The sequence below is a fragment of the Mustela nivalis genome, assembly GCF_964662115.1.
Source record: "Mustela nivalis genome assembly, chromosome: 13".
Taxonomy (NCBI): domain Eukaryota; kingdom Metazoa; phylum Chordata; class Mammalia; order Carnivora; family Mustelidae; genus Mustela; species Mustela nivalis.
This window is the reverse complement of record NC_139032.1, coordinates 46573578-46645666: the sequence shown is the minus strand read 5'-3', so window position 1 is coordinate 46645666 and position 72089 is coordinate 46573578. Positions and strand designations below refer to the sequence as shown.

General features: G+C 42.6%; 7 pseudogenes across 7 annotated transcripts in view; all 7 read right to left on the bottom strand.

Annotated features, from left to right (window-relative positions):
* Window positions 1-974: 974 nt before the first annotated feature.
* LOC309846475 (interferon alpha-1/2 pseudogene) lies at window positions 975-1927 on the bottom strand (annotated as a pseudogene). Its single transcript has one exon. The product of its transcript is annotated as an interferon alpha-1/2 pseudogene (transcript).
* An 18820-nt stretch (window positions 1928-20747) lies between these two features.
* LOC309846491 (interferon alpha-1/2 pseudogene) lies at window positions 20748-21628 on the bottom strand (annotated as a pseudogene). Its single transcript has one exon. The product of its transcript is annotated as an interferon alpha-1/2 pseudogene (transcript).
* A 5640-nt stretch (window positions 21629-27268) lies between these two features.
* Window positions 27269-28457, bottom strand: LOC309846468 (interferon alpha-1/2 pseudogene; annotated as a pseudogene). The gene has a single exon. The product of its transcript is annotated as an interferon alpha-1/2 pseudogene (transcript).
* An 18508-nt stretch (window positions 28458-46965) lies between these two features.
* On the bottom strand, window positions 46966-47663 carry LOC309846479 (interferon alpha-1/2 pseudogene; annotated as a pseudogene). The gene has a single exon. The product of its transcript is annotated as an interferon alpha-1/2 pseudogene (transcript).
* A 5143-nt stretch (window positions 47664-52806) lies between these two features.
* On the bottom strand, window positions 52807-53789 carry LOC309846477 (interferon alpha-1/2 pseudogene; annotated as a pseudogene). Its single transcript has one exon. The product of its transcript is annotated as an interferon alpha-1/2 pseudogene (transcript).
* Window positions 53790-66475: 12686 nt separating this feature from the next.
* On the bottom strand, window positions 66476-67164 carry LOC309847216 (interferon alpha-1/2 pseudogene; annotated as a pseudogene). The gene has a single exon. The product of its transcript is annotated as an interferon alpha-1/2 pseudogene (transcript).
* Window positions 67165-72046: 4882 nt separating this feature from the next.
* Window positions 72047-72089, bottom strand: part of LOC309846473 (interferon alpha-1/2 pseudogene) — a 984-nt pseudogene continuing 941 nt past the window's right edge. The window contains exon 1 of the transcript in view: window positions 72047-72089. This exon is cut by the window's right edge and continues 941 nt beyond it. The product of the transcript in view is annotated as an interferon alpha-1/2 pseudogene (transcript).

The following is a 72089-nucleotide window of genomic DNA, read 5'->3' as shown; positions in this document are numbered from 1 at the left end:
CACCAGTACGGTTTCCTGGTGAGTAATTCAGTCAAAAGAGCCGGTCCCCTTGGTCCCAACTCTTCTACTTCCCGGCTTCATGGACCCTTTCCATGCACCCTTTGCTATGACGCAATTCCTTGAAGCCTTTCTCAGCTTTGAAATAGACTCTTATCCAATATTCACTCTTATACTACTGCCTGAGGGACATTCCACCTTTGTTTGCAGTGTGGCTCTTTTCTCCCTTAACCAGGGGAGGTTTGAGGCACCATTTCTCATTCTATGCTCTTTTCCCAGGCAACCACTATCCTTCCTGGATTTTCTGTGAATGGAAAGGCTTGTAATGGCAGGATCAAGGATCCATATTGTTTCTTTTGATTTGTTTATTTTGTTTTGTTTAAAGATTTTATTTGTTTATATGACAAACAGAGAGAGAGAGAGACAGTGAACACATTCAGGGACAGTGTGAGAGGGAGAAGCAGACTCCAGGTTGAACATGGAGTTTGGCGCAGGGCTTGATCCGGACCCCGTCATCCTGACCAGAGCCTAAGGCAGACACTTAATCTACTGAGCCACTTGGGTGACCCTGAATTGTCCATTTCCTAAAGAATATTCGCATTTCTGTGTCTATTGTGTGATGTGCAATGTATCTGGTGATTTTCATTTTATTTCTTGAAATGTGTGCTTCCTTTTCTACTTAAAAAATTCATGTTTTCCCTTCTTCTCACTCTCCCCTTTAACATAACTGATATTACTTCACTACAATTGTTGTCCAAAGGTTAATTTTTGTATAAAATCCAAGATACAGACACAGCATTGGACTTGGGAAGTCTGCCTTTCCCATGACGACAGCATGCAAAGTGACTTCCAGGAAGTCGATGCGATTACTTCTAATGTGAAAACAAAGTAATGAGTGAGAGAGTGGTACAGTCCATTATTTCATCAGGTTGTAATCAGACTAGTTTCCTGCTTTAATTAGAAACAAACGCAAGAAGTTTTCTATAGAAACATTAATGAGCAGAAAATAAAGAATTTAATATACGTAAAACATATACAATTCTCTTCACCACAAAGGGTAGGTACAACTAATATAATACAATAAAAAATAACTTAAATCTTTTAAATAGTGAAATAAAGAAATAAATAGTTAAATAGGCAGATCAGCATGGTCATCTCAAAGCAACAGGTGTTTGTAACGTTGACTTCATGTTGCCTAATACTCCTGCATACATGTGACAAAGTGATTCAGTTCATGTCATGATGACAGCAAAATGAGAGTCTTTGACACTACAGGACACATGGGAGTGTGATAGTATTCTTCAGAGAGAACCATTTCGATGTTGAAATGGGTGTCACTTCCCACTCCTAAGTCTCCTTTGCAAGGCTGTTGATGCATACAAGGGTTTCATGATTGCTGTTCGAACCATCTCCCAGGCACAAGGGCTGTATTGCTTCTCTTGCAGATAGAGGGAGATTCTCTGGAAGTAGTTCCTCAGGATGTAGTCCCCATACACCAGGGGTAGCTCTCCCACCCCCGCCTCCTGCAGGGGACAGGGTTCCAGGCTGCCCAGCTGCTCAGACAGTCCTGAGCACAATTCCTCCAGGAGAGTCGTGTTCCAAGGAGCTGGTGAGACCTCTGTGCAGAAGAGGTGGAAGGTCTTCTGGTTCGTCACATGGATGACAGAGAGGGCGTGAGCCTTCTGAAGCTGCTTGCCGTCAAACACCTCCTGGGGGAAGAAAACGTGGTTTGTGTAGTTGTCACAGGAGGTAGCAGATAGTCTCCTCATTTGTCGCAGGAGCATCAGAACCTCCAGTGCAGCAGGCCATGGTCCTGAGGCAGGTCACATCCCAGAGAGCCGAGGGAGTGGCAGCTGAGCACCACCAGGGCCACCATCAAGGAGCAGGACAGGGCCATCGGGGATCCTACAGATGCTGTTGGCCTGGCTGGTGTGGGCACGTCTGGAACCCGTGGCTCTAGCTCCTCTGAACATCTTCTCTTGTGCGTGAGGCTTAAGTAGAGGACATAGGAGATTTCGATTTCTGTACGTTTCCCTTACTTTCTTCTTCTCTTTTTGCTTTCCTTTCTACACTTTCTACTTGGGTTGGAGCATGGGTTTCTCAACCATGTATTACCTTCTTTAAGTATTATCCTTGCCTCCAGAATCTCTTTGGATTTTTTTCTTAATTGCAACTATGAAGAAAACTTAATAGCAGGGAGACATAGTATGTATCGTAATATTTTGTATTTTTGTCTGTGCTTTAAGAAAAAAAAGTGTAACATTTTTCCAATTCAGGGTCAAGAATGACTAAAAATTTTAAGCTAATAGTTATATTTTAAAGCTATTGATGCTCATGTATATAAGTAAATTTGATGAGTTACTTATAATTTCTGTACATGTATACAGTGAAGTATATGGAGTACATTTTAAATTTCAAATAGGACTTAATGAATTCGATGTACCTGAACATTTACAATCAATCCACATTACTAAATGCAAGTGAAAACTGGAATGATTACTTAACATGTGTTTTTTAATGTACTGAATTTGAATGTTGCCTCATATGACACAATCATTATTTTAAGATTTTTATTTATTTATTTGACAGAGAGAAAGATACAGAGAGAGTACAAGTAGACAGAGCAACAGGCAGACAGTGAGGGAGAAGCAGGCTCCCAACAACCAGGGAGCCTGATGCAAGGCTCCATCCAAGCACCCTGGTATCGTGACCTGAGCTGAAAGCAGACGCCCAACTGACTGAGCCCCCCAGTCACCAAGACAACCTCATCTTTAACTTCACCTGCTACTACGTAGTCTGGGAGGTATTGTCAAAATGTTTTTTTCTGTTTAGCACTAGATAATTACTGAGGTGTTGAATGAGTTTTGTAGAGCTAAATCATAAAATTTAATGTATTTGTGTTTTCATTTCCAAAGCCTGCATCACAAAAGGCCTCAGACATCAGCAATGGCCACAAGACACCACTGGCAGCTCACCAGTAAGAATGATCACCTGTCCAGGTAAGACTCTGAGACCCAGGAAATGAAGGAGAGAAACTCCTCCAATCCTAAAGGATTCCTGTTATTCCTAGATTTGTCACACTGACCTTACAGACAGTTTGTGTCCTCCAAGAATTCTGTGCCATTGCTTCTTAGTAATATCCAAGAAAACCAATGAAAGACAATATATACCAAGGTTTTGTTAGAGCGCTCCAAGTCATTGCAAGTGTCCCCAGCAGGAAGCCTGGTTCTTGTCTAGGAAGAGGAGGTGTCAAGGTTCTAATTCCAGATGACAGGATTTTTCCAGCAGCCCCTCACTGACAAGGTAGTTATCATATCTACTAAGCTCTTTCATCTGCAGTGACTGAGTGTCCTCCACCTGGGCTCTCCTGGGCTCACTCCTGAGGACAGGCTCACCATGACCTGAGGTCTCTAGATTCCTCTGAGTGCAGGGGCTGGTTTCCTTGTTAGCAAAACACTTAATGGCCCCAAATCCTTGCCCTTGCTCTTGCCCCTGAAGTGTTTGTGTCCGGGATCATCTCAGTGCTCACCTCCTCCTCTCCTGACCAGGTATCAAAGGTGCCAACGGCCACCAGATTCTGAGGGTCCTTTTTAGTTTTCTCCAAGCAGAGGAAAGACCAATTATAATCCTTTCACCTTGAATAAGGGAATACATTTATTGTGCCATCACAGCTCCTAATTTTCTTTTTTTTTTTCATTGTTTTAAAGTAAGCTCCACCCACATTTTTTTTTAAAGTAAGACCAACGTGGGGCTTGAACCCAAAGTCTGACATCAAGCCCTGAAGTTAGAGTAAGATTCATATCCTCAACCAACTGAGCCACCCACGATCTCCCATCGTTCAAATTTTCCTGAAACTAACAACACTTGTTACGTCCAAAATTTCTGAGCTGAGCACAGGGATTTCACTCACTGGGTCTCTCAGAAGAATCTTCCAGCACAGAAACTGAAGACTTTCACAGAAACTGAAGACTTTCACTAGCTCATTCATACTGTGTGTTTCCAGTAGGCAGCTCATCTGGCCATCTGTCTGGTGCTCCAAATGCGGGGGTTGTGAGGTCCAGGCTATGGTGTCAGGGACAAACCACCTTGTTGCCTTTCCTTATTCATGGTGTTGCATTTTCAACTTAAGTAACAACAACAAAGAGAATTTGATTTACTTAATATTTCCACATGCTTTACTGGACATACTCTCACTTGCTGGTCCTGATCATGTTCTATGTCATCATGAGGATCACTCAGAGGGAATGAAGAGGAGGGCCAAAAGGCTGCCCCAGGTTTCTCTTTCATTTTTAAAACATCAGTTTTTCTGTTTCTCATGTCACCTTTACTCGAAAGCAAAACATGACAGCTGTGTGGGAGGCAGGGGGGAAGACACCTGTTCTGTCTGAACGTGACAAAAGTGAAAGAGTGGCCTGTCCACTGAGAAAATGGCAGAGTGTACGTCAGCAAAGTTGATGCAGAAACACTGAGGATGAGCAGGTCTGGCAGACGGGAAGAATGAAAGTTGTACTGAGTTATGGCAAGTCAGGAAAGTTACTGCCTTGGCCAGAGGATCCCACAAGACCAACTCTTGGGTCCACATGAGGCCCTCAGCTCTACAAGAGGAGCCACCTCATTTTCCTTTCATTCAATCCACTTGTACTTGGCTCTGAGGAGAGATGAGAAGAGTCACATCAACCTGCTCTGAAGTGATTGGTGACCTGGACTCAGCTGCTCACCCTCTCTGGAAGGAGACAGTATCCTTGCCCTTCCTGAGAGCTCTACCTATCTGATAAACCACTCAGACCTGGAAAAGGTTGCCTAAGAAGTCCAATATGAAGACAAGGGGAACTGAAAGATCCTACATGATTCTGTTCTGCACCTGGATTAGAATAATGATGATGATCTTTTAAATCATAACACTAAAGCTGATTGCAGTCTAGCCCTTCTAAGATCCTTGAAACCACTACCTCTGTCTTCTCAATAACCCCATTGGGATTCCGCTTATTTCTGCAGCTGTTTGGAGAGAAACAGAAACCCGGTGTTAGAATTATTCAGATTGAACCAATATCGAAGGTAGAACACAAAGGAGTTGTGAGATAATGGCTGGTCTGGAAGCAGCTGTTAAAAGATGTGAAGAATAGAAATGGATGGAGGGTTCAAGAAGCAGGAGAGGCCATGGCATGAATTCAGTCAGGTGTAGAGGAAGAGGGATCAAGGATTCTAGATCGCACTGTAGATGCCAAAGACTTGTTGACTGTGGTTGTGTATGGCAACAGGGGGTGTGGGTGGAGTCAAATGCATGAGTGACTTGAAGTTCCTAAGACAAGTTGTCAGGATCCCTTTTAAATACTCATGAGAGTGAGGAGGAGTTAAGATGGCAGAGAAGTAACAGGCTGAGAAGACATTAGGTAGCAGGAGATCAGCTAGATAGTCTATGAAATCATTCCGAACAGCTACACTCTAACAGAAGATCGAAGAGAAGAAGAGCAACAATTCTAGAAACAGAAAATCGACTACTTTTTGAAAGGTGGGACCTGTTGAGAAGTGAATCCAAAGCGATGGGATGATAGACCACAGGGGGATGGTCTGGCTCCCCGCAGCAGTAGAGCAATGGAGCACAATATCAGAACTTTTAAAAGGCTGTTCCACTGAGGGACATCACTCCAAAGGGTAAGCTGGGGCGAAGCCCATGTAGGATAGCGTGGACTCACATCCTGCGGGGTCACAGAAGGGTCGAGGTTGTTTGAGTGTCACAGAGCTCCCAGGTATTAGAGCGAGGAAGCCAGTAACAGAGACTGAGCTGAGGAATGAGCTCTCAACTCAGAGTTACCTTAAGCTGTGATATGTGGCATAGGCAGGACCCTGCTCTGTGAGCAGGGACTCCACAAGATCCTGCAAGACCCCCCTGAAGAACGCAGGGATCTGCTGGGTTTGGAAACTCCAGGCAGGGCTGTGTGCCAGAGATGCTCAGTCGCAGGATGGGGGGAAGGGGCTCAAAGTGAGGCTAGAGGCCAGGGAGATAGGAGTGATTGAGCACCTTTCTCCAAGGGTGCACTGAAGAGTGGGGCTCCGAGCTCTCAGCTCCTCTGGGCCAGAGATTGGGAGGCCACCATTTTCATGCCATCCTCCAGAACTCTATGGAAAGCATTCAGGGAACAAAAGCTCCAAAGGGGAACCTCAGTGGATTACTTAGCCCAGCCCCTGGTAAGGGCAGTGCACTTCCGCCTGGGGCAAACACATTTGAGAATCACTACAACAGGCCCCTCCCCCAGAAGATCAGCAAGAATTCAGCCAAGATCAAGTTCACGTACCAAGGAGAACAGTGGAATTCCAGAGGAGCAAGCAAAGCAAGGAATTCATGGCTTTCTCCCCATGAGTCTTTAGTCTTGTAAAGTTAATTAAGTTTTTTTAATCTTATTTTTTTCTTAAGCTAAAATTTTTGTAACCATTACTCTCTCCTCTTTTAACTTTTTAACTAGTTTATCTTAACAATACCTTAATTTTAAAAATCTTTTTGGAAACTTCATCATTATACTCATATTTTATCCTTTGTTGTATCTATCCTTATTGTTTGTATACACTTAAGGTTTTATCTTTTAAAAAATGTTGGGGTAGAACTTCTTCTAATAGCTCAAAATAAACCCTAAATCTAGCACAGGTCTTTGTTCCAGTCTCTAGCCTGAGCAAATTCTACTTATCACATCAACTTCTTTTTTAGAAATTTTTTAAAAAAACTTTCATCTTTATAGTCCTATTCCATCACTTCATTGTGTTTACCCTTATTGTGTGTGTGTGTGTGTGTGTGTGTGTGTGTGTGTGTGTGTGTGTATTTTTTTCATTCTTTAAAATTTTGGGAGATAGTCTCTTTTAAGAGACTAAAATACTCCCCAATTAACTAGGTGACTCTGTTCTAGTCACCAATCTAATATATATATATATATATATATTAAATAAATATATATATATATTATATAATATATATATTAAATAAAGAAAAAATATTAAAAATTATATATATACATATATAATTTATGTATATATATAATTTTTAATATTTTTTCTTTATTTAATTTTTTTTCTCTGAACTTTTTTAACCCTATTTCTTCCCCCCATAAGTTGGGTATTTTCTTACTTGGTTAGAGCACATTTTCATGAGGTCCTTGCCACCTTTTTAGTATTTTATTTGCCCCTTCCTATATTCTTATCTGGGTAAAAGGAAAAGTGGAAAATTCACTGAAAAAAAAAAATAACAAGAGGCAGTACCAAAGCCTAGGGACCTAATCAATACAGACATTGGTAATATGTCAGATCTAGAGTTCAGAATGATGATTGTCAAGGTGCCAACGGGGCTCAAAAAAGGCATGGAAGATATTAGAGAAACCCTGTCTCGAGAAATAAAAGCCCTTTCTGCAGAAATAAAAGAACTAAAATCTAACCAAGTTGAAATTTATAAAGCTATTAATGAGGTACAATCCTATCCTACTGATAGGATAAATAAGGCAGAAGAGAGAATTAGTGATATAGAACCAAATGACAGAGAAGAAAGAAGCTAAGCAAAAGAGAGACAAACTATGACTGGACCACGAGGGGAGAATTCGAGAGATAAGTGATACCATAAGACAAAACAACATTAGAATACTTGGGACTCCAGAAGGAGAAGAAAGAGAGAGGGGAGCAGAAGGCTTATTGGAGAGAATTTCCCTAATATGGCAAAGGGTACAAGCACCAAATCCAGGCGGCATGGAAAAGCCCCCTCAAAATCAATAAGAACAAGTCCACACCCCATCAGTTAATACTAAAATTTTCAAGTCTTAGCAACAAAGATAAAATCCTGACAGCAGCAAGGGACAGGAAGTCTGTAACATACAATGGTAAAAATATTAGATTGGCAACAGACTTATCCACAGAGACCTGGCAGGCCAGAAAGAACTGGTGTGATATATTCAGAGCACTCAATGAGAATAACGTGCAGCCAAGAATACTATATCCAGCTAGGCTATCATTGAAAATAGAAGGAGAGATAAAAATCTTCCAGGACAAACAAAAATGAATACAATTTGTAAACACCAAAACAGCTCTATAAGAAATATTGAAAGGGGTGCTCGAAACAATGAGACAGACCAAAAGTAGTAGACTAGAAAGGAACAGAGACAATATACAGTAAGAATCACTCTACAGGCAATACAGTGGCACTAAATTCATATCTCTCAATACTTACCCTGAATGTAAATGGGCAAAATACCCCCAAGCAAAATACACAGGGCATTAGAATGGATAAAAAAACAAAACCCATCAATATGCTGTCAACAAGAAACTCATTTGAGACCCAAGGACACCTCTAGATTTAAAGTGAGGGGGTGGAAAATAATTTACCATTATAATGGACATCAAAAGAAAGCTGGGGTGGCAATCCTTATATCAGATCAATTTCAAGCCAAGGACTATAATCAGAGATAAGGAAGAACACTATATCATACTCAAAGTGTCTGTCCAAGAAGAAGATTTAACAAGTGTTAAGTATCTACGACCCTAACATGGGAGCAGCCAATTACATAAATCAATTAATAACAAAATCAAAGAAACACATCAACAAAAGTACTAAAAGAAAGAACAAGAGCCATATGAGACTCTCAATAGATGCTAAAAAAGCATTGGACAAAGTACAGCACCCTTTCCTGTTCAAAACTCTTCAAAGTGTAGGGATAGAGGGTACATACCTAAATATCATCAAAGCCCACCATGAAAAATCCACTGCAAACATTCTCAGTGGAGAAAAATGGAGAGTTTTTCCACTAAGGTCAGGGAACATGGCAGGGATGTCTATCACCACTACTGCTATTGAACACAGTAGTAGAAGCCCTAGCCCCAGCAATCAGGCAACAAAAAGAAATTAAAGGCATCCAAATCAGCAAAGAAGTCAAACGATCACTCTTTGCAGATGATATGATACTATATGTGGAAAACCCAACAGACAACAGTCCAAATCTGCTAGAAATTGTAAGGGAATTCAGTAAAGCGTGAGGATATAAAATCAATGCACAGAATACAGTTGTATTTCTTTAACCAAAGCAAGACAGAGAAATCAAGGAATCAATTCCATTTACAACGGCACCCAAATCCATAAGATACCTAGGAAGAAACCTTACCCGAAGGGCAAAGAATTTATACTCAGAAAACTATAAAGTACTCATGAAAGAAATTGAGAAAGACACAAAGAAATGGAAAAATGTTCCAAGCTCATGGATTGGAAGAACAAATATTGTGAAAATGTCTACGCTACCTAAAGCAATCTACACATTTGATGCAATCCCTATCAAAAGCCCATCCATTTTGTTCAAAGAAATAAAACAAAGAATCCTACTACAATTTATATGGAACCAGAAGAGACCTCGAATAGCCAGAGGAATACTGAACAAGAAAGCCAAAATCGGTGGCATCACAATTCCAGAACTCAAACTCTATTGCAAAGCTGTCATCACCAAGACAATATGGTACTGGCCCAAAAACAGACACACAGATCAGTGGAACAAAATAGAGAGCCCAGAAACAGACCCTCGACTTTATGGTCAACTAATCTTTGACAAAGCAGGAAAGAACGTCCAATGGAAAAAAGACAGCCTCTTCCACAAATGGTGTTGGGAAAATTGGACAGCCACAAGCAGAGAAATGAAGCTGGACCATTTCCTTACACCACACATGAAAATAGACCAAAATGGATGAAGGACCTCAATGTGAGAGAGGAATCCATCAAAATCCTTGAGGAGAACACAGGCAGCAACCTCTTTGACCTTAACCACAGCAACTACTTCCTAGGAACATCACCAAAGGACAGGGAAGCAAGGGCAAAAAAATGAACTGTTGGGACTTCATCAAGATCAAAAGCTTCAGCACAGCAAAGGAAACAGCTAACAAATCCAAAAGACAACTGACAGGATAGGAAAAGATATTTGGAAACGACATATCAGACAAAGGGCTACTATCCAAAATCTATAAAGAGCTTAGCAAACCCAACACCCAAAGAACAGGTAATCGAATCAAGAAATGGGCAAAGGACATGAACAGGCATTTCCACAAAGACGACATGCAGATGGCCAACAGACACATGAAAAAGTGCTCCACATACTCGGCGTCAGGGAAATACAAATCAAAACCACAATGAGATACCAGCTCAAACCAGTCAGAATGGCTAAAACTAACAAGTCAGGAAATGACAGATGCGGGGTGGGATGGGGAGAAAGGGGAACCTGCCTACACTGTTGGTGGGAATGCAAGCTGGTGAAACCACGCTGGAAAACAGCATGGAGATTGCTCAAAAAGTTGAAAATAGAGCTGCCGAACACCCAAGCAATTGGACTCCTGGGTATTTACCCTAAAGATACAAAAGTAGTGATCCAAAGGGGCACGTGCACCCGAATGTTTACAGCAGCAGTGCCTACAAGAACCAAACTACGGAGAGAACCACCATGTCCATCAACAGATGAATGAATAAGATGTGGTATATATATATAAAATGGAATACTATGCAGTCATCAAAAGAAATGAAATCTTGCCATTTGCAACAATGGGATGGAATTAGAGAGGTTATGCCTATTGAATGAATTCAATGAGAGACAATTATCATATAATCTCCCTGATTTGAGGAAGTTGAGAAGCAACATGGGCGGTTTGGGAGTAGGAAAAAAATAAATGAAACAAGATGGGATAGGGAGGGAGACAAACCATTAAGAGACTCTTAATCTCACAAAACAAACTGAGGGTTCCTGGGGAAAGGGGTTTAGGGAGATGGAGGTGAGGTTATGAACGTTGGGGAGGGTCTGTGCAACAGTGAGTGCTGTGAAGTGTGTAAACCTAGGGATTCACAGAACTGTACCCCCGGGCTAGAATACATTATGTTAATAAAAAAGTAATAATTAAAAATTTAAATGAATACTCATGAGACATTAGATTTTTCTGCCAATGAGATAGATGTTTGCAGCTGGCACTAGACTGACCATTCTCCTTCCAACACGTTGCAGGCTGTTGTCCTGTCAGGGTCACCCACGATGGGGACACTACCATGGGCCACATCTGCATAGAAGAATTCTGTGCTCCCAGTGTCCACTTGAACCTTCTCAGTCTCGGGAAGGACACAGAGATACATTTGACTCAATGCTGCCCTACTGTCCAACTGTTCCACCTCCTGAGGATAAGTCACTAATCCAGTGGACACTTTCCCATTTCTGTTCCCCTTCCAGGTTCCCACACTGCTGCTGACTTTCAACACTTTCAGGTTTCCAGACGTCAGTGTGGTTTTCTGAGCAAAGAAATGTCCTACATCTGGGTTAATGAGAATTTAGGGAGCGCTCCAACACAGGCACAGTTGAGCTCTAGGATTCTTCATGCAGGAGCCCTGGAATTAGTGTGTTTCTGTGTGGGACCAGATTTCTGGGGGCCTTGAGCTCCACAGCACAGCAATCAGCTGACAGGAGGGTGGAGGGAGGGCAAGTGCACACTCTGGCTTCTGTCGCTGCCAGACCTTGGCTGCTTGTGGCCAATAGTGCAGGGTTAGTCTCCCAGCTTGCTCCTGGACACCCAACCCTGAGCCCTCCTCCTCTACGTCCCCTGGCAGGCTGAATAGCAATGCCTGGGAATGGAAAGTTGGCAGGGGTCAGGGCGCCTGGCTGGCTCAGTCCTTCAAGCATCTGCCTTGAGCTCAGGTCATCATCTCATGGTCCTAGGATTGAGTCCTACATTAGGCTACCTGCTCAGTGGGGAGTGTGCTGCTCCATCTGACCTTCCCTGCTCGCATGCTCTGCCTATCTGTCTCTCTCAAATAAAAATTAAAATCTTTTTAAAAATGTTGGCAGGGGTACTCACTCCCCTGACCCTGCATTTGGCCTTTGCTGCTTGGTTCTCCAACACTTTCCAGTATTTAATAATCAAGAACATTGGGATTAAAACTGACTATGGCTATAGGGATGATCAGAACAAGACTTAAGCTTTGTTATAGACAGAGTAAGGAAACGGGTTTATGACAGCATTAGAATCTCTGGATATCCACAAGTAAGCTTTATGTAGCTGGAAGGGACATTCTCAGAAGAGGTCCCATTCGGTCACCACCCTTGTTGCATTTGGCAACCAGGAGGCGGTCTTCCCGGAGAGGAGCTTCACTAGGCCACCCTTCAACCTGATCCTGCTTTCTGTTTCCTTTCAGCCCCAGCTGCTGTTCCATCATATTGGATGGAAATCTGAGCAAAGCCTCTCTAGCAGGTGCTCCTGCAAAACCTAGAGATTTCAATGCATTTTTGTTGTCTATTTGCTCTCTTTTGAAAACCTTTAAGCTTAAATGACAGCAGAACAGAAAGCAGTTGTGTGAACAGGCTGAGAGGTCAAGAGAGTGAATGCCAAGGGAGCTGTGGGGACTACTGCCTTGGCAAGGAAGGTAACTGTTAGGACAGGGGAGTGTGTTCTGGAATGAGAATGGGGTGGTGGGTTGAGGGCAGGGTGGGTGCCAGAAGGTTTAGGAAATAGCATGTTCTTCTGCACTTCCAACTAGATATTTATTCTCAACTTTCAGATGTTTGTAGAAGCCACCGTCTCATCACTGGTTTTAAATAAAAATGTTTCTTGCCAATGGGGGATGAATGGATCAGCCTTTCCCAGAATTCACAACAGAATTCCAGTTTGGGAGGCGGCCTCCTTTGCAAGTCAGGTACTGAAGTGTAGGACTGCTGTTCCCACGAATTTTGGAGGAGGAGACAAACAATATTCCCATAAATAGCTGCCAGAATTAAGATAAGACGATTGCTACCATATTTATGCCGTTCCCTACAGAAGATGCACTTCTAGGTTCCTTTCAGTGCATGAATTCAGTGAATATAAACGCTCTTCTGTCCTGACTGTTAAATCTGTTTGTACTCCTGAATTACACACAGCTCACTATTGCTCCATGGATTAACTTGATTCATGTATTTTCAGCTCATTCGACCAATGATTTCTCATTGCTGTAAATATGAGGAGAGAGAATACCTGACCCAGCTTCCCACCGTCATTTTTTTTTAATTTTTTATTTTTTATAAACATATATTTTTATCCCCAGGGGTACAGGTCTGTGAATCACCAGGTTTACACACTTCACAGCACTCACCAAAGCACATACCCTCCGCAATGTCCATAATCCCACCCCCTTCTCCCAAACCCCTCCCCCCAGCAACCCTCAGTTTGTTTTGTGAGATTAAGAGTCACTTATGGTTTGTCTCCCTCCCAATCCCATCTTGTTTCATTTATTCTTCTCCTACCCACTTAAGCCTCCATGTTGCATCACCACTTCCTCATATCAGGGAGATCATATGATAGTTGTCTTTCTCTGCTTGACTTATTTCGCTAAGCATGATTCGCTCTAGTTCCATCCATGTTGTCGCAAATGGCAAGATTTCATTTCTTTTGATGGCTGCATAGTATTCCATTGTGTATATATACCACATCTTCTTGATCCATTCATCTGTTGATGGACATCTAGGTTCTTTCCATAGTTTGGCTATTGTGGACATTGGTGCTATAAACTTTCGGGTGCATGTGCCCCTTTGGATCACTACATTTGTATCTTTAGGGTAAATACCCAATAGTGCAATTGCTGGGTCATAGGGCAGTTCTATTTTCAACATTTTGAGGAACATCCATGCTGTTTTCCAGAGTGGCTGCACCAGCTTGCATTCCCACCAACAGTGTAGGAGGGTTCCCCTTTCTCCGCATCCTCGCCAGCATCTGTCATTTCCTGACTTGTTGATTTTAGCCATTCTGACTGGTGTGAGGTGATATCTCATTGTGGTTTTGATTTGTATTTCCCTGATGCCGAGTGATATGGAGCACTTTTTCATGTGTTTGTTGGCCATCTGGATGTCTTCTTTGCAGAAATGTCTGTTCATGTCCTCTGCCCATTTCTTGATTGGATTATTTGTTCTTTGGGTGTTGAGTTTGCTAAGTTCTTTATAGATTCTGGACACTAGTCCTTTATCTGATATGTCGTTTGCAAATATCTTCTCCCATTCTGTCAGTTGTCTTTTGATTTTGTTAACTGTTTCCTTTGCTGTGCAAAAGCTTTTGATTTTGATGAAATCCCAATAGTTCATTTTTTCCCTTGCTTCCCTTGCCTTTTGCGTTGTTCCTAGGAAGATGTTGCTGCGGCAGAGGTCGAAGAGGTTGCTGCCTGTGTTCTCCTCAAGGATTTTGATGGATTCCTTTCGCACATTGAGGTCCTTCATCCATTTTGAGTCTATTTTTGTGTGTGGTGTAAGGAAATGGTCCAATTTCATTTTTCTGCATGTGGCTGTCCAATTTTCCCAGCACCATTTATTGAAGAGGCTGTCTTTTTTCCATTGGACATTCTTTCCTGCTTTGTCGAAGATGAGTTGACCATAGATTTGAGGGTCTATTTCTGGGCTCTCTATTCTGTTCCATTGATCTATGTGTCTGTTTTTGTGCCAGTACCATGCTGTCTTGATGATGACAGCTTTGTAATAGAGCTTGAAGTCCGGAATTGTGATGCCACCAACGTTGGCTTTATTTTTCAATATCCCTTTGGCTATTCGAGGTCTTTTCTGGTTCCATATAAATTTTAGCATTATTTGTTCCATTTCTTTGAAAAAGATGGATGGTACTTTGATAGGAATTGCATTAAATGTGTAGATTGCTTTAGGTAGCATAGACATTTTCACAATATTTATTCTTCCAATCCAGGAGCATGGAACATTTTTCCATTTCTTTGTGTCTTCCTCAATTTCTTTCATGAGTACTTTATAGTTTTCTGAGTATAGATTCTGTGTCTCTTTGGTTAGGTTTATTCCTAGGTATCTTATGGTTTTGGATGCAATTGTAAATGGGATTGACTCCTTAATTTCTCTTTCTTCCGTCTTGCTGTTGGTGTAGAGAAATGCAACTGATTTCTGTGCATTGATTTTATATCCTGACACTTTACTGAATTTCTGTATAAGTTCTAGCAGTTTTGGTGTGGAGTCTTTTGGGTTTTCCACATATAGTATCATATCATCTGCGAAGAGTGATAATTTGACTTCTTCTTTGCCGATTTGGATGCCTTTAATTTCCTTTTGTTGTCTGATTGCTGAGGCTAGGACCTCTAGTACTATGTTGAATAGCAGTGGTGATAATGGACATCCCTGACGTGTTCCTGACCTTAGCGGAAAAGCTTTCAGTTTTTCTCCATTGAGAATGATATTTGCGGTGGGTTTTTCATAGATGGCTTTGATGATATTGAGGTATGTGCCCTCTATCCCTACACTTTGAAGAGTTTTGATCAGGAAGGGATGCTGTACTTTGTCAAATGCTTTTTCAGCATCTATGGAGAGTATCATATGGTTCTTGTTCTTTCTTTTATTGATGTGTTGTATCACATTGACTGATTTACGGATGTTGAACCAACCTTGCAGCCCTGGAATAAATCCCACTTGGTCGTGGTGAATAATCTTTTTAATGTACTGTTGAATCCTATTGGCTAGTATTTTGTTGAGTATTTTCGCATTTGTGTTCATCAAGGATATCGGTCTATAGCTCTCTTTTTTGGTGGGATCCTTGTCTGGTTTGGGGATCAAGGTGATGCTGGCCTCATAAAATGAGTTTGGAAGTTTTCCTTCCATTTCTATTTTTTGGAACAGTTTCAGGAGAATAGGAATTAGTTCTTCTTTAAATGTTTGGTAGAATTCCCCCGGGAAGCCGTCTGGCCCTGGGCTTTTGTTTGTTTGGAGATTTTTAATGACTGTTTCAATCTCCTTACTGGTTATGGGTCTGTTCAGGCTTTCTATTTCTTCCTGGTTCAGTTGTGGTAGTTTATATGTTTCTAGGAATGCATCCATTTCTTCCAGATTGTCCAATTTATTGGCGTAGAGTTGCTCATAGTATGTTCTTATAATAGTTTGTATTTCTTTGGTGTTAGTTGTGATCTCTCCTCTTTCATTCATGATTTTATTTATTTGGGTCCTTTCTCTTTTCTTTTTGATAAGTCGGGCCAGGGGGTTATCAATTTTATGAATTCTTTCAAAGAACCAGCTCCTAGTTTCGTTGATTTGTTCTATTGTTTTTTTGGTTTCTATTTCATTGATTTCTGCTCTGTTCTTTATGATTTCTCTCCTCCTGCTGGGCTTAGGGTTTCTTTCTTGTTCTTTCTCCAGCTCCTTTAGGTGTAGGGTTAGATTGTGTACCTGAGACCTTTCTTGTTTCTTGAGAAAGGCTTGTACCGCTATATATTTTCCTCTCAGGACTGCCTTTGTTGTGTCCCACAGATTTTGAACCGTTGTATTTTCATTATCATTTGTTTCCATGATTTTTTTCAATTCTTCTTTAATTTCCCGGTTGACCCATTCATTCTTTAGAAGGATACTGTTTAGTCTCCATGTATTTGGGTTCTTTCCAAACTTCCTTTTGTGGTTGAGTTCTAGCTTTAGAGCATTGTGGTCTGAAAATATGCAGGGAATGATCCCAATCTTTTGATACCGGTTGAGTCCTGATTTAGGACCGAGGATGTGATCTATTCTGGAGAATGTTCCATGTGCACTAGAGAAGAATGTGTATTCTGTTGCTTTGGGATGAAATATTCTGAATATATCTGTGATGTCCATCTGGTCCAGTGTGTCGTTTAAGGCCTTTATTTCCTTGCTGATCTTTTGCTTGGATGACCTGTCCATTTCAGTGAGGGGATTGTTAAAGTCCCCTACTATTATTGTATTATTGTTGATGTGTTTCTTTGATTTTGTTATTAATTGGTTTATATAGTTGGCTGCTCCCACGTTGGGGGCATAGATATTTAAACTTGTTAAATCTTCTTGTTGGACAGACCCTTTGAGTATGATATAGTGTCCTTCCTCATCTCTTATTATAGTCTTTTGCTTAAAATCTAATTGATCTGATATAAGGATTGCCACTCCTGCTTTCTTCTGATGTCCATTAGCATGGTAAATTCTTTTCCACCCCCTCACTTTAAATCTGGAGGTGTCTTCGGGCTTAAAATGAGTTTCTTGGAGGCAACATATAGATGGTTTTTGTTTTTTTATCCATTCTGATACCCTGTGTCTTTTGACAGGGGCATTTAGCCCATTCACATTCAGGGTAACTATTGAGAGATATGAATTTAGTGCCATTGTATTGCCTGTAAGATGACTGTTACTGTACTTGGTCTGTTCCTTTCTGATCTACCACTTGTAGGCTCTCTCTTTGCTTAGAGGACCCCTTTTAATATTTCCTGTAGAGCTGGTTTGGTATTTGCAAATTCTTTCAGTTGTTGTTTGTCCTGGAAGCTTTTAATCTCTCCTTCTATTTTCAATGATAGCCTAGCTGGATATAGTATTCTTGGCTGCATGTTTTTCTCATTTAGTGCTCTGAAAATATCATGCCAGCTTTTTCTGGCCTGCCAGGTCTCTGTGGATAAGTCAGCTGCCAATCTAATATTTTTACCATTGTATGTTAAAGACTTCTTTTCCCGGGCTGCTTTCAGGATTTTCTCTTTGTCACTGAGACTTTTAAATTTTACTATTAGGTGACGGGGTGTGGGCCTATTCTTATTGATTTTGAGGGGCGTTCTCTGAACCTCCTGAATTTTGATGCTCGTTCCCTTTGCCATATTGGGGAAATTCTCCCCCATAATTCTCTCCAGTATATCTTCTGCTCCCCTCTCTCTTTCTTCTTCTTCTGGAATCCCAATTATTCTAATGTTGTTTCGTCTTATGGTGTCACTTATCTCTCGAATTCTCCCCTCGTGTTCCAGTAGCTGTTTGTCCCTCTTTTGCTCAGCTTCTTTATTCTCTGTCATTTGGTCTTCTATATCACTAATTCTTTCTTCTGCCTCATTTATCCTAGCAGTGAGAGCCTCCATTTTTGATTGCACCTCATTAATAGCTTTTTTGATTTCAACTTGGTTAGATTTTAGTTCTTTTATTTCTCCAGAAAGGGCTTTTATATCTCTGGAGAGGGTTTCTCTAATATCTTCCATGCCTTTTTCGAGCCCGGCTAGAACCTTGAGAATTGTCATTCTGAACTCTAGATCTGACATATTACCGATGTCTGTATTGATTAGGTCCCTAGCCTTCGGTACTGCCTCTTGTTCTTTTTTTTGTGTTGAATTTTTACGTCTTGTCATTTTGGCCAGATAAGAGTAAATGAAGGGGCAAGTAAAATACTAAAAGGGTGGCAACAACCCCAGGAAAATATGCTTTAACCAAATTAGAAGAGATCCTAAATCGTGAGTGGGGAGAAAGGGGATAAAAAGAGGTTCAAAAAGGAAGAAAGAAAAAAAAAGAAAAAAGAAAAGAAAAAAAAATGAAAAGAATTTTTTAAAAAAGAAAACACCTAAGAAAAATGTAAAAAAGAAAAAATATATATATTAGATAAACTAGTAAAAAATCGTTAAAAAAGAAAAAGGTAACAGTTAAAAAAAAAATTTACCCGAAGGCGAGAAGAAAAAAAAAAAAATGAAAAAGAAAAAATTAAATTAACTGCAAGACTAAAAAAAATCACAGGAAAAAAGCCATGAGTTCCGTGCTTGGCTTTCTCCTCCTCTGGAATTCTGCTGCTCTCCTTGGTATTGAAACCGCACTCCTTGGTAGGTGAACTTGGTCTCGGCTGGATTTCTTGTTGATCTTCTGGGGGAGGGGCCTGTTGTAGTGATTCTCAAGTGTCTTTGCCCCAGGCGGAATTACACCGCCCTTACCCGGGGCTGGGGTGAGTAATTCGCTAGGGTTTGCTTTCAGGAGCTTTTGTTCCCTGAGCGCTTTCCGTAGAGTTCTGGAGGACGGGAATACAAATGGCGGCCTCCTGGTCTCCGGCCCGGAGGAGCCGAGAGCCCAGGGACCCACTCCTCAGTGCGCCCTCAGAGAACAGCGCCCAGTTACTCCCGTATGCCTGACCTCCGGCCGCGCTCCGAGCTCACCAAGCCTGCGACCGGTTCAAGGTAACACCGAGCTGTGAGCTTACTGTCGGCTCTGTCTCTGTAGCCGGCTTTCCCGTTCCGATACCCGCAAGCTCTGCAACACTCAGACACCCCCGATCCTTCTGTGACCCTGCGGGACCTGAGGCCACGCTGACCCCGCGTGGGCTTCGCCCCGGCTTAGCCTCTGGAGCGATGTCCCTCAGCGGAACAGACTTTTAAAAGTCCTGATTTTGTGCGCGGTTGCTCCGCCGCTTGCCGGGAGCCGGCCCCTCCCCCCGGGGTCTATCTTCTTGTCGCTTTGGATTCACTTCTCCGCCGGTCCTACCTTTCAGAAAGTGGTTGTTTTTCTGTTTCCAGAATTGCTGTTCTTCTCTTTGATCTGCCGATGGATTTTCAGGTGTTTGCAATCTTTAGATAAGCTATCTAGCTAATCTCCGGCTAGCTGAAGCAGTCTCAGCTTGCTACTTCTCCGCCATCTTGACTCCTCCCTCCCCCCACCGTCATTTTTGAAGAAAGTCTGTCAGTCTTTATGTGCAAGAGAATCTCGTGATGTGCCTATCCACCAAACATTGTAGTATTCCGAAAATCAGGAAATACTAGCAGTGAGCAACAGAGAAGAATTCTTACCACATCAAACTCTTTAGAAAAAGCAATGGGATATTATGTGACTTTAGTAAACAGGGTCACAAGGAGGGGTTAAGGAACCTAATTAATAATGCCAAATAATTCCAGGAAACATGATCTTATCCATGGTAATAGATAATTTGATGAAGGATTGAATGAGTTATCCATTCCTGCCAAGTGAATTCTTAAAGCTGAGCAGCTCACTGATGTACAAGGAAGTAAGAACCAAGACACGATAAACCACCGTCAGTAGTTCAGTGATGATGAAAAAGAAATACAACATTAAACATATTAACATGATTTACAGAACATCGAATCCATGAAAAAACTCAGGGAAATAGAAATGACATAAAAGTGCAAACTATGCACAGAATAACAAACCCCATTATTCCCAGATCCCATGCAATATTCTTCTCCAAGACAGATGCACTGACTTCTCTTATTCATGCTCCCACTTGCTCCAGGGTGGTCTCTGCTTATGCATTCCACCAAACTGACTCTCAGGAAGGTCAGCAAAGGCTTCTGTGTTTCTGACATCGCAGGCAGTTTCAATTCACATCTTCCAGGAATCTGCTGATGGTCTTTGAAACACATTTATTTCCATAAAAACACTCATCAGCATCCTCTCTTACCATGTGCTATGGCCAAGAGTCCACCGTCTCCTTTGTGGCTCTTCTCTCCCATCCCTTCAATGGTTGAAGAGCCTCAGAATCAAGTTTATGTCTGTTTCTCACATGACACGGTCTCCCTGCGTGACCACCTCTGTTTCTGGCTTTGCCTGCTAGATGTGGACCTCAGCCAAGGCGTTTCATTCAACTGCCAGCTCACCTGCTCCCGACACCGGATATACGTGTCTCCCTGTCTGCCAGTGACCTGTCGAGGGGTCCACAGCTTTTCTGTGTGCACTTCCTGTGTGCTTCTACCTCTCTGCTCATCATCGTCAAAACATTAAATTGGAGGTTTTTAGATCCCATCCCTATAGCAACCATATTTATATGTCCCTACAATCAAAGATGAAGACATCAGGATCTGTATTTTTTATGTCCTATACCCTAAGGTCAACGTGCAAGTTGTCTTAGAGAAAGTAAATTGTTATTTCCAGTGTTAATGCAGTGTGACAGTAAATGTATTCTGCTGTCCAGTTTCCAACGGAGTTACACAATCATACCTGCTGTGCCTCCTTGAAAACCCTTTTGTCCTTAAAGTTCCATAAAGAAAGAAAATGATAAACTGATTACATATTAAAAATATATTTTATTATATTCTACTATGTAAAGGTGTACATCATATTATATGAAAAAACTGAATCTTATGGATATTTGCATAAACAAATATTTAAATAGGTAAATAGGCATAGGCAAGGTCATCTGTAAGCAACTACAGCTTGTAGAGTTAACATGTCCTGAAAACACTTGACAAATTGACTATGTTCATGTCTTCGCAACCACAGAAATGAGAGTCTCTGAGATGGCAGGATTCCGGAATATGTGATCTTATTAGTCAGAGGGAATCATTTCCATGTTGAAACAGGTCTCACTTTGCTCCTTAGTCTCTTTCGCAAGGCAGTTGATGCATACAAGGGTTTCATGATCTCTGCTCGGACCATCTCCCAGGCACAAAGGCTGTATTGTTTCTCTTGCAGATAGAGGGAGATTCTCTGGAAGTAGTTCCTCAGGGTGGAGTCCCTGTTCACCAGGGGTGGCTCTCCCACCCCCGCCTCCTGCAGGGGACAGGCTTCCAGGTGGCCCAGCTGCTCAGAAAGTCCCGAGCACAATTCCTCCAGGAGGGTCGTGTTCCAGGGAGCAGGTGAGGCCTCTGTGCAGAAGAGGTGGAAGGTCTTCTGGTTCGTCACATGGATGACAGAGAGGGCTTGAGCCTTCTCCAGTGCCTTGCCGTCGAACACCTCCTGGGGGAAGCCAAAGTCATTTGTGTAGTTGTCACAGGAGCTAGCAGTCATTCTCCTCATTTGTCGCAGGAGCATCAGGGCCTCCAGTGCAGCAGGCCGTGGTCCTGAGGCAGGTCACATCCCAGAGAGCTGAGGGACTGGCAGCTGAGCACCACCAGGGCCACCAAGAAGCAGGAGGGCAGGGCCATTGGGGATCCTGTAGGTGCTGTTGGCCTGTCTGGGGTGGGCACGTCTGGGACCTGTGGCTCTAGCTTCTCTGAACTTCTTGTTTGTGCATGTGGCTTAAGTAGGGGACATAGGTGTTTTCGATTTCTGAACGTTTCCCTTCCTTTCTACTTCTCTTTTTGCTTTCCTTTCTACACTTTCTTCTGGAGTTTAGAGCATGGGTTTCTCAACTGTTTCTTTTTCCTATTGCCGCCTCCTGTCACAGTCTTTCGAATATTTATGTAATTGAACCTTCCAAAAAAACGTGGTAACACAGATCTAAAGTCTATATTGTTATGTATTTATAGCTCTGCTTTACTCTAAAAGAGACAGAGTTCATTTTAGTCTCTTTAATTCAGACTTAGACGAATGAAAAATTTCAACTGAACGATATATTTTAAAGCTAATTACTCTTTACTGGATATCTGAATATGATGAGTGACTTCTACATTTTTCTTACTTAAATGGAAATATGAAAGTACAATGCAAATTAAGTATTTCTAGAAAGACAATACTATCAGTGTCCCTAGATTCTGAGAATCATTCCAAATTGCTAATAGCCAATGAATTTTTCAAACATTTATTGGATGTTTGTTTTTACTGTACTGTATTTTAGTATGGCCTCAATGAGAAAATGATTTTTAACTTCACTTGATGCTAGATACTCAACAATTTATTCTAAAAATATTTTCTCTATATAGTATCAGATAGAATTCCTGATTCGATGAATGCATTTTGAAGAATTAAATGATTATGTAGAATTTATTTGTATTTCATTTCCAAAGCCCACATCAAAACAAGGCTCAAACACCAGCAACCATCAACAAGACAGCCAATGGCATGTTGAAGCCTTGTTCCCAGCCCTAGAACTACTTGTTACATTGTTGGAAGCAATTGGAACAAGTGTTCCCTCTGGTGGGGGGATGCTGAAATGTGTGAGAGACCCTGCAGCTTCAGAGCAAGGCAGATGGAGAAAAACTCAGGACATTCTGCTCACTTTTACTAGGGACCTATCTGCTCTTTTTTTTTTTAAGGTTTTTTTTTTTTTTAAGATTTTATTTATTTATTTGACATAGAGAAATTATAAGTACACTGAGAGGCAGGCAGAGAGAGAGAGAAGGAAGCAGGCTCCCTGCTGAGCAGAGAGCCCGATGCGGGATCGATCCCAGGACCCTGAGATCATGACCTGAGGCCGAAGGCAGCGGCTTAACCCACTGAGCCACCCAGGCGCCCCTTAAAGGTTTTTTTGTTGAAGTTCATGGCTTATAATTCTAGCAGAGTCCATTCATTCCAGGAAAGTTTTTGTTTGTGTTTGTTAGCTTGCTCTGAAGGAGAATCTTCCACCAGGGGATAGACTTCTGCATACAACAAGAGCCCGTGTGCACACCTGGTCACTGTCTAGCCCACCTTGCCCCCTCGCTGGCAGCCTCCCCTGTAAAGACTGTGACGGGCCACAAAACAGCAGCCTCCTGCTCCTATCTCCTCTCTGCTCCTGCCTCTGTGACATCACTGCAGTGGGGACATTCCCTCAGGTCAACAATAGTCACCAGGAGAAAAGAAACAACAAGGCTTCTGCTAGGAGAGTTTCGAAAAAACCTGGAAATTTCAAACAACTTGTGTTCTTTTTTGTGGCTTTGTGATTGGAAGTAAAAGGGCCAGACAGAAACCACAAAGGAAAAGGAAGCAGCTGTGTGAATGGGCAGGAGAGGCTCCTGAGGAGGGAGGGGGGAGGGGAGCTCACAGGAGGTTTCTCCACTGGGGGAGAGGGAAACTCTGTGATTGGAGAGTGAAAGGATGGGATCTGGGGAAGCCGGGTGGAAGGGGACATGTGCTGTAGGAGAACATATGGAGTATGCGGACATAGGTACAGTGTATCTGTATACGTATTACATTATTTTGTATCTAATTACATTCAGTGGATAATGTATGATTTTACAGGCGAGATACACATGACACCAGGGGAGGTAGACACAAGGCAAGATTTATTTAAGGCGCTCTCTGGTGAAGTTTCAGGGCTCAGGAGAAGGGGAGCCAGGAAAGTCACGCTAGGAGGAGGTGTGCACCCTTGTGCGAGGTTCCGCGACTCCGGAAAGAGGAGTCAGGGAAGTCGCCATGGGAGGGGGTCAAGTGGGTCTTTTATCTGGGTTAAGAGAGGGAATGGGTTCACAGCCATATAAGGTTTGGTATTCAGGGATTGGAGGGTTGGGGGAGTCCTGATGTTCCGGTTTCTTGCATAGGTATCGGGTTACTTGTAGAGACATGACCTCAGTATACATCCTTATGACAGGAGAGTCAAGGGTTAGGAAAGGGGGCCGGGGGGGTGGGGACTGGAAGATGGCGGCCCAGCGGTCATTTCTATGTTTCTCGTGCGTTCCCAGAGCTGCCAACCCTCCAGATAGGCCACCTGTTCCCAATGGGTATTTTTTTTTTTCACAATGATATTTAGGAGGATTAGCCCTTTGCAGACAGTTATAAGGAAAAGGCTAAGGGCCAATTAATTTTAGGGAAAACATAAGATAATAGTTCTTGTCTGTTAAACTCTCACTCAGTGGAAGATGCTAGATGCTTTGAAATGTGCCATTTCATTATCACAGTTCTAGGAATATTTACACCCCACTTTACATTTGGGGAAACTGAGCTACAGAGCATTCAAGTGAGGTTTTCACGATCAAACAACCAGGTGGAAGCAGAATTCAGATGCAGGGCACAGTCCTGTAGCCCATGTCATAAATTCCTGCCTGAGGTTCCTCTTGGGAAATTCTGAATCTTCCCTTCTGCCACACTTCCTGCAGATCATTCTTTCCTGGTTGTGTCCCACCTGCACTGGCTGCCCCATCTCTGTGCCCCTGAAAGGCTCCCCTACTCCTTCTCAGACTTAAATGTCAAAGGTACTCTGAAGCTTTAGGGCATCTTCTCATTTCACACTCACGTGAGATGGAAGGACTTTCAGCACCGTGCCTTGATTTCAAAATATGCAAGACACATTGCGATTTAATGTCTCCAGGATGTGCATTATTTGAGAGTCCAGACTCAACCTTGCATCTCCAGTGGGAAGTCTGCTGTTCCCTCTTCCTGACTTCCCTCCTTCAGGCTCCTGGTCACAGAGCCCCTTGGCATCTACCATCTGAAGAGGTAGACTCTTGACTATTCTAGAGTGATTGCTTTCCCCCTCTCCCTGCTGGCAAAGCCAGCAGACTTCCCTCTATCTTCACAGGGGCAGCCCAGCAGAGATTCTGAAGGTACAAATCACAAACCTGTGGGCACTACTGACTAGGGAGGACTGGACATTGTAATTGTCCAGTGGAATGGACAGAGCCTTGAGCCAGGTTTCTGTAACAGCTCGAGTTTCTATCACTGCCTGCTCCTGGCACATATGATTGTCTACGTGCTCCTTTTTCTCCTGGTACAAGCGCTGAGACTGGCCCTGGGACCTCAGCTGTGAGTGGATCTAAGAAGAGTTGTTGTTTTTCGTCTTCTTGCAATTGGTGGTTGTTGGTTTTGTTCTTGTTGCTGCAGCTGTGACGTAAGGAAAAACGTTCCAACTGGTTTAGTGTTGATCCAGAAACCAGAGGATCCTGCAATAAGTGAACACATGAACAACTTCAGGCTAGCTCTGTCCTGCGGACGGAGGCCCTTAGGGACAGCCCTGTCACAGACACATTTTACCCACAATGCTGAGTAACTTAACTCAACATGTTGTATTGCTGAGGTAGAGAGAGGAGTCCTTAGAAAGATGGATCTCATGGGCATATGACTTAGTGCTGTAGGTCAAGAATACCATTTCCTGATTTCCTGCTTTCTTCCTTTTTATCATTTCCCTTTCCTTATGTCTTCATTTGAATAAGAAGAGATGGTCACCGGATTTTGACTCAGACTCCTTTCCAGGCAGTCACTCTGTTTCTTCTGTCTCAGATGGAGATGGATTTGCTGGAAGCACATCTTCAATGCCAGGCCAGGCCCCTCAAACCCAGGGGAGACTCCCTGACTCCCGTCACAGGTACCACACAGGTATCCAGAGCTCTGGCTGCCCCTGGGGCACTGGGCAGCGTTTCCCCAGCAGGGTCGGGTTCAGGCTTCAAATGGCAGTGCCTGGTGAGGAAGAGGGTGGAAGCCAGCTGGAGCATCTCGTGGGGGACATAGTTGGCCCGGGCCTCCTTGAACTGTCGGACACGCACCATGTCCCAGAGGAGCCGTCCCTGGGTCAGGGAAGGAACAGATGCTCCTTCTTGTGTCAGAAGCAACAGGTCCTCCTGTGAAGCTACCCGGGGCCAGGAGGCAGCTCACAGCCCAGAGCTGAGATGCTGCCACGGGGATCCAGGAGGAGCCCAGCAGAGGGGATGGGCGCTGCACCTGAGGGCTTCTGGTGGCCTGGCGGACCAGTGGGGGGTGCCCTGGCCTCTCATTCATCTCTAGTTCTTTCTATTCATGAGTCTTCAATAGAACAGGGTAGTTTTCATTTGCAGAATGTTCCCGTACACTTTTCATGCCTTTTCGTTTTTCTTTGCTTTTCTTTAGATATGCTTTACATGTGTTAGAAGACATTTGAAGACATCGCCCATTTCAATTATTAGTTCATTTTTTCAAGGAAGTTTAATTAACCCAAAGAAGGTAAATCTCCCAATCTATGTTCTATCTATGGTCACTAGCTTCTGTTCTGTTCCTCGCCTTTCCTCTGCCACCAGTAAGGTTTCTGGTGAGTAATTCCGTCAAAACAGCTGGTCCCCGTGGTCACAACCCTTCTACTTCCCGGCTTCATGGACCCTTTCCATGCATCCTTTGCTATGATGCAATTCCTTGAAACCTTTCTCGGCTTTGAAATAGACTTTTAACCAATATTCGCTCTTATGCTACTGCCTTATGGCCATTCCACCCTTGTTTGCAGTGTAGCTTTTTTCTCCCTTAACCAGGGGAGGCTTGAGGCACCATTTCTCATTCTATGCTCTCTTCCCAGGCAACTGCTTCCTTCCCTGGGTGGAATGGCTTGTAAATGGCAGGACCATGGATCACTTTTGTTTGTGTTGCTTTGTGTTTTTTAAAGATTTTATTGATTTATATGACACACAGAGAGAGACAGGGAGCACAAGCACAGGAGTTTGAGAGGGAGAAGCAGACTCCCAGCTGAACAGGGAGCTCGACACAGGGCTTGATCCCAAGACCCTGGCATCATGACCTGAGCCTAAGGCAGACACTTAACCAACTGAGACACTCAGGTGCCCCCTGAACAATCCATTCCATAATGAATATTCGCACTTGGGTGTCTACCATGTGATGTGAAATGTATCTGGTGCTTTTTATTTTATTTCCTGACATGTCTGCTTCCTTTTCTACTTACAAAATTCATATTTTCTCTTCTTCTCACTCTTCCCTTTAACATAACTGATATTAGTTCACTACAATTATTGTTCCATGGTTATTTTTTCTACAAAATCCAAGATACAGACACTGCACTGGACTTGTGAAGTCTGCCTTTCCCGTGACGAGAGCATGCAAAGTGACTTCCAGGAAGTCGACACGATTACTTCTAATGTGAAAACAAAATCACGAGTGAGAGAGTGGTACAATCCGTTCTTTCATCAGGTGTAACCAGACTTGTTTCCTGCTTCAATAAGAAACAAATGCAAGAAGTTTTCTATAGAAACAATTAATCAACAGAAAATAAAGAATTTAATATATGTAAAACATATACGATTCTCTTAACCACAAAGAGTAGGTAAACTAATATAATACAATAAAAAATAACTTAAATCTTATAGTGAAATCAATAAATAGCTAAATAGGCAGATCAGCATGGTCATCTGAGGGCGACAGGAGTTTGTAACATTGACTTCAAGTTGCCTAATACTCTTGAATACATGTGACAGATTGATTCAGTTCATGTCATGATGACAGCAGAAATGAGAGTCTTTGACACTACAGGACACATGGGAGAGAGATAGTATTCTTCAGAGAGATCATTTCCATCTTGAAAGGGGTGTCACTTTCTGCTCCACAATCTCTTATGCAAGGCTGTCGATGCATACAAGGGTTTCATGATCTCTGCTCGGACCATCTCCCAGGCACAAGGGCTGTATTGCTTCTCTTGCAGATAGAGGGAGATTCTCTGGAAGTAGTTCCTCAGGGTGGAGTCCCCGTTCACCAAGGGCAGCTCTCCCACCCCGGCCTCCTGCAGGGGACAGGCTTCCAGGTGGCCCAGCTGCTCAGAAAGTCCTGAGCACAATTCCTCCAGGAGGGTCGTGTTCCAAGGAGCAGGTGAGGCCTCTGTGCAGAAGAGGTAGAAGGTCTTCTGGTTCGTCAAATGGACGACAGAGATTGCTTGAGCCTTCTGCAGCTGCTTGCCGTCCAACGCCTCCTGGGGGAAGCCAAAGTCATTTGTGTAGTTGTCACAGGAGCTAGCAGACAGTCTCCTCATTTGTCGCAGGAGCATCAAGGCCCTCCAGTGCAGCAGGCCGTGGTCCTGAGGCAGGTCACATCCCAGAGAGCCTAGGGAGTGGCAGCTGAGCACCACCAGGGCCACCAAGAAGGAGCAGGGTAGGGCCATCGGGGATCCTGCAGGTGCTGTTGGCCTGGCTGGGGTGGGCACGTCTGGGACCTGTGGCTCTAGGTTCTCCGAACATCTTCTCTTGTGCGTGTAGCTTAAGTAGGGGACATATTCATTTTCGATTTCTGAACGTTTCCCTTTCTTTCTGCTTCTCTTTTTCATTTCCTTTCTGCACTTTCTCCTTGGGTTTGAGCACGGTTTCCCAACTCCGTATACATGTTTTTCATGATTGCCCTTGCCCCCAGAGACTCCTTTGATGTTTTTAATTGAACTTCCAGGAAAGTTAATAGCATGGATACAGTATGTATACAGTTACGTTTTGTACTTGTATCTGAGCTTGTACATACAAAAGAAGTGTGAAGTTTATTCTTTTTATTCTTACGTATGCAGGGTTAAGAATGACTAACAATTTGAAACTAAAAGTCAAATTTTAAAGCCATTGATGTGTAACGGTTTAACTAAATTTGATGAGACCTGCAATTTAAATTCACTTACATAAAAATAAAAAAAAGGAAAAAAATAAATAAATTCACTTACATAATTTGTCATATATATAATACACATATGCAAATGAACAATTTCTACAAACATGTAACAATGAATTCAATGTATTTGAATATTTAAAATCATTCCAATTATTAACAGCAATTGATAAGTAAATTTTTTTAGTAGGCAATTATGTTTAGTGTACTGAGTTGTAATGTTGACCTACGTAAGAAAATAATCTTTGACCCCATCTGTGACTAGATAGGCATCAAGTTATTGTTAAAATATTTTTTCCTGTTTAGCACTAGATATAATTACTGATGTGTTCACTATGGTTTATAGAATTACATCATAATCGTAACCTATTTATGTTTCAGTCTAAAACATGCACCACATGAAGCTCAGAAGACAGCCAATGGCAGCTCAAGAGTAAGCAAAGACCACCCATCCAAGCATGCCCTTGAGATTCAGGAGAGGTGGAGAGAAAGTCCTCCAATCACAGCAACGTGTCATCCCTATCTCTGTTGCACTCTCTGCAGACATTTCATGTTCCTTCCACAAATCCCTTGTCCATGCTTCTTGTGTGATACCCAAGAAAACCCAGTGAGAGAATAAAAATACTAAGGAAGAAGGTTTTGTTAGACTGCTCCAAGATTGAGCTTGGAGAGCCACAGACCATTGTGATATTGAAGACTGGTTCACAGCCCTAAGAACTACCTGTTACACCCTTGGAAGCATTGTAAGAACTCTTCCGTCTGGTGGGGGAATGTTGATTTAAGGGGACACTATGCAAATACAGAACCAGGGAACCTGTGAAAAGTGTTGATATCTTATACTCAGTTTTGCTGTGAAACTCACTGCTCATTTAAAAAGTATGTTTTTCCAGGGACACCTGGGTGGCTCAGTTGGTTAAGCTTATAACTCTCTTGGTTTGGGCTCAGGTCATGATCTCCCAGGTTGTGGGCTCAAGCCCGCCTAGAGCTCCACACTCAGCAGGGAGCCTGCTTGAGGATTCTCTCTGTCTGCCTCTCTTCCCAAGAATATGCCCTTCTCGATCTCTCCAAAATAAATACATCTTTTTTTTTTTTTTTTTAAAAAGTATGTTTTCCAAAAATATATAAAAACTTACTGCATTAACAGGGTTAGTTCTTTCCAGGTAAGATTGGGTTTTTATTCCTCCCATTCTGGAGAAAAATTTGCAGGGACAGCCTGAGGCAGAGAACACATTCAGATCTCCAGACTTGGTCACAGTCTTAGTCCATCTGGACAGGAGGTGGCACTATTCCTCAGTAAGTAATTTGACAGGCCACAGAATGAAATTATCCTGCTTTCTATTCTGATTTAAGTATAGCAACTGTTGCATCATTGTAACAGGGAAATTCCCTCATAACCAGAAATAGTTCCCAGGAGGAAAAGAAGAGAACAAGGCCTCTTCTAGGAGTGTTCCCAAAAGGTCTAGAACTTTCACACAAAGTTGATTTCAGTTTCTGTTTTTGTACTTGGAAGTAAAAGTATCAGACAGAAACCATAAGAGAATTAATTCTTTTCTATTCTATACTCTATTTCCTTGTGACCACTTCCAATCCTGGGCTTTAGTTTGATGGAACTGCTTATAAATGGCGGACTCAAATATCTGTTTGCACTCAGATGTCTGCCAGTCAACTGTAGGAGTTATCTACTGCTTTGTTTTTATTTCTGTACATTCTGCTTCCAGAGTCCGCTGAGAGATTTCCATTTTTGCCCCTCTGATTACACCATTTAACATAACATATTAAGTAAATGGGATTATTGCTTAGAGTTTTTTTTAAGACTTTATTATTTATTTGAAAGAGGGAGCACCAGCAGGGGGACCAGCAGGCAAAGGGAGAGGTGGACTCCCTGCCGAGCAAGGGGTTGGATGCAGGACTCAATCCCAGCACTCTGGGATCATGATCCACATCAAAGGCAGAGGCTTAACCAGCTGAGCCACCAAGGAGTTTGGTTTTTCTACAAAACTTAACAATTCAGACCAAGGATTGGACTTGTTATATTCCCCTCTATCTGGACCCCAACATGTACACTGGGTTGGAGAAAGTCTATTTTTACTTAAAATGTGAACAATGTAATAATGAGTGAGTAGTATAATTCATTTTTTATCAGATGATAATCAGAATTGATACCTCTTACTAAGAAACAGATACAATAGTTGTTCTATGGAAAAATGAATGAAAAACTTAAAAAAAAAAAAGGAATATAGGGTTTTTTTTTCTTCTGCTAATCACAAAATGTTTTAGAAGGCTCAGCAAACAATATCACTGATTAGGGAGAGGCCTGATTATCACTTTCTCCTGTACTTGTGGATTGTGAAAGGAGGAAAAAGGCCTCTCCATTTCCGCTCTGACAACCTCCCGGGCACAGCAGCTGTGTTTCTTCTCCTTCAGATAGAGATGGATGCTTTGGAAATCCTTCCGGACCACAATCCCCAAACACAGACAGACAGGGTTGTCTTCTTCCCTGGGCTTCCTGTGTCCCAGGCAGCAATGAAGGCTGGAGAGGAGGTCTTGGAGGGCGGCGTGGCTCCAGGCAGCTTGGCTGTGGTCTGCGCTGAAGAGGTTGAAGACCTGCGGGAGAATCTAGTGGTGGAAAGAGGTGCTTTGTGTCTTCTGGATTTGGGTGATGGTCCGTCTTTCCCAAGGAACTCTGAGGTAAGTTCTGTCCTTCAGGCACGTGTGAGAGGGGACAATTTTCAGCTGTCTCATAGTATGAGGATGTCGTGCACTCTAGGCTATGGGCTATGGATGCCCAGCCAGGGAGCAGGCAGGGGTGCAGCAGAGCTGGGCCCCTGCCACTAGCCATGACAGGTGGGCCATGAAAGAGTTCAGTGATTCTCCAGGAAGCACATGGGTGTCATTTTCCTCAGCTGTTAGTGATCCAGGGCTGACTTGGCTGGCAGGCACCACTTCGCTGCGACTTTCATAGTCCACACAAACCCAGCCTTTCCACCACCATCCTCACTGAGCAGCGTCTGTGGGGCACTTTCACTGGGGACTTTTTCAGCCATGGGTGCGGCCTGCACCTTGCAGTTGCTGGGCACGATCCTGAGACTTGCTTTCACACAGAAACTGCAGCCAGACCATTGTCAGCAAGAATCAGTTTCCTGAAGGGAATTGAGACTTGGAGTGAAAGCGTGTTCATTGGCCTTTCCAGCTTTGAGGTCGTGTGTGCACCTGATGCCATGGGCTCAACCGGCTCAGTGTAGGGAGGAGAGCACACAATGGAAAGCTGGGAGGAAGGGAAGATGGAACAATGGGGGTGCAGGGTGATGGAATAAAGGGATGATGAGGTGATAGCAGATGTGGTTTTGGGGCAGTGGAGCTTGGGGAAGATAGGATGATGGGACGATGGGACATTGGGGTGACAAGGTGATAGCGCCAGGGATGATGAGGAGACTTGAGGATGGGGCATCTGGAAGATGGGTAGATGGGGTGACAGGTTGAGGGGGGTGAATGGACTAAGATAATGGAAATTTGGGACAATGGGGTGTTTTGGGGACCAGGTGACAAGATGTTGAGACTATGGGAGCAATGACATGATGGGGTGGTGGGATGATGGGGTAATGTAGAGACAACATAACAGAGGATGGGGCTACGGGGAGAAAGCATATGGGGGCAGGGCCATGGGGCAATGAGAGATGAGGTGATGATGGTCAACAGCATGATGTGGTAACAGGGCAATGAGAGACCAGTTAGCAGGACTCAGCCTGGACTGCAGTGAAGACACAGTGGACAGAGCCAGCCACCATCCAGTCTCCTGTGTGTCATCGCTAGAAGTCATGCATCCACATGGCCCTCCCTTGACTTCAAGGCCAATTTGCTGGTGGAATAGCAGGGCAGCCAGTGTATCAAGATTGCAGACTTCAAAGAAGGAACCTGCAGACTCTGACAGCATCCCAGTCAACTTTGTCCATGTGACATATTTGACAGCACATATTAAATGAATGTGTTGAACATAAAATATCAAAATTTCTCATTTTAAAAATATTCAAGCTTGAGGCACCTGGGTGGCTCAGTGGGTTAAAACCTCTGCCTTCAGCTCAGGTCATGATCCCAGGGTCCTGGGATCAAGCCCATGTCAGGCTGTCTGCTCAGCAGGAAGCCTGCTTCCCTTACTCTCTCTGCCTGCCTCCCTGTCTACTTGTAATCTCTGTCAAATAAATAAAATCCTTAAAAAATATATTCAAGCTCATAATATTGAGACAATTTCTTCAATGGGGTTGAAGCTTTCTTTTATTTACATCAAAACAATGGACTATAAATTGACTTTTCTACCATTGATGGAAACAAACTCAACAATCTGTAGAAGATTACCTCTTTGCTTTTCACTTGAAAGATCTGTATGTTTGACAATATCTTGAGTCTCCATGACTATCTTGATTATGTTCTTTTAACTTTTGGGAATTGAAATATCTTTCCTAAGACCTCATCTTGACAATATTGATAGCCATAAAAGTGTTGTGCACAAGCATCAAGGACATTTAGTAGGTCAGATCGTCTGCTCCTGTCCTGCAAACACCACATCTGTCCCCCAATGTGTCATTGTTCCTGTGTTCCTTCCACTGCACCAGCCACTCTGCCACAAACTCTCTTATGCTTAACCTTTAAATGTTGAGGCTCTGCATAACCCCATTTAGGTCTTCTTCTCATTGTCCCCTCTACATAGTAGTGACCACATCCAATCCCTTGTGCTCATTTCCAGATGCAGTAAGGAATTTCACATAGGAGTCTAGGTCCAAGATGGTGGAGGTGTAGGAGACCTAAATTTCATCCGGTCCCAGGAATTCAGCTAGATAGCTATCAAAACATTCTGAAAACCTAAACCTCAACTGGAGAGAGAAGATAGGAATAGCAAAAACTCTGTGAACAGAAAAACTGCCACTTCTTGGAAGATAGGATGTGTGCAGAAGTGAATCTGAGGCAATATATGGGAAGACATACTGCAGGGGAGGGAGCCTCCATCAGTCCACTACCACAAGTGGTAGAGCAGAGGACCACAAAATTGGAAGATTTGGGGCACCTGGGTGGTTCACTTGGTGATGCGTCTGCCTTTGGCCAGGGTCATGGTCTCAGGATCCTGGGATCAAGCTCCACATTGGGCTCCCTGCTTGGTGGGGAACCTGCTTCTCCCTCTCCCTCTATAGATCCCCCTGCTTGTGCTCTCTCTCTATCTCTAACACACACACAAACACCCTTTCTCTCAAGTAAATAAAATTAAATTTAAATTAAAAAAAAAAAACAAAAATAAAAACAAAATTGAAACTTTTAGAAGTCTGTTCTAGTGAAGGTCACACTCTGATGGCTAAGCTGGGGTGGGGAACACTTGCTGAGGGATAGTGGTCCAGGTCCCTTAGGGTCACAGAAAAACTGGGGGTGTCTGAGTGCAATACAGCTCCCAGGTATTGGAGCAGGGAAGCCAGTTGCAAAGAGTAAGCCCAGATGTGGGCTTTCAGCTCAGGGTTACCATAAACCATTATCTGAGACACAACCAGTTAGAGTTCTATGAGCAAGGACTCAAAAAGCAGCAGATCCAGGGAGACTCTGCTTCCACCCTTGGGAGGAGTGACACAGGAGCGGGCCTCAGGAATCTGATGGGTTTGGAGTCTCCAAATGGGGTGGTGTGCCTATGATAGAAACACTTGGTCACTGGCTGAGGAGTGCAGACAGAAACCAGGCAGACAGGAGTGATTGACTGCTCTTCTCTGAAAGCACACTGAAGAGTGGAGCCCTGAGCTCTTGGCTCTCCCCAGACCAGAGATGGGAGGCCACCATTTTCATTCTACTTTCATTCTCATCCTCTAAAGCTGCACAGAAAGACTTCAGGAAACAAAAGCTATGGAGAGCAAACCCAAGCAGACTACTTAGCTTGGCGCCAAGCAAAGACAGTGCCACTCCAACTGGAGCAAAGACATTTGATAATAAATGCAACAGCCCCCTCCACCAGAAGATCAGCAAGAACATCTATCCAAGACCAATTTATAGATCAATGAGAACTGCAAAACTCTAGCACTAGGGAATATAGTACATAGAATTCATAGCTTTTCCCCGTGATTCTTTAGTCTTTCACTTTAATATTTTTAATTTTTTTCTTTTCTTTTTTAAAAATTTTTCTTCTTTCCTTTTTCAACCAACTTTTTATCAGTTCCTTTTTAAAAATCTTTTTAAGTATTCATTTTTACAGTCATATTTTATCCCTTAATTGTATTTAACAGTACTTTTTGTATATATATGTTTTTATTTCTTTAAAATTTGGGGAGGCAATTTCTTCTAAAAGACCAAACACACCCAAAAATCTAGTGTATGGCTCTCTTCTATCAACAACCTGATAGTATTTTTTTTTCCTTTTCCCTCTGGTTTCAGGTCTCTTTGGATTTGCTTAGTGTATATTTTTATTGGGGTCATTGTTATCCTTTTAGTATTTTGTTCTCTCATTCATCTGTTCTTCTTTGGTCAAAAATGACAAAGCAGAAAAACTCACCTCAAGGAAAAGAACAAGAGGCAGCACCAACTGACAGAGACCTAATCATTATGGACATTAGTAAGATGTTGGAACTGAAGTTCAGAATAATGATTATAAAGATACTAAGTGTGTTTGAAAAAAGCATGGAAGACACTAAGAATCCCATTGTGGAGAAGTAAAAACTAACCAAGTTGAAATCAAAAAGGCTGTTAATGAGGTGCAATAAAAAATGGAGGCTCTAACTGCTAGGATAAATAAGGCAGAAAGAATTAGTGATATATAAGACCAAATGATGAAGAATGAAGAAGCTGAGAAAAAAAGAGATAAAAAAAACTACTGGATCACAGTGTGGGGCGCAGATCACGAAAGTCTGGTGGAGAATTTAAGAGATAAGTGATACCATAAAGTGAAAAATATTAGAATAATTGGGATCCCAGAAGAAGAAAAAGGGGGGGGCAGAAGGTTATTGGAGTAAATTATAGTAGAAAACTTCCCTAATTTGGGGAAGGAAACAGGCATCAAAAGCCAGGAGGCACAGAGAAACCCTATGAAAATCAATAAAATTATGTCAGCACCCCAACATCTATTAATAAAATTTACAAATCTCAGAGACAAAGAGAAAACCCAGAAAGCAGCTCACTACAAGAGGTCTGTAAACTACCACAGTAGAAACAATAGATTGGCAGCAGACACCTATCCACAGAGACCTGGCAGGCCAGAAAGGACCAGCATGATATATTTAAGATATTAAACAAGAAAAATATACAGCCAAGAATACAATAACCAGTTAGGCTGGCATTGAAAATAAGAGTGATACAAAGCTTCCAAGAAAGCAGAAAATAAAAGAATTTGCAAACACCAAACCAACCTTACAAGAAATATTGAAAGCAGTCCTCAAAGCAAAGAGAGAGCCCAAAAGTAACATAGACCAGAAAGGAACAGGGACAATAGACAGTAATAGTCACCTTAATGCAATACAATGGCACTAAATCTGTATCTTTCAGTAATTACCCTGAACGTAAATGGGCTAAATGCCCCCAATCAAAATACACAGGGTATTAGATTGGACAAAAGGCAAGACCCATTGATATGCTGTCTGCAAGAGACTCATTTTAGACCCAGACACCTCCAAATTGAAATTGAGGGGGTGGAATACCATTTATCATGTAAATGGACATCAAAAGAATGCTGGGTGGCAGTCCTCATATCAGAAAATTAGATTTTAAATCAAAGACTATAATAAGAGATGATGAAGGACACTATATCAGACTTAAAGGATCTGTCCAACAAAATCTAACAATTATAAATATTTATGCCCCTAACATGGGAGTAGCTAATTATATAAGCCAATTAATAATAAAATCAAAGAAACACATCAACAATAAAACAATAATAGCAGGGGATTTTAACACCCCCTCACAGGAGTGGACAGATTATCTAAGAAAAGATCAACAAGAAAATAAGGGCTGTAAATGATATGTTGGACCAGATAGACTTCACAGATATATTCAGAACATTCCATCCACAAACAACAGAATACACATTCTTCTCTAGTGCACATGGAACATTCTCCAAAATAGATCATATCCTGGGTCACAGATCGGGTCTCAACAAGTACCAAAAGACTGAGATCATTCCCTGCATATTTTCACACTGCAATGCTTTGAAACTGGAACTCAACCATGAGAGGAAAGGTGGAAAGAACTCAAACACATGGAGGCTAAAGAGCATCCTACTAAAGAATGAATGAGTCAACCAGGAAATTAAAGAAGAATAAACAATATATAGAAACAAATGGAAATGAAAACATAACTGTTCAAAATCTTTGGGATGCAGCAAAGGCAGTCCTAAGAGAGAAGTATAAAGCAATACAAGCCTTTCTCTAGAAACAAGAAAGGTCTCAAATACACAACCAGCCCTATACCTAAAGGAGCTGGAGGAAGAACAGCAAATAGAGCTTAAGCCCAGCAAGAGAAGAGAAATAATAATCATTAAAGCAGAAATCAGTGAAGTAGAAACCAAAGGAACAGTAGAACAGGTCAACAAAACTAGGAGCTGATCCTTTAAAGAATTAATAAGATTGATATACCCCTGGCCAGACTTATCGAAAAGAAAAGAGAAAGAACCCAAATTAATAAAATCATGAATGAAAGAGGAGAGATCATAACCAACACCAAGGAAATACGAACAATTATAAGAACATTTTAGGAGCAACTAACTATATGGCAACAAATTAAACAATCTGGAAGAAATGGATGCATTCCTAGAGACATATACACTACCATAAATGAACCAGGAAGAAATAGAAAACTTGAACAGACCCATAACTAACAAGGAAATTGAAGCAGTCATCAAAAAATCTCCCAAAAAGCAAGAGCCCAGGGCCAGATGGTTTCCCAGGGGAATTCTAACAAACATTTAAAGAAGGATTGCTACCTATTCTTTGGAAGCTGTTTCCAAAAATCAAAATGGAAGAAAAACCTCCAAACTCATTTTATGAGGCCAGCATTATATTGATCTCAAACCAGATGAAGACCCCACCAAAAAGAAGAATTAGAGACCAATATCCCTGATGAACATGGATACAAAAATTCTCACCAAAATACAAGCCAGTAGGATCCAACAGTACATTAAAAGGATGCTTCACCATGACCAAGTAGGATTTATTCCTGTTCTGCAAGGTTGGTTCAACATCCACAAATCAACAAATGTGATACACTACATTAATAAAAGGAAGAACCAGAACTATATGATACTCTGAATAGATGCTGAAAAAGCATTTGACAAGGTACAGCATCCTTTCTTGATCAAAACTCTTCACAGTGGAGGGACAGAGTGTACATACTTCAATATCATACAAGTCATTTATGAGAAAACCACAGTGGATGTCTTCTTAATGGAGAAAAAAATGAGAATTTTCTCCTAAGGCCAGGAACATGTCAGGGATGTCCATTATCACCATTGCTGATCCAACATAGTACTAGAAGTCCTAGCCTCAGCAATTGGACAGGAAAGAAAAAGGCACCAAAATTAGCATAGAAGTCAAACTCTCACTGTTTTTAGATGATGTGATACTGTATTTGGAAAAATCAAAAGACTCCACACCAAAATTTGTGGAATTCATACAGGAATTCAGTAAAATGGCAGGATATAAAATCAATGCATGGAAATCAGTTGCATTTCCATACAATAAAAATAAGAAGAAAGAAAGAGAAATTACAGAATTGATCCCATTTACAATTGCACCCAAAATCAAAAGATACCTGGGAATAAATTTAACCAAAGAGGCAAAGAATCTTTGTGCAGAAAACTATAGAACACTCATGAAAGAAATTGAGGAAGACACAAAGAAATGGAAAAACATTCCATGTTCATAGATGGAAAGAAAAAAATATTGTGAAAATGTCTACGATACCTAGAGCAGTTTCCACATTCCATGAAAACCCTACGAAATTCCATCAACCTTTTTAACAGAACCAGAACAAATAATCATAAAATTTGTATGGAACCAGAAAATACCCCAGATAGCCTGAGGAATGTTGGGGGAAAAAATAAAAAACAAAAAAACAAAGCTGGTAGCATCATAATTCTGGACGTCAAGCTCTATTACAGGCTGTAATCACCAATACAGTATGGTCCTGGCACAAAAACAGACATATAGATTAATGGAATGCAATAGAGCACTCAGAAATGGGCCCTTATCTGTATGGTCAACTAATCTTCAAAAAGAGCAAAGAATATCCAATGGGAAAAAGGCTCTCTTCAACAAATGGTGTTGGAAATATTGGGCAGCCACATGCAGACGGATGAAACTGGAACATTTCCTTACATCACACACAAAAATAGACTCAAAATGGATGAAAGACCTCAATGTGAGACAGGAATAATCAAAACCCTTGAGGAGAACACAGGCAGCAACCTCTTCAACCTCAGCTGCAGCAACTTCTTCCTAGAAACATTGCCAAAGGCAAGTGGGTTCAGCTCTGATCATAATCCCAGATCCTGGGATTGAGCCCCACATCAAGCCCCACATAGAGGCCCACATCGGGCTCCCTGCTCAGCAGACAGCCTGCTTCTCCCTCTCCCTCTGCCTGTTGCTCTGCCTACCTGTACTCTATCTCTTTGTGTCAAATAAATAAAACTTTAAAAAAAAAAGAAAGCAAAAGAAACATTGCCAAAGGCAAGGGAAGCAAGGGCAAAAATGAACTCTTTGGACTTCATCAAGATAAAAAGATTTTGCCCAGCAAAAGAAACAGTCAACTAAACCAAAGGATAAGTGACAGAATGGGAAAAGATATTTGCAAATGACATATCAGATAAAGGGTTAGTATCCAAAATCTATAAAAAACATATCACACTCAACACCCAAAGAATAAATAACCCAGTCAAGAAATGGGCAGAAGACATGAACAGACATTTCTGCCAGGAAAACATCCAAATGGGCAATAGACACATGAAAAAAATGCTCAACATCACTTGGCATCAGAGAAATACAAATCAAAGGTACAGTGAGATACCACCTCACACCAGTCAGAATGGCTAAAATTAACAAGTCAGTAAACAACAGGTGTTGGTGAGGATGCAGAGAAAGGGGAACCCTCCTACCCTGTTGGTGGGAATGCAAGCTGGTGCAGCCACTCTGAAAACAGTATGGAGGTTCCTGAAATGGTTGAAAATAGAGCTACCCTATGACCCAGCAATTGCACTACTAAGTATTTACCCTAAAGATACAAATGTAGTGATCCGAAAGGGCACATGCACCCGAATGTTTAAAAGAGCAATGTCTGCAACAGCCAAACTATGGAAAGAGCCCAGATGTCCATTGATAGATGAATGGATAAAGAAGATATGATATATATGTGTGTGGTGTTTATGTGTGTGTGTGTGTGTGTGTGTGTGTGTAGGTGAACATTATGCAGCTATCAAAAAATGAAATCATGCTATTGGCAAGGAAATGGGTGGAACTAGAGGATAAGCTAACCTAAATAAGTCAATCAGAGAAAGGCGGTTATCATATGTTCTCACTGATATGCAGAATTTAAGAAACAAGGAAGCAGATCATAGGGGAAGAGAGAAAAATATTGAAAGAAGACAAAACCAGAGAGGGAGAGAAACCATAAGAGACTCTTAGTCTTAGGGGAAAAAACTGAGAGGTTCTGGGGGGAGGGGAGGGGGGAGGATGGAGTGACAAGGTGAAGGACATTGGGGAAGGGATGTGTTGTAGTGAGTGCTGGGTGTCGTATAGGACTGATGAATCACAGACCTGTACCCTGAAACAAATAAAACATTATATATTAATTTTTTTAGAAAGGACAGAGCATAAGTTAACAAAATTCAGTGCAGCAGCACTGGGGATGAGCAGCTCTGACAGAGGGTGAGAGTGAAGGCTGTACTGAGTTACCACAAATCAGGAATGTGGCCACCTCAGCCAGAGGCTCACACAAGACCAACTCCTGGGTCCCTATGCAGCTCTCAGCTTTGCAAGACCAGCCACCTGATTTTTCTTTTGTTCAATCCACATGTGCTCAGTTCTGAGGAGAGATGAGAGGAGTCGCACCAACCAGCTCACAAGAGACTGGCGACCAGGACCCCAGCTGCTCACCCTCTCTGGAAGGAAGAGGATCCTGTGAGTGCTCTATGTAGTCTAGAAATCCACTCAGCCAGGAAAAGATGGCCTTGAGAAATCCAATATTAAAACAAAGGGAATCAGACAATTCTAAAAGATTCTAGTCTTCACCTGAATAAGAACAAAGATGATGATGTTTTATGATGGTAACACCAAAGTCGATTATAAGCCAACTATTCTGAGATCATTGAAATCCTTCAATCAATCCTGTCCATATCCCCATTTGGATTATGCTTATTTATGCAGCTGTTTAGAGAGAAATAGAAACCAGAAGGGATGAATTATTCTTATGGTACCAAAGATCCAGGGTCAAACATTAAGGAATTGTGAGATAATGGATTGTCTGGAAGCACCTGTTAAAAGGAGGCTAGATATGGACAGATGATTAAGAACCAGGTGAGGCCCCATAGCATGAAATCAGTCAGGAGGGGAAGGTGAGGGATCAAGGATTCCAGACTCCGCTTCAGATGCCACAGGGTTGTTGTCTGTTGTAGTATGACAACTAGGGTGTGGTTTAAGTCAACTGAGCTGAATTGAAGTTCTTTGGTCTTTTTCAAAGGATGTATCTCTTTTCTTTTTTTTTCTTCAAGTTTTTATTTAAATTCCAGTTAGTCTATGATGTGGGAAACAAAGGCAAAATGAAAAATGAAATTTCCTTACTACCTGTGGCCCATTGACAAGTCCTCCAAACAGGCCAAGTGACATTCTTCTAGGGACTCAGCTGCCTTCCTGTTAATACTTTGCTAGGGGGAAAAGACAATCTTAGCCCAACCCCCAGCATCCTATAAGTCTATTTTAACAGATAAAATTGCTTTGGCAAATTCTTTTATCTCCACCCCCCAATATGTATGTTGTCCATCATTCCCAAAGTGTATGACTCACCGATATACATCTGAAGGGTCTCATGACTGAGTTTCTACTGAACTAAATGACCCTTTACTAATTAGAGATAGCCCCCTCCACATCCTGGAAACTTTGTTTCCAATAGCTGGGAGGCTTGTGGTATCCCTAACTCCTTCATCACTCTAAAGTATATAATTGTCACTCTTTATGACCCCAGTGTATTCTGTCCACAGGTCCTGTCCCTATGCTTTAATAAAACCACGGTTTTGCACAGAAGACATCTCAAGAATTCTCTCTTGGCTCTAGGCTCTGGACCGCAACATCTTTCTTACATGAGTTAACATACAGCACAAGATTCATTTCTGTAGAACTTAATGATTCATCATATACAATACCCAGTGCTCATCACTATAAGTGCCCTCTGTAACCCTCATCCCTATAACTGATCCTCCTGGCCACCTACCCTCCAGTCTCCTTCAGTTTGCTCTCTATATTTAGAAGTCTACTTTCCAGGTCACAGCTTTCTCTCTCTCTTTTTTTTAAATGTGTTCATCTGTTTTGTTTCTGAAATTCCATGCATGCGTGAATGAAATCGTAGGGTATTTTTCTTTCTATGACTTATTTTGCTTAACATAATACTCTCTAGTTCCATGAACTGACTACAGGTTCTAAGTAAAGGTCGAGAAAGTCTATTTCAAAGAGTCACAAGAGAGTAGATTTTTCTCCCAATTGAAATAGATGTTTGTAGCTGACACTGGTTAACCCTCCTCCTTCCAATACCCTACAGGCTGCTGTCGTGTCAGTGTCACCCTTGATGGGGACACTGCTATGGACCATATCTTCCTAGGAGAACTCTGTGCTCCCATCATCCAGTTGAACCTTCTCAGTCTCGGGAAAGACACAGAGATACAGTTGACTTGATGCTGCCCTACTGTCCTACTGTTCCACCTCCTGAGGATAAGTCGCTAATCCAGTGGACACTTTCCCATTTCTATTCTCCTTGCAGGTTCCCACACTGCTGCTGACCTTTAACACCTTCATGTTTCCAGATGGGCAGCCATGGGTCTTTTGAGCAAATGAGCATCCTATGCCCTTGTTAATCAAAACGTAGTGATGTAGGGAAGGTTCAGGTTCAGAGCCAACAGCCAAAAAAGAATTCTTGAGACAACTTTGGTGAAAAAAAAATGGTTTTATAAAAACAAGAAGACAGGACCTTTGGTCAGAAAGAGCTGCACTGGGATTATAAGGAATAGCTGACTATGTACCTCAGTTGAGGGTGGTAAAGATAAAGGGAAGTTTCCAAAAGGGTGTTCATATGCCAAGGAAGACCCATAGAATCCTGGAAGCCTGGGATTGTCAACTTAAGGTTGTTTTCCCCTCTAGCAAGACACCAACATTAAGGCATTTGGGAGTTTCCTGGGGTCAGTGTTTGTCAATGGGCTGGAGGTTATAGGAAATTTAATTTTATCTACATTTCCTTTTTGTCTTTGTTCCCCACATCAATAGGTATGCCCAAAGACTGGCAGAGATGAGCATCTGTGATTGTTTTAGGTTAGACGTGCGCACTGAGCTCCCTGTATTTAGCATGTTTCTGTGCGGGACTAGACATCTGGGGGCCTTGAGCTCCACACACAGAAATCAGGCGACAGAGAGGGTAGAGGGAGGGCAAGTACGCACTCTGGCTCCTGAAGCTGCCAAACCTTAGCTGTTTGTGGCTGGGACTGCAGGGTGATCTCTCGCAGCCCATCGGTAGGCACCCAATCACCAAGCCCTTCCATCGCCAGCTCACCTGGCAGGTTGACCAGAAGCACTGGGGAAAGGAAAGTTGGCAGGGATGCTCACACCTGTCACCCCTGTCTCCCCTGTCTCTGACCCTGCTGCTCAGCTCTCCAACACTTTCCAGTATTTAATCAATAACACTGGGATTGAATCCAACCTGTGGCTCTAGGGATTTTCAGGACAAGACTTACTCTTTGTCATAGAACAAGGAAACAGGTTAATGACAGCATTAGAATCTCTGGATTTCAACACGTAGTTTTTCTTTTTGTTTTTGTTTTGTTCTTTGTGTGTGTGTGTGTGTGTGTGTGTGTGTGTGTAGCTAAAGGACATCCTCAGGAAAAGATCTGATTTCTGTTTAGTTCCCAAGCCTGGCCTTCAATCTTGGTCGTCACCCTTGTCGCACTTGGCCACCAGGAGGCGGTCTTCCAGGAGAGGAGCTTCACTAGGCCACCCTTCAACCTGATCCTGCTTCCTGTTTCCTTTCAGCCACAGCTGCTGTTCCATCACATTGGATGGAAATCCAAGCAAAGCCTCTCTAGCAGGTGGCTCTGCAAAACCTCGAGATTTCATTGCATTTTTGCCTTCTACTTGCTTTCTTGTGCTGTTGTTTAGGAAACCTTTAAGCTGAGGCCACAACAGAACAGAAAGCTGTTGTGTGAACAGACTGAGAGGTCACAAGTGTAAATGCCAAGGGTGATCTGGGGACTTCTGCTTTGGAGAGGAAGGTAACTGTTAGGACAGGGGAATGTGTTCTGGAATGAGGTGGGGAGGGCAGGGTGGGTGCCAGAAGGTTAAGGAAATAGCATGTTCTTCTGCACTTCCACCTAGATATTTATTCTCCACTCTCAGATGTTCCTAGAAGCCACCATCTCATCACTGGTGATAAATAAAACCCTTCTTGGCAATGGGGAATGAATTGGTTGGGTTTCTCTAGAATCCACGACAGAATTCTGATTTTAGAGGTTGCCTCCTTTGGAAGCTAGTTTCTGAAGTGTAAGACACCAAGTCCCAAGAATTTTGTAGAAAGAGACAAACAATATTCTCATAGATAGCTGTCTGAAGAAAAATAAGAGAACACCTACCATATTTTAAGTGGTTTTGATATAGCAAAGATGTTGGGATTCAAAGCCAATGGCCAAGAGAGAATTCTTGAGATACCTTTGGTGCAAAATAGTGGTTTTATTAAAACAAGGGGACAGGACCCATGAGCAGAGAGAGCTGCACTGGGGTCATGAGGAGTGGCTGATTATATACTTTCAAGTTGGGAGGAGGTTATGGATAGCATAAGTCTCTAAGGAATATTGGAAACAAGGCTTCCAGGACCTTGAGGGTTCCTGGCTGTTGTTGGGAAAAGATCATTTATTACTGTCTATAAAACCTTCATCATGAAACCATTCATTGTTTATTGGGGGGTCATATGGTTAGGGGGATGATTTCCAAAGTGTATCTTGGGGGCTGGAGATAAAGGAATTTTCCAAAGGAATTTTTATCTCTTAAGATAGACTTACAGAATGCTGGGGGTTGGGCTAAGATTGCCTTTTGCCCTTAGCAAAGTTTTATCATGGAGTCAGCTGAGTCTACATGTCTGGAGTGTCCACGGGTTGTAGGTAGAAAGGAAATGTAACTTTCCTTTTCCTTTGTTTCCCAAATGAGTTACTCTAGGGAACATGTGATCTTAGTTTCATTTAAAGTTGGGTTAATATTCACAATATTCTGTTATAATTATTAAATTAGGTTTTACTCCTGAAATATACACAACTCGCTCTTACTCCATGGATTTCCATGATTCCTTCCATGATTCGTATTTTCAGCTGATGGTAACCAATTTTCTCTTCGCCTTAAATATTTAGAGATTTCTTGACCCAGCTACCCACTCAAAGTGTGAAAAAAGCCTGTCAGTCTTTCTGTCCATGATAATTTTGTTATTTCGGAATTCATGGAAGTTTGTGATACCCGTAAAATTAGGGAGAATTCCTGGCAAGTAACATAAAAGAATTCTTATCATAGCAAACTCCCCTAGAAAAAGAAATGCAGTATATAGCTGCTGTAGTAAACTAGTGTCACAATAATGAAAGTTAAGTAGCTTAATGAATAAAACCAATAATTCCAGGAAACATTATTTTATCGGTAGCCATAGACAATTTGATGAAGGATTGAATGAGTTATCTATTCCTAACCTATACAAGGTTATAATAACCAAGACAGGATAACATTATCAGTAATTAAGTTATGGTTCAAAATAAATGCAATATTTAACACATTAATATGATTTGAGGGAACATCAATTCCATAAAATCACTCAGGAAAAAAAATGGCATAACAGGACAAACTATGCACAGAAGATCTAACCCACATTGTTCCCAGATTACATGCTATATTCTTCTCCAAGTCAGATGCACTGACTTCTCTTATTCATGCTCCCACCCACTCCAGCGTGGTCTCTGCTTATGCATTCCGCCAAACAGACTCCTGGGAAGGTCAGCAAAGGCATCTTCAAAACAGGCAGTTTCAATCCACATCTTCCAGGAATCCGCTGATGGTCTTCGAAGCGCATTTACTTCCTAAAAGAAACTCACCAGCATCCTCTCTTACCCTGTGCTGTATGGCCAAGAGTGTACCGTCTCCTTTGTGGCTCTTCTCTCACCTCCCTTCAATGGTTGAAGAGCCTCAGAATCAAGTTTATGTCTGTTTCTCACATGACACCATCTCACTGCATGACCACCTCTGTTTCTGGCTTGCCTGCTAGATATGGACCTCAGCCATGGTGTTTCTTGTCAAACAACAGCACACCTCCCCCCAACACTGGACATATGTGCCTCTTTGTCTGCCAGTGACCTGTCGAGGGGTCCACGACTTTTCTGTGTGCACTTCCTGTGTGCTTCACCGTCTCTGTTCTAGCAGCAGGATAGAGAAATCACGTCCTTTCTTTCTTCATGGAACACTAGGTAAGAGAATTGTTTTTAGATTCCATCGCTATAGCAACTAAAGATACAGACATCAGGATCTGTGTTTATGTCCTATAGCCTAAGGGAAACGTGCAATTTATCTTAGAAGAAGTTTGTTGTTACTTCTGATGTTAAAATAATATCAGGGGTAAATGAATTCTGTCATCCATTCTTCAGTGAAGCTGCACATTTAGACTTAATGTTACTCTTTTATTTTTTTTAAGATTTTATTTATTTGACAGAGCGAGAGAGAGAGATCACAAGTAGGCAGAGAGAGGGTGAAGCAATCTTCCTGCTGAGCAGGACTGGTCACAGGGCTTGATCCCAGGACCCTGAGATCATGACCTGAGCCAAATGCAGAGGTGTAACCCACTGAGCCATTCAGGCACCCATAGTGTTACTCGTTTAAAAGAATGCCAGTAGTAAAATTCAATAAAAGATACAAGTTTATTATATCCTGCAATGTAAAGGTACACATCATAGAATATGAAAAAAATTGAATCTTACATATATCTACATAAATAAATATTTAAATAGATAAATAGACATGAGCAAGGTCATCTGTAAGTGACTACTGCTTGTACACTTGACATATTCTAAAAATACTTGACAAACTGACTGTGTTTGTGTCTTCGCGACAGCAGAAATGAGACACTCTGACATGGCAGAACTCCGAAAAGAGTGACATTATTAGTTAGTGCAAATCACTTCAATGTTGAAACAGGTCTCACTTCTTGCTCCTTAATTCCTTTCGCAAGGCTGTTGATGCATACAAGGGTTTCATGATCTCTGCTCGGACCATCTCCCAGGCACAAGGGCTGTATTGCTTCTCTTGCAGATAGAGGAAGATTCTCTGGAAGTAGTTCCTCAGGATGGAGTCCCCATCACCAGGGGCAGCTCTCCCACCCCTGCCTCCAGCATGGGACAGGCTTCCAGGTGGCCCAGCTGCTCAGAAAGCCCCGAGCACAATTCCTCCAGGAGGGTCGTGTTCCAAGGAGCAGGTGAGGCCTCTGTGCAGAAGAGGTGGAAGGTCTTCTGGTTCGTCACATGGATGACAGAGAGGGCTTGAACCTTCTGCAGCTGCTTGTTGTCGAAGGCCTCCTGGGGGAAGCCAAAGTCGTTTGTATAGTTGTCACAGGAGCTAGCAGACAGTCTCCTCATTTGTCGCAGGAGCATCAAGGCCCTCCAGTGCAGCAGGCCGTGGTCCTGAGGCAGGTCACATCCCAGAGAGCCAAGGGAGTGGCAGCTGAGCACCACCAGGGCCACCAAGAAGGAGCAGGGCAGAACCATGGGGTATCCTGCAGATGCTCTTGGCCTGGCTGGGGTGGGCAAGTTGGGGACCCGTGGCTCTAGCTTCTCTGAACATCTTGTATTGTGCGTGTGGTTTAAGTAGGGGACACAGGAGTTTTCGATTTCTGAACTTTTCCCTTCCTTTCTACTTCTCTTTTTGCTTTCCTTTCTACACTTTCTCCTGGGCTTGTAGAGCGTGGATTTCTCAACCGTTTCTTTTTTCTATTGCTGCCTCCTGTCACAGTCTTTTGAATATTTATGTATTTGAACCTTCCAACAAAACGTGGTAACATGGATCTACAGTCTATATAGTTATGTATTTATAGCTCTGCTTAATAGATTTGAAAAGAAAATGTTCATTTTACTCTGTTTATTTAATTCAGTGTTAAGATGGACAAAAATTTCAACTGAGAGCTATAGTTTAAGCTACTTATTCTATACAGGATATCTAATTATGATGAATGACCTCTAAATTTTTTCTTACTTAAATGGAAATATAAAAGTACAATGCTAATTAAGAATTTGTAGAAAGACATAATAATATCGGTGTCCATAGCTATTGATAATCATTCCAAATTGCAAAAAGCCAATGAATTATTCAATTATTTATTGGATGTTTGTTTTTTGTGTACTGTATTTTCATGGCCTCAATTAACCTTTCTTGCACTAGATACTCATCAAGTTATTCTCATAATATTGAGAATTATTTTGAGAAATAATTAATATAATAATATAATTATTATAATTATATAGATATAGAATATAATAATATATACTATATATTATAATATAATTATATATAATATATAATATAATAATATTAATATTAAATATAATATATAATATGATATTATTTAATATATTATATTATATTAATATAGTTAATATAATAATAATTCTTTGAGAATTATTGAGAAATATTTTGAGAATAACTTGAAGAGTTGTAACTCTTCAAGTTATTCTCAAAATATTTTTTCTATTTATACCAGATAGAATTCTTGATGCAATGAATAAGATTGGAATACTTAAATGATTAGGTAGAATCTATTTGTATTTCATTTCCAAAGCCCACATCAAAACAATTTCAAACACCAGCAACATCCACAAGACAACCCATGGCATGCTGAAGCCTTGTTCCCAACCCTAGAACTACTGGTTACATTGTTGGAAGCAACTAGACAAGTGTTCCCTCTGGTGGGGGGATGCTGAAATGTGGGAGAGACCTTGAAGCTCCAGAGCAAGGCAGATGGGGAATAACTAAGGACTTTCTGTTCACTTTTACTAGGAACGTATCTGCTCCTTAAAAAAAAAAAAAGGGAGGCGGTATTTTTGTTGAAGTTCATGGCTTATAACACAAGCAGAGTCCGTTCATTCCAGGAAAGTTTTTGTTTGTGTTTGCTTGTGTTTCTTTGCTTGCTCTGGAGGAAAATCTCCCAACAGGGGACAGACTTCTACATACAACACGAGCCCGTGTGCACACCTGGTCACTGTCTAGCCCACCTTGCCCCCTCGCTGGCAGCCTCCCCTGTAAAGACTGTGACGGGCCACAGAACAGCAGCCTCCTGCTCCTATCTCCCCTCTGCTCCTGCCCCTGTGACATCACTGCAGTGGGGACATTCCCTCAGGTCAACAATAGTCACCAGGAGAAAAGAAAACAACAAGGCTTCTGCTAGGAGAGTTTCGAAAAAACCTGGAAGTTTCAAAGAACTTTTGTTCTTCTTTGTGGCTTGGTAATTGGAAGTAAAAGGGCCAGACAGAAACCACAAAGAAAAAGGAAGCAGCTGTGTGAATGGGCAGGAGAGGCTCCTGAGGAGGGAGGGGGAATGGGAGCTCACAGGAGGTTTCTCCACTGGGGGAGAGGGAAACTCTGTGATTGGAGAGTGAAAGGATGGGATCTCGGAGGGCGTGGAGGAAGGGGACATGTGCTGTACGAGAACAAAAGGAGTATGCGGACATAGGCACAGTGTATATGTATATGTATTACATTACTGGGTAACTAATTTCGTTCAGTGGATAGGACACCTGTTGCGAATGGGTATTTTTTATACACAACGATATATTGGAGGATCAGCCCTTTGCAGTCAGTCATAGGTAAAAGGCTAAGAGAAGATCACTTTTTTGGGGGAAAACATAAGAATATAATCCACATCTGTTAAACTCTCACTCAGTGGAAGATACTAGATGCTTTGAAATGTGTCACTTCATAATCACAACAGCTCTAGGAATATTTCCACCTCACTGTACGTCTGGGGAAGCTGAGCTGCAGAGAGCTCCAGTGAGGTTCTCATGATCAGACAAGGAGATGGAAGCAGAATTCCAGATGCAGGGCACAGTCCTGTAGCCCATGGGATAAATTCCTGCCTGAGGTTCCTCTTGGGAAATTCTGAATCTTCCCTTCTGCCACGCTTCCTGGAGATCATTCTTCCCTGGTGGCGTCCCACCTCCACTGGCTGCCCCATCGCTGTGCCCTTGACAGGCTCCCCTTCTCCTCCTCAGCCTTAAATGTCAAAGATTCTCTGAAGTTTTAGGGCATCTTCTCATTCCACTCTCATGTCAGACGGAAGGAGTTTCAGCACCGTGCCTCAATTTCCAAATATGGAAGACACGTTGCGATTTAATGTCTCCAGGACATGCATTGTTGGAGAGTCCAGACTCACCCCTGCATCTCCAGTGGGGAGTCTGCTGTCCCCTCTTCCGACTTTCCTCCTACAGTCTGCTGGTCACAGATCCCTTTGGCCTCTAGCACTGTGAAGGTAGCCTCAGACTATTCTAGAGTGATTGCTTTCCCCCTCCCTCTGCTGGCAAAGCCAGCAGATGTCCCTCTATTCTTCACAGAGGGTGACTAGTGGAGATTCCGAAGGTTCAACTCAAAAAAACTGTGCGCTCCACCAACTAGGGAGGCCTGGACATTATAGCCGTCCAGTGGAAGCACACAGAGCCTTGAGCAAGGCTTCTGTAATAGTTCGAGTTCCTACCAGGGCCTTCTCCTGGCCAGTGTGATTATCTGAGAGCTCCTTTTTCTCCTCGTCCTGCAGATGAGAATGGCCCTGGGACCTCAGCTGTGAGTGGATCTAAGAAGAGTTGTTGTTTTCTGTCTTCTTGCATTTGGCGGTTGTTGTTTTATTCTTGTTGCTGCAGCTGCGACATCAGGAACAATGTTCCAACAGGTTCTGTGTTGATCCAGAATCCAGATGATCCTGCAATATGTGAACACGTGAACAACTTGAGCTGGCTCAGTCCTGCCAAAGAGACATTTTACCCACAATGCTGTGTAAGTTAACTCAAGCAGAAAGAGGAGGATTTAGAAAGATGGAACTCATGGCTATGTGGCTTAGTGTTGTAGGTCAAGAATATAATTTCTAGGTACCTTGCCCGCTCTCTTCCTTTTTATCATTTCCCTTTTCTTCTGGCCTCATTTGAAGAAGAAGAGTTGGGTCACCTGATTTTGACCCAGACTCCTTCCAAGGTAGTCACTCTGTTTCTTCTGTCTCAGATGGAGATGGATTTTCTGGTAGCACATCTTCAAGGCCAGGGCAGGGCTCTCAAACCCAGGGGAGGCTCCCCCACTCCCATCGCAGGTACCACGCAGGTTTCCAGTGTTCTGGCTGCCCCAGCAGGGATGGGTTCAGGTGAGGAAGAGTGTGAAGCTCAGCAGCAGCATCTCGTGGAGGACAGACTTGGCATGGACCTCCTGGAACTGGGAACCACCCACCTTGTCGCAGTGCAGGTGTCCCTGGTTCCGGAGAAGGGACTGATGCTCCTCCTCTGTTCAGAAGCAGTGGGTCCCCCTGTGAAGCTGCCCGGGGCCAGGAGGCAGCTCACATCCCAGAGCTGAGATGCTGCCGGGGGAACGAGTAGGATCCCCACGGAGCGGCTGGGTGCTGCATCTGAAGGCTTCTGATGGCCTGGGGGAACAGTGGGCGGTGCCCTGTCCCCTCATTCATCTTCAGTTTTTGCTATTCATGAGTCTTCAATAGGAGAGCGTGTTTTCATTTGCAGAATGTTCCGATACACTTTTCATGCCTTTTCATTTTTGTTTGCTTTTCTTTAGATATGCTTTACATGGCTTAGAAGACAATAGAAGGCATCACCCATTTCAATTACTTTTTCATTTTTTCATGGAAGTTTAATTAGCCCAAAGAACATAAATCTCTCAGATGTACACTCTATCTATAGTCACTAGCTTCTGTTCTGTTCCTCACCTTTCCTCTGTCACCAGTATGGTTTCCTGGTGAGTAATTCAGTCAAAACAGCCGGTCCCCTTGGTCACAACCCTTCTACTTCCCAGCTTCATGGACCCTTTCCATGCACCCTTTGCTATGACACAATTCCTTGAAGCCTTTCTTGGCTTTGAAATAGACTCTTATCCAATATTCGCTCTTATACTACTGCCTGAGGGACATTCCACCTTTGTTTGCAGTGTGGCTCTTCTCTCCCTTAACCAGGGGAGGTTTGAGGCACCATATCTCATTCTACGCTCTTTTCCCAGGCAACCACTTCCCTCCCTGGGCTTTCTGTGAATGGAATGGCTTGTAAATGGCACGATCAACGATCCATGTTGTTTCTTTTGATTTGTTTCTTTTGTTTTGTTTAAAGATTTTATTTATTTATATGACACAGAGAGAGAGAGACAGTGAACACAATCAGGGACAGTGTGAGAGGGAGAAGCAGACTCCCAGCTGAACACGGAGTTTGGCTCAGGGCTCGATCCGGGACCACGGCATCCTGACCTGAGCCTAAGGCAGACCCTTAATCTACTGAGCCACTTGGGTGACCCTGAACGATCCATTTGCTAAAGAATATTCGCACTTGGGTGTCTACCGTGTGATGTGCAATGTATCTGGTGCTTTTCATTTTATATCCTGACATGTCTGCTTCCTTTTCTACTTACAAAATTCAAGTTTGCCCTTCTTCTCACTCTTCCCTTTAACATAACTGATATTACTTCACTACAATTCTTGTCCCAAGGTTAGCTTTTGAACAAAATCCAAGACACAAACACAGCATTGGTTTGGGACGTCTGCCTTTCCCGTGACGACAGCATGCAAAGTGACTTCCGGGAAGTCGATGCGATCACGTCTAATGTGAAAACAAAGTAATGACGGAGAGAGTGGTACAGTCCATTCTTTCATCAGGTTGTAATCAGACTAGTTCCCTGCTTCAATTAGAAACAAACGCAAGAAGTTTTCTATAGAAACATTTAATGAAAAGAAAATAAAATGTTTAATATACATAAGACATATACAATTCTCTTAACCACAAAGGGAATACAACTAATATAATACAAAAAAAAAAACTTAAATCTTATAAATAGTGAAATAAAGAAATAAATAGTTAAATAGGCAGATCAGCATGGTCATCTCAAAGAAACAGGTGTTTGTAATGTTGACTTCTTGTTGCCTAATACTCCGGACACATGTGACAAAGTGATTCAGTTCATGTCATGATGACAGCAGAAATGAGAGTCTTTGACACTACGGGACACATGGGAGTGTGATAGTATTCTTCAGAGACAACCATTTCGATGTTGAAATGGGTGTCACTTCCCGCTCCTTAGTCTCCTTTGCCAGGCTGTTGATGCATACAAGGGTTTCATGATCTCTGCTCGGACCATCTCCCAGGCACAAGGGCTGTATTGCTTCTCTTGCAGATAGAGGGAGATTCTCTGGAAGTAGTTCCTCAGGATGGAGTCCCCATTCACCAGGGGCAGCTCTCCCACCCCTGCCTCCTGCAGGGGACAGGCTTTCAGGAGGCCAAGGTGCTCAGAAATTCCCGAGCACAATTCCTCCAGGAGGGTCGTGTTCCAAGGAGCAGGTGAGGCCTCTGTGCAGAAGAGGTGGAAGGTCTTCTGGTTCGTCACATGGATGACAGAGAGGGCTTGAACCTTCTGCAGCGCCTTGCCGGTGAACACCTCCTGGCGGAAGCCAAAGTGGTTTGTGTAGTTGTCACAGGAGCTAGCAGACAGTCTCCTCATTTGTCGCAGGAGAATCAAGGCCCTCCAGTGCAGCAGGCTGTGGTCCTGAGGCAGGTCACATTCCAGAGATCCAAGGGAGTGGCAGCTGGGCACCACCAGGGCCACCAAGAAGGAGCAGGACAGGGCCATCGGGAATACTACCCATGCTGTTGTCCTGGCTGGGGTGGGCACGTCTGGGACCCGTGGCTCTAGCTTCTCTGAACATCTTCTCTTGTGCGTGTGATTTAAGTAGGGGACACAGGAGTTTTCGATTTCTGAATGTTTCCCTTACATTCTACTTCTCTTTTTGCTTTCCTTTATACACTTTCTACGTGGGTTGGAGCATGGGTTTCTCAACCATGTATTATTTTCTTTCAGTATTATCCTTGCCTCCAGAATCATTTTGGATGTTTTTTTTAATTGCAACTTTGAAGAAAACTTAATAGCAGGGAGACACAGTATATATTGTTATATAGTGTATTTTTGTCTGTGCTTTAATAAAAAAAAAGGAGTGACAAAAAAAAAAAAAAAAAGGGCGCCTGGGTGGCTCAGTGGGTTAAGCCTCTGCCTTCGGCTCCGCTCATGATCTCATTGTCCTGGGATCGAGTCCCACATCCAACTCTCTGCTCGGCAGGGAGCCTGCATCCTCCTCTTCTCTCTCTGCCTGCCTCTCTGCCTACTTATGCTCTCGCTCTGTCAAATAAATAAATAAAATCTTAAAAAAAAAAAAAGGAGTGACGTTTATCCAAATCAGGGTCAAGTAACCAAAAATTTTAAGCTAATAGTTATATTTTAAAGCTATTGATGCTTATGTATATTAAATTGATGAGTGACTTATAATTCCTTTACATGTATACAGTGAAGTATATGGAATACATATACAAATTAACAATTTCTAAAGGACATAATGAATTCGGTATACCTGAACATTTACAATCAATCCAGATTGCTAAATGCAAGTGAAAACTGGAATGATTACTTAACGTGTGTTTTTTAGTGCACTGAATTTGAATGTTGCCTCATATGACAAAATCATTTTTTTAAGATTTTTATTTATTTATTTGACAGAGAGAAAGATACAGAGAGAGTACAAGTAGACAGAGCAACGGGCAGACAGTGAGGGAGAAGCAGGCTTCCAACGAATAGGGAGCCTGATGCGAGGCTCCATCCCAGTACCCTGGGATCGTGACCTGAGCTGAAAGCGGCCACCCAACTGACTGAGCCCCCCAGTCACCAAGACAACCTCATCTTTAACTTCGCCCGCTACTACGTACTCTGGAAGGTATTGTCAAAAATGTTCTTTTCTGTTTAACACTAGATAATTACTGAGGTGTTGAATGAGTTTTGTAGAGCTAAATCATAAAATTTAATGTATTTGTGTTTTCATTTCTAAAGCCGGCATCACAACAGGCCTCAGATTTCAGCAATGGCCACAAGACACCACTGGCAGCTCACCAGTAAGAAAGATCACCTGTCCAGGTAAGACTCTGAGACCCAGGAAATGATGGAGAGAAATTCCTCCAATCCTAAAGGATTCTGGTTATTCCTAGATTTGTCACACTGACCTTACAGACAGTTTGTGTCCTCCAAGAATTCTATGCCATTGCTTCATTTGTAATATCCAAAAAAAAAAAAAAAAAACCCAATGACCGACAAAAAATACCAAGGTTTTGTTAGAACCCTCTAAGGCATTGCAAGTGCCCCCAGCAGAAGCCTGGTTCTTGTCTGGGAAGAGGAGGTGTCAAGGTTCTAAATCCAGATGACTGGATTTTCCCAGCAGTACCTCACTGACAAGGTAGTTATCACCTCTACTAACGTCATTCCTCTGCCGTGACTGAGTGTCCTCCATCCAGGCTCTCGTGGGCTCCCTCCTGAGGACAGGCTCACGATGTGTGGAGGATTGTAGATTCCGCTACTGTGCAGGGGCTGGTTTCCTTGTTAGCAAAGCACTTCCTGTCCCTAGATCCTTGCCCTTGCCCCTGGAGTCTTTGTACTGGGGACCCTCTCAGTGCTGACCTCCTTCTCTCCTGACCAGAAGAAGGTGTCAACTTCTCAGATGCTGAGGGCAAATGTTTGTTTTCTCCAAGTAGAGGAAAGAATGATTATCATCTTTTCACCTTGAATAACGGAATACATTTATTGTGCCATCCCAGCTCTTAATTTTCCCATTTTTCATTTTTTAAATAAGCTCCACACACAGGGTGGACCCTGACATGGGGCTTGAACTCACAGTCTGACATCAAGACCTGAAGTTAGAGTAAGAATCATATCCTCAGCCAATTGAGCCACCCAGGATCCCCCATGGTTCAAATTTTCCTGAAACTAGAGAACACTTGTTAGGTTCAAATTTCTCAGCAGAGCACAGGGGGAATTCACTGGGTGTCTCACCAGAAACTTCCATCAAAGAAAGTAACGACTTTCACTAGCTCATTCAGACTCTGTGTTTCCAGTAGGCAGCTTCATCTGGCCATCTGTCTGGTGCTCAGAATGCAGGGGGTGAGGCCCAGGCTATGGTGTCAGGGACACGCTTCCTTGTTACCTTTCCTTATTCATGGTGTTGCATCTTCAACTTAAGTAACAACAACAAAGAGAATGTGAATAACTTAATATTTCCACATGCTTTACTGGACATACTCTGACTTGCTGGTCCTGATCATGTTCTACGTCATCATGAGTATCACACAGAGGGAAGGAAGGAGAGGGCCAAGGGGCTGCCCCGGGTTTCTCTTTCATTTTTAAGACATCACTTTTTCTGTTTCTCATGTCAACTTTCCTTGAAAGCAAAACATGACAGCTGTGTGTGTGGGGGGGGGGGGAAGACAACTGTTCTGTCTGAATGTGACAAAAGTGAAAGAGTGGCCTGTCCGCTGAGAAAATGGCAGAGTGTGCCTCAGCCAAATTTGATGTAGCAATACTGGGGACAGCAGCTCCGGCAGACGGGGGAAATGAAGGCTGTACTGGGTAATTGTAAGTCAGGAAAGTGTCTGCCTTGGCCAGAGGATCCCACAAGAGCAACTCTTGGGTCCCCATGAGGCCCTCAGCTCTACAAGAGGAGCCACCTCATTTTCCTTTCGTTCAATCCACAGGTATCGGCTCTGAGGAGAGATGAGAGGAGTCACACCAACAGGCCCAGAAGAGACTGGCGACCAGGATCACCTGCTCACCTCCTCTGGAAGGAGACAGGATCCTCACCCTGCCTGAGAGCTCTACCTACCTGATAAGTCCACTCACGCCCGGAAAAGTTTGCCTGAGAATTCCCGATAGGAAGATGAGGGGAACTGAAGGATCCAAATGATTCTGCCCTGGACCTGGATTAGAATAATGATGAGGATCTTTTAAGATGATAACACTAAAGGTGAAAGCAGTCTAACCCTTCTGAGATCCTTGAAACCATTACATCTGTTTTCTCAGTAACCCCATTTGGATTCTACTTATTTATCCAGCTGTTTGGAGAGAAACAGAAACCCAGAGGGAGAATATTCAGATCGAACCAATATCCAAGGTGGAACACAAAGGAGTTGTGAGATAACTGCTTGTCTGGAAGCAGCTGTTAAACGATGTGAAGAATAGAGATGGACAGAGGTTTTGAGACCCAGGAGAGGCCATGGCATGAATTCAGTCACATGGAGGAGGTGAGTGATCAAGGATTCTAGATCACACTGTAGATGCCAAAGGCTTGTTGACTGTGGCTGTGTATGGTGACAGGAGGTGTGGGAGGAGTCACCTACATGACTTTGGAACTTTGAAGTTCCAAAGACAAGTTCTCAGGATCCCTTTCAAACACTCATGAGAGTGGGGAGGAGTCAAGATGGTGGAGAAGTAGTGGGTTGACTTTACATCAGGTAGCAGGAGATCAGCTAGGTAATTTATCAAACAATCCAAACACCTACCAATCCAACAGGAGATTGAAGAGAAGAACAGCAATTCTAGAAACAGAATATTGACCACTTTCTGAAAGGTGGGTTCTGTGGAGAAGTGAATCAAAAGCAATGGGAAGATAGACCTCATGGGGAGGGTCCAGCTCCTGGCAAGTGGTGAAGCAATAGAGCACAAAATCAGAACTTTTAAAAGTCTGTTCCACTGAGGGACATTGCTCCAGAGGCTAAGCCGGGGTGAAGCCCATGCATGGATAGTGTGGTCTTATTTCCTGCGGGGACCCAGAAGGTTTGGGGGTGTTTGAGCGTTGCAGAGCTCCCAGGTATAAGGGCGGGGAGTCCACAAGTGAGCTCTCAAGTTGGGCCTACCTTAAATTGTGATCCATGACTTAGGCAGACCACTGCTCTGTGAGCAGGGACCCCACAAGATCCTGGAAGACCCCCTCAGAAGAGAGCAGGGATCTGCTGGGTTTGGAGACTCCAGGTGGGGCTGTGTGCCAGCAACACTTGGTCAGAGGCTGGGGGAGCTTGGAGTGTGACCAGAGGCCTGGGAGTTGGGAGTGATTGAGCACTTTTCTCCAAAGGCATGCTCTGGAGAGGGGCCCCGAGCTCTCGGCTCCTGTGGGCCAGAGATTGGGAGGCCACCATTTTCATTCCATCCTACAAAACTCTATGGAAACTTTTCAGGGAACAAAAGCTCCCGACAGTGAACCCGAGTGAATTCCTTAGCCCGGCCTCTGGTAAGGGCCGTGCAATTCTGCTTCATGCAAGTACACTTGAGAATCACTACAACAGGCATCTCCCCCAGAAGATCAGCAAGAAATTCAGCCAAGACCAAGTTCTCTTCCAAGGAGAACAGTGGAATTCCAGAGGAGGAGCAAGCAAAGCATGAATTTCATGACTTTCTCCCCATGTTCTTTAGTCTGGCAAAATTAATTAAATTTTTTTTTATTTTATTTTATTCTTAAGCTAAAATTTTTTTGACTTTTGCTCTTTCCTCATTTAACATTTTTAACTAGCTTATCTTAACAATACCTTTTATTTAAAAAAAATCTTTTTTGAACCTTCATTATTATACTCATATATTATCCTTCAGTGTATCTAACTTTACTTGTATACACCTAAGGTTTTTTCTTCCAAACAATTTGGGATACAACTTCTTCTAATAGGTCAAAATATACCCTAAATCTACACAGGCCTTTATTCTAGTCTCCAGCCTGAGCAAATTCTCTCCAATAATCTTATCAACTCCTTTTTTAGAAATTGTTTTTTAAAACATCCAACTTTATAGTCATACTCCATCCCTTCATTGTTTACCCTTAGTGTGTGTGTGTGTGTGTGTGTGTGTGTATTTTTCATTCTTTTAAATTTTGGGAGAGAGTTTATTTTAAGAGACCAAAATACACCCAAAATTATGTGTGTGACTGTTCTTGTCACCAATCCAATATACATATTTTCTTTTTTATATATTTTTCTTTTTTTAATTTTTTTTTTTTGCTGAACTCCTATTTTCCCCATATCTCCCCCCCATAATTTGGGGTCTCTTCTGACTTGGTTAGAGCACATTTTCCTGGCATTCTAGCCACACTTTTAGTATTTTATTCACTCCTTCATATATTCTTATCTGGATAAAATGACAAGGTGGAAAAATGCACTCAAAAAAAAAAAAAAAAGAAGAAGAAGAACAAGAGGCAGCACCAAAGGCTAGGGACCTAATCAATATGGACTTTCATAATATCTCAGTCTAGAGTTCAAAATGATGTTCCTCAAGTTGCTAGCTGGGCTCAAAAAAAAGGCATGAAAGATATTAGAGAAATCCTGTGTGGAGAAATAAAAGCCCTTTCTGGAGAAGTAAAAGAACTAAAATCTAACCAAGTTGAAATAAAAAAAGCTATTAATGAGGTACAATCAAAACTAGAGGCTAGGATAAATGAGGCAGAAGAGAGAATTAGTGATCTAGAAGACCAGATGACACAGAATAAAGAAGCTTAGCAAAAGAGAGGCAAACAACTACTGGACCTTGAGGGGAGAATTCAAGAGATAAGTGATACCATAAGACAAAAGAACATTAGAGTAATTGGGATTCCAGAAGAAGAAGAGAGAGATTGGGGAGCAGCAGGTATTTGGAGAGAATTATTATAGAGAATTTCCCTAATATGGCAAAGGGAACAAGCATCAAAATCCAGGAGGCACAGAGAAACCCCCTCAAAATCAGTAAGAATAGGTCCACACCCCATCAGTTAATAGTAAAATTTACAAGTCTTAGTGACAAACAGAAAATCCTGAAAGCAGCAAGGGACAGGAAGTCTGTAACATACAATGGTAAAAATATTAGATTGGCAAAAGACTTATCCACAGAGACCTGGCAGGCCAGAAAGAACTGGTGTGATATATTCAGAGCACTAAGAGAGAGAAATATGTAGCCAAGAATACTATATCCAGCTAGGCTATCATTGAAAATAGAAGGAGAGATAAAAAGCTTCCAGGACAAACAAAAACAAAAACAATTTGTAAACACTAAAGCAGCTCTACAGGAAATATTGAAACGGGTCCTCTAAGCAAAGAGAGAGCCCAAAAGTAGTAGACCAGAAAGGAACAGAGACAATATAAAGTAAGAGTCACCTTACAGGCAATACATTGGCACTAAATTCATATCTCTCAATAATTACCCTGAAAGTACATGGGGTGAAAACCCCAAGCAAAAGACACAGGGTATCAGAATGGATTAAAAAAAAAAAAACATCAATATGCTGCCTACAAGAAACTAATTTTAGACCCGAAGACACCTCCAGATATAGGGGGTGGAAAAACTTTACCATGCTAATGGACATCAAAAGAAAGCTGGGGTGGCAATCCTTATATCAGATCAATTAGATTTCAAGACAAAGACTCTAAAAAGAGATGGCACTATATCATACTCAAAGGGTTTGTCTAACAAGAAGATTTAACAATTGGATGTATCTATGCCCCCTTAGAAGGGAGCAACCAATTTTATAAATCAATTAATAATAAAATCAAAGAAACACAGCAACAAGAATACAATAATAGTAGCGATCTTAACACTCCCCTCACTGAAATGGACAGATCATCCAAGCAAAAGATCAACAAGGAAGTAAAAGCCTTAAGAGACACACTGAACCAGAGGGACATAACAGATATATTCAGAACCCTCCATCTCAAAGCAACAAAAAACACGTTCTTCTCCTGTGCACATGGAACATTCTCCAGAATACATCACATCCTGGGTCCTAAATCAGGTCTCACCTGGCATCAAAAGATTGGGATCATTCCCTGCACACTTTAAAACCACAATGCTCTGAAGCTAGAACTCCATCACAAGAAGAAATTCTGAAAGAACCCAAATAGATGTAGACTAAAGTGCATCCGTCTTAAGAATGAATGTGTCAACTGGGAAATTAAAAAAGAATTGAAAAAATTAATGGAAACAAATGATGATGAAAACACAATGGTTCAAAATCTGGGGGACACAGCAAAGGCAGTCCTGAGAGGAAAATATATAGCAATACAAGCCTTTCTCAAGAAACAAGGAAGGTCTCACATACACGACCTTACTCTACACATAAAGGACCTGGAAAAAGAACAACAAGGAAAGCCTAAACCCAGCAGGAGAAGATAAGTAATAAAGATCAGAGCAGAAATCAATGAAATAGAAACCAAAAAAACAATAGAACAAATCAATGAAACTAGGAGATGGTTCTTTGAAAGAATGAATAAGATTGATAAACTCCTGGGCCAGGCTTATCAAAAAGAAAAGATAAAGGACCCAAATAAATAAAAGAATGAATGAAAAGAGGAGAGATCACAACCAACACCAAAGAAATACAAACAATTATAAGTACATATTATGAGCAAATATCTGCCAGCAAATTAGACAATCTGGAAGAAATGGAAGCATTCCTAGAGATATATTAACTACCACAACTGGACCAGGAAAAAAGAGAAAACCTGAACAGACCCATAACCAGTAAGGAGATTGAAGCAGTCATCAAAAATCTCCAAACAAACAAGAGCCCAGGGCCAGACGGCTTCCCAGGGGGATTCTAGAAACATTTAAAGAAGAATTAATACCTATTCCCCTGAAATTGTTCCAAAAAATAGAAATGGAGGGAAAACTTCCAAACTCATTTTATGAGGCCAGCATTACCTTGATCCCAAACCAGACAAAGATCCCATCAAAAAAGAGAATTACAGACTAATATCCTTGATGAACACAGACGTGAAAATTCTCACCAAAACACTAGCCAATAGGATCCAACAGTACATTAAAAGAATGATTTACCATGATCAAGTGGGATTTAATCCTGAGCTGCAAGGTTGGTTCAACATCTGCAAATCAATCAATGTGATACAATACATTATGTGATACAATACATTACTAAAAGAAAGAACAAGAACCATATGATACTCTCAATTGATGCTGAAAAAGCATTGGACGAAGTACAGCACCCTTTCCTGTTCAAAACTCTTCAAAGTGTAGGGATAGAGGGTACATACCTCAATATCATCAAAGCCATCTATGAAAAACCCACTCCAAATATCATTCGCAGTGGAGAAAAACTGAGAGTATTTCCCCTAAGGTGAGGGAACACGACAGGGATGTCCATTACCACCACTGCTATTGAACATAGTAGTAGAAGTCCTAGCCTCAGCAATCAGGCAACAAAAAGAAATTAAAGGCATGCAAATAGCAAAGAAGAAGTCAAATATTCACTCTTTGCAGATGATATGATATTATATGTGGAAAACCAAACAGACACCAGTCCAAATCTACTAGAATTTGTATAGGAATGCAGTAAAGCGTGAGGATAGAAAATCAACGCACAGAATACAGTTGCATTTCTTTACACCAAAACAAGACAGAAGAAAGAGAACTTAAGGAATCAATTCCATTTACAACTGCACCCAAAACCATAAGATACCTAGGAAGAAACCTAACCAAAGTGGCAAAGAATTCATAGTCAGAAAACTATAAAGTATTCATGAAAGAAATTGAGGAAGACACAAAGAAATGAAAAATGTTCCACGCTCATGGATTGGAAGAACAAATATTGTGAAAATGTCTACGCTACCAAAGCAATCTACACATTTAATGCAATCCCTATCAAAAGCCCATCCATTTTTTCAAAGAAATGAAACAAAGAATCCTATAATTTATATGGAACCAAAAGAGACCTCGAATAGCCAGAGGAATACTGAACAAAAAAGCCAAAATCGGTGGCATCACAATTCCAGACCTCAAACTCTATTGCAAAGCTGTCATCATCAAGAGAGTATGGTACTGGCCCAAAAACAGACACACAGGTTAGTGGAACAGAATAGAGAGACCAGAAACAGACCCTTGACTTTATGGTCAAATATTCTTCAACAAAGCAGGAAAGAATGTCCAACGGAAAAAAGACAGTCTCTATGACAAATTGTGTTGGGAAAATTGGACAGCCACATGCAGAGAAATGAAGCTGGACCATTTCCTTACACCACACATGAAAATAGATGAAAATGGATAAAGGACCTCAATGTGAGAAAGGAATCCATCAAAATCTTTGAGGAGAACACAGGCAGCAACCTCTTTGACCTTAGCTGAAGCAATTACTTCCTAGGAACATCACCAAAGGAAAGAGAAGCAAGGGCAAAAAAATGAACTGTTGGGACTTCATCAAGATCAAAAGCTCAGCAGAGCAAAGGAAACAGCTAACAAATCCAAAAGACAACTGACAGGATTGGAAAAGATATTTGCAAACGACATATCAGATAAAGAGCTAGTATCCAAAATCTATAAAGAGCTTAGCAAACCCAACACCCAAAGAACAGGTAATCGAATCAAGAAACGGGCAAAGGACATGAACAGGCATTTCCACAAAGAAGACATGCAGATGGCCAACAGACACATGAAAAAGTGCTCGGTGTCAGAGAAATACAAATCAAAACCACAATGAGATACCAGCTCACAGCAGTCAAAATGGCTAAAATTAACAAGTCAGGAAATGACAGATGCGGGGTAGGAAGGGGAGAAAGGGGAACCTGCCTACACTGTTGGTGGGAATGCAAGCTGGTGCGACCATGCTGGAAAACAGCATGGAGGTTCCTAAGAAAGTTGAAAATAGAGCTGCCGTTCACACCAGCAATTGGACTCCTGGGTATTTACCCTAAAGATACAAATACAGTGATACGAAGGGGCACATGCACCCGAATGTTTACAGTAGCAGTGTCCACAAGAGCCAAATTACAGAAAGAACCTAGATGTCATCAAAAGATGAATGAATAAAGCAGAAGTGGTGTATATATATAAAATAGAATACCATGCAGTTATCAAAAGAAATGAAATCTTGCCATTTACAATGATGGGATGGAATTAGAGAGGTTATGCCCATTGAATGAATTCAATAAGAGAAAGACAATTATCATATAATCTCCCTGATATCCTGATATGAGGAAGTTGAGAAGCAACATGGGCAGTTTGGGAGTAGGAAAAGAATAAATGAAACAAGATGGGATATGGAGGGAGACAAACCATTAAGAGACTCTTTTTTTTTTTTTTTTTTTTTTTTTTTTTAAAGATTTTATTTATTTATTTGACAGAGAGAAATCACAAGTACACTGAGAGGCAGGCAGAGAGAGAGAGAGAAGGAAGCAGGCTCCCTGCTGAGCAGAGAGCCCGATGCGGGACTCGATCCCAGGACCCTGAGATCATGACCCGAGCCGAAGGCAGTGGCTTAACCCACTGAGCCACCCAGGCGCCCCCCATTAAGAGACTCTTAATCTCACAAAAGAAACTGAGGGTAGCCGGGGGAATGGGGGTTAGGGAGACGGAGGTGAGGTTATGGACATTGGGGAGGGTATGTGCTACAGTGAGAGCTGTGAAGTGTGTAAATACAGACCTGTACCCCTGGGGCTAGAATACATTGTGTTAATTAAAAAAAATAAAAATTAAAAAATTAAATGAGTACTCATGAGACATTAGATTTTTCTGCCAATGAGATAGATGTTTGCAGCTGGCACTAGACTGACCCTTCTCCTTCCAACACGTTGCAGGCTGTTGTCCTGTCAGGGTGACCCACGGTGGGGACACTATCATAGGCCACATCCGCCTAGAAGAATTCTGTGCTCCCAGTGTCCACTTGAACCTTCTCAGTCTCGGGAAGGACACAGAGATATAGTTGACTCAATGCTGCCTTACTGTCCAACTCTTCCACCTCCTGAGGATAAGTGACTAATCCAGTGAACACTTTCCCATTTCTGTTCTCCTTCCAGGTTCCACACTGCTGCTGACTTTCAACACTTACATGTTTCCAGACGTCAGTGTGGTTTTCTGAGCAAAGGAACGTCCTACTCCTGGTGTAACAAGAACTTAGGGAGTGCTCCAACACAGGCACAGTTGAGCTCCAGGATTCTTTGCGCAGGAGCCCTGGAATTAGTGTGTTTATGTGTGGGACCGGATTTCTGGGGGCCTTGAACTCCACAGCACAGCAATCAGCTGACAGGACGGTGGAGGGAGGGCAAGTGCACACTCTTGCTTCTGACGCTGCCAGACCTTGGCTGCTTGTGGCCAATAGTGCAGGGTGAGTCTCCCAGCCGGTCCCTGGGCACCCAACCCTGAGCCCTGCCTCCTCTATGTCCCCTGGCAGGCTAAATAGCAATGCCTGGGGATGAAAAGTTGGCGGGGGTCAGGGCGCCTGGCTGGCTCAGTCCTCCAAGCATCTGCCTTGAGCTCAGGTTATCATCTCATTGTCCTAGGATAGAGTCCTACATTAGGCTACCTGCTCAGTGGGGAGTGTGCTTCTCCATCTGACCTTCCACCCTCTCATGTTCTGCCTCTCTGTCTCTCTCAAATAAAGAAATAAAATCTTTTTAAAAATGTTGGCAAGGGTACTCACTCCCCTGGCCCCTGCATTTGGCCTTTGCTGCTTGGTTCTCCAACACTTTCCAGTGTTTAATAACAAGAACATTGGGATTAAAACTGACTATGGCTATAGGGATTATCAGGACAAGACTTAAACGCTTTGTTATAGACAGAGTAAGGAAACGGGTTTATGACAGCATTAGAACCTCTGGATGTCCACAAGTAGGCTTTATGTAGCTGGAAGGGAAATTCTCAGAAGAGGTCCCATTTTGGTCACCACCCTTGTCGCACGTGGCCACCAGGAGGCGGTCTTCCCGGAGAGGAGCTTCACTAGGCCACCCTTCAACCTGATCCTGCTTTCTGTTTCCTTTCAGCCCCAGCTGCTGTTCCATCATATTGGATGGAAATCCGAGCAAAGCCTCTCTAGCAGGTGCTTCTGCAAAACCTAGAGATTTCAATGCATTTTTGTTGTCTACTTGCTTTATTCTGCTGCTCCTTCGAAAAAGCTTTAAGCTTAGATGACATAAGAATAGAAAGCTCTTGTGTGAACAGGCTGAGAGGTCAAGAGAATGAATGCCAAGGGGCTTGGGGACTTCTGCCTTGTTGAGGAAGGAACCTGTTAGGACAGGGGAATGTGTTCTGGAATGAGGGTTGGGAGAGGGTAGAGGGCAGTGTGTGTGCCAGAAGGTTAAGGAAATAGGATGTTCTTCTGCACTTCCAACTAGCTATTTATTCTCAACTTTCAGATGTTCATAGAAGCCACCGTCTCATCACTGATGATAAATAAAATGTTTCTTGCCAATGGAGGAAGAATGGATCAGCCTTTCCCAGAATTCCAGTTTGGGAGGCAGCCTCCTTTGCAAGTCAGGTACTGAAGTGTAGGACCACTGTTCCCACGAATTTTGGAGGAGGAGACAAACAATATTCCCATATATAGCTGTCAGAATTAAGATAAGATGATTGCTACAAATATTTATGCCGTTCCCTACAGAACATGCACAGCTAGGTTCGTTTCAGTGCATGAGTTCAGTGAATATTCATGCTCTTATGTCCTAATTGTTAAACCTGTTTGTACTCCTGAATTACACACAGCTCATGTGTTCATGTCTTCGCAACCATAGAAATGAGAGTCTCTGAGATGGTAGGACTCCAGAATATGTGATGTTATTAGTCAGAGGGAATCATTTCCATGTTGAAATGAGTCTCACTTTCACTCCTTAGTCTCTTTCGCAAGGCTGTTGATGCATACAAGGGTTTTATGATCACTGCTCGGACCATCTCCCAGGCACAAGGGCTGTATGCTTCTTTTGCAGATAGAGGGAGATTCTCTGGAAGTATCTCCTCAGGATGGAGTCCCCATTCACCAGGGGCAGCTCTCCCACCCCTGCCTCCAGTAGGGGACAGGCTTCCAGGTGGCCCAGCTGCTCAGAAAGTCCCGAGCACAATTTCTCCAGGAGGGTCGTGTTCCAGGGAGCAGGTGAGGCCTCTGTGCAGAAGAGGTGGAAGGTCTTCTGGTTCGTCACATGGACGACTGACAGGGCTTGAGCCTTCTGTAGCTGCTTGCCGTCAAACACCTCCTGGGGAAAGCCGAAGTCGTTTGTGTAGTTGTCACAGGAGCTAGCAGATAGTCTCCTCATTTGTCGCAGGAGCATCAGGGCCCTCCAGTTCAGCAGGATGTGGTCCTGAGGCAGGTCACATCCCAGAGGGCCAAGGGAGTGGCAGCTGAACACCACCAGGGCCACCAAGAAGGAACAGGGCAGAGCCACTGGGGATCCTGCAGGTGCTGTTGGCCTGGTTGGGGTGGGCACGTCTGGGACCCGTGGCTCTAGCTTCTCTGAACATGTTCTCTTGTGCATGTGACTTAAGTAGGCATTTTCAATTTCTGAATGTTTCCTTTCCTTTCTACTTCTCTTTTTGCTTTCCTTTCTACACTTTCTTCTGGAGTTTAGAGCATGGGCTTCTCAACTGTTTCTTTTGCCTATTGCTGCCTCCTCTCACAGTCTTTCGAATACTTGTGTAATTGAACCTTCCAACAAAATGTGGTAACACAGATCTATAGTCTATATTGTCATGGATTTATAGCTCCTCTTTATAGATTAAAGAGACAGAGTTCATTTTACTCTGTTTAATTCAGAATTAAGATGGACGAAAAATTTCAACTGAAAGCTATATTTTAAAGCTAACTGCTCTTTCCTGGATATCTGAATATGATGAATGACTTCTACATTTTTCTTACTTAAATGGAAATATGAAAGTACAATGCAAATTAAGTATTTCTAGAAAGACAATACTATCAGTGTCCCTAGATACACGAGAATCATTCCAAATTGCTAACAGCCAATGAATTTTTCAAACATTTATTGGATATTTGTTTTTACTGTAGTGTATTTTAGTATGGCCTCAATGAGAAAAAGATTTTTAACTTCACTTGATGCTAGATACTCAACAAGTTATTCTAAAAATATTTTCTCTTTTTAGTACCAGATAGAATTCCTGATTTGATGAATGCATTTTGAAGAATTAAATGATTATGTAGAATCTATTTGTATTTGATTTCCAAAGCCCGCATCAAAACAAGGCTCAAACACCAGCAACATCCACAAGACAACCCATGGCATGTTGAAGCCTTGTTCCCAGCCCTAGAACTACTTGTTACATTGTTGGAAGCAATTGGAACAAGTGTTCCCTCTGGTGGGGGGATGCTGAAATGTGGGAGTGACCTTGAAGCTCCAGAGCAACAAGGATGCGGAAAACCTCTGGACCTTCTGCTCACTTTTACTAGGAACCGATCAGCAGTTTTTGGAAAAAAAAATAAAAAATAAAAATAAAAGGTATTTTTGTTGAAGTTCATGGCTTTAACACTAGCAGAATCCTTAATTCCAGGAAAGTTTTTAGTTGTTTGTTTGTGTTTCTTTGCTTACTCTGGAAGAAAATCTCCCACCAGGGGACAGACTTCTACATACAACACAAACCCATGTGCACATCTGGTCACTGTCTAGCCCACCTTGCTCCCTCGTTGGCAGCCTCCCCTGTAAAGACTGTGAGGGGCCACAGAACAGCAGCCTCCTGCTCCTATCTCCTCTCTGCTCCTGCCACTGTGACTTCACTGCAGTGGGGACATTCCCTCAGGTCAGCAATAGTCACCAGGAGAAAAAAACAACAAGGCTTCTGCTAGGAGAGTTTCGAAAAAACCTGGAAATTTCAAACAACTTGTGTTCTTCTTTGTGGCTTTGTAATTGGAAGTAAAAGGGCCAGACAGAAACCACAAAGGAAAAGGAAGCAGCTGTGTGAATGGGCAGGAGAGGCTCCTGAGGAGGGAGGGGGGAGGGGAGCTCACAGGAGGTTTCTCCACTGGGGGAGAGGGAAACTCTGTGATTGGAGAGTGAAAGGATGGGATCTCGGAGGGCGTGGAGGAAGGGGACATGTGCTGTACCAGAACACATCGAGTATGCGGACATAGGTACAGTGTATATGTATACACATTACATTACTGTGTAACTAATTCCATTCAATGGATAGGACACCCGGTCCCAATGGGTATTTTATTTTTTTCCACAACAGTATTTTGGAGGATCCACCCTTTGTAGTCAGATACAGGGGAAAGCCTACGAGAAGATCAATATTAGGGAAAACATAAATTAATAGTCCCCATCTATTACACTCTCAGTGGAACATATTAGATGCTTTGAAATGTGCCACTTCATTATCACAACAGCTCTAGGAATATTTCCACCTCACTTTACATCCGGGGAAACTGAGCTATAGAGTGTTCAAGTGAGGTTTTCATGATCAAACAACGAGGTGGAAGCAGAATCCAGATGCAGGGCACAGTCCTGTAGCCAAGGTCATAAATTCCTGCCTGAGGTTCTTCTTGGAAAATTCTGAAATTCCCTTCTTCGAAACTTCCTGGAGATCATTCTTCCCTGGTTGCGTCCCACTTGCTCTGGCTGCTCCATCGCTGTGCCCCTGACAGGCCCCCTTCTCCTTCTCAACCTTAAATATTCCAGATTCTCTGAAGCGTTAGGGCATCTTCTCATTTCACTCATGTGAGACAGAAGGACTTTCGGTACAGTGCCTCGATTTCCAAATACGAAAAGGAAATTGTGATTTAATGTCTCCAGGACATGCATTGTTGGAGAGTCCAGACTCACCCTTGCATCTCCAGTGGGAAGTCTGCTGTCCCCTCTTCCTGACTTTCCTCCTTCAGGCTCCTGGTCACAGATCCCCCTGGCCTCTAGTACTGTGAAGAGGTAGCCTCAGACTACTCTAGAATGATTGCTTTCCCTCTCCCTCTGCTGGCAAAGCCAGCAGATTTCCCTCTGCTCTTCACAGGGGCTGCCAAGTGGTGATTCGAAAGGTACAACTCACAAACCAGTGGGCTGTACCAACTAGGGAGGACTGGACATTGTAACTGCCCAGTGGAAACACACAGAGCCTCGAGCCATGCTTCTGTAACAGCTCAAGTTCCTATCACTGCCTACTTCTGGTGAGTGTGATTGTCTGCATGCTCCTTTTTCTCCTGGTACCAGCGCTGAGACTAGCACTGGGACCTCAGCTGTGAGTGGATCTAAGAAGAGTTGTTGTTTTCCATCTTCTTGCATTTGGGGGTTGTTCGTTTTGTTCTTGTTGCTGCAGCTGTGAGGTCAGGAAAACTGTTCCAAATGGTTCTGTGTTGATCCAAAAACCAAAGGATCCTGCAATATGTGAACACATGAACAACTTCAGGCTAGCTCTGTCCTGTGATGGAGACCCTTAGGGACAGTCCTGTCACAGACACATCTTAACCACAATGCTGAGTAACTTAACTCAACACATTGTATGGCTGAAGCAGAAAGAGGAGTCGTTAGAAAGATGGAACTCATGGCTACGTGACTTAGTGTTGTAGGTCAAGAATATCACTTGCAGGTCCCTTTCTTGCTTTCTTCCTTTTTATCATTTCCCTGTCCTTGTGTCTTCATTTGAATATGAAGAGATGGGTCACTGGATTTTGACTCAGACTCCTTCCCAGGTAGTCACTGTGTTTCTTCTGTCTCTGATGGAGATGGATTCTCTGGAAGCATGACTTCAAGGCTAGGGCAAGGCCCTCAAACCCAGGAGCGGCTCCCCCACTCCCATCACAGGTACCACACAGGTTCCCAGGGTTCTGGTTGCCCCAGCAGGGACGGGTTCAGGCAGCAAACGGCGGGGCCCAGTGAGGAAGACGGTCAAGGTCAGCTGAAGCATCTCAAGGAGGACAGACTTGGTGTGGACCTCTTGGAAGTGGCAGCCATGCACCTTGTCCCAGTGGAGGTGTCCCTGGTTCAGGAGAAGGAACTGATGTTCCTCCTCTGTTCAGAAGCAGCAGGTCCACCTGTGAAGCTGCCGGGGGCCAGGAGGCAGCTCACAGCCCAGAGCTGAGATGCTGCCACGGGGATCCAGGAGGAGCCCAGTAGAGGGGATGGGCGCTGCACCTGAGGGCTTCTGGTGGCCTGGCGGACCAGTGGGGGGTGCCCTGGCCGCTCATTCATGTCCAGTTCTTTCTATTCATGAGTCTTCAATAGAATAGGGTGATTTTCATTTGCAGAATGTTCCCGTACACTTTTCATGCCTTTTCATTTTTGCTTGCTTTTCTTTAAATATGCTTTACATGAGTTAGAAGACATTTGAAGACATCGCCCATTTCAATTATTAGTTCATTTTTTCATGGAAATTTAATAAGCCCAAGGAAGGTAAATCTCCCAGATCTATATTCTATCTATAGTCACTAGCTTCTGTTCTGTTCCTCACCTTTCCTCCGCCACCAGTATGGTTTCTGGTGAGTAATTCCATCAAAACAGGTGGTCCCCGTGGTCACAACCCTTCTACTTCCCAGCTTCATGGACCCTTTCCATGCACCCTTTGCTATGATGCAATTCCTTGAAGCGTTTCTCCGCTTTGAAATAGACTCTTAACCAATATTCGCTCTTATGCTACTGCCTTAGCGCCATTCCACCTTTGTTTGCAGTGTGGCTCTTTTCTCCCTTAACCAGGGCAGGCTTGAGGCACCATTTCTCATTCTATGCTCTCTTCCCAGGCAACCACTTCCTTCCCTGGGCTTTATGTGAATGGAATGACTTGTAAATGACAGGATCAAGGATCCACTTGTTTGTTTTCTTTTGTTTTGTTTTGTGTTTTTTAAAGATATTATTGATTTATATGACACACAGAGAGACAGGGAGCACAAGCAGGGGGAGTGTGAGAGGGAGAAGCAGACTCCCAGCTGAACAGGGAGCTCGACACAGGGCTTGATCCCATGCCCCAGCATCATGACTGAAGCCTAAGGCAGACATTTAACCAACTCAACCACGGGTGCCCCTGAACAGTCCAATTGTAAAGAATATTTGTACTTGGGGGTCTACCAGTGTGATGTAGAACATATCCGGTGCTTTTCATTTTTTTCCTCACAGGTCTGCTTCCTTTTCTACTTACAGAATTCATATTATCCCTTCTTCTCACTCTTCTCTTTAACATAACTGATATTACTTCACAACAGTTGTTGTCCCAAGGTTAGTTTTTGTACAAAATCCAAGACACAGACTCAGCATTGGACTTGGGAAGTCAGCCTTTCCCGTGACGACAGCATGCAAAGTGACTTCCGGGAAGTCGATGCGATTACTTCTAATGTGAAAACGAAATAAGGAGTGAGAGAGTGGTACAATCTGTTCTTTCATCAGGGTGTAATCAGACATGTTTCCTGCTTCAATAAACAAATGCAAGAAGTTTTCTATAGAAACATTTAATGAACATAAAATAAAGAATTTCA